This window comes from Neofelis nebulosa, chromosome 5 (assembly GCF_028018385.1).
Source record: "Neofelis nebulosa isolate mNeoNeb1 chromosome 5, mNeoNeb1.pri, whole genome shotgun sequence".
NCBI lineage: Eukaryota > Metazoa > Chordata > Mammalia > Carnivora > Felidae > Neofelis > Neofelis nebulosa.
The window spans coordinates 131,015,876-131,087,964 of NC_080786.1; the positions used below are offsets into that span (position 1 = coordinate 131,015,876).

The following is a 72,089-nucleotide window of genomic DNA, read 5'->3' on the forward strand; positions in this document are numbered from 1 at the left end:
GTCCTGGACCATTTAGAGAAATGTAGAAAGAAGATAATGCTAAATAATACCAATAGATTCCTCCACCAACCCTACAAGGTGCCGGTGTCAGATACTCACTCTAAGTTTCATGGAATAAACAAAAAGTGACATGCTTAATAACAAATATTTAAAACCCATTTTTAATAACCAAATAGGTCACAGTTTAGTGATACCAGTAGTAGAAAAAACTTTGATTATTAAAGACTCTCCACATTTAAATCACTGGCACTATCTTGTAGTCAAGACCTAACTGGTTCTCTTCTTAAAAATCCCTTGGGGTGCCTGGCTGGCTCAGTCAGAAGAATATGCAACTCTTGATCTCGGGGTCATGGGTTCAAGCCTCACATTGGGCTTAGAGACTACGTAAATAAATAAATAGGTAAACTTAAAAAAAATCCCTCACTAGGCAATTACTCTGTGCACCTGTTATGTATTTTCACAATATAAATCAATAGATCAAACAAAACATGGTTGCACATCTCTGACTCTAAAGATGGTGTCTGTATGTTGTAGCAAAGTGTTAACTTTTTCAGTATTTTAATAATGTAGAAGAGTTGAATGTATTTCTGCTACTCGGTTATGTTTTAGACAAGGTTTATAAACCTCTTAGGAGAGTACCTGCAAAATTTTCACTATTGTAATAGACTTATTTTAATGACAGAAAATATAAACTCATTTCGGGAAAATGCCTTCTTCCTAAATTATCATTAATAACATATTTGTAAAATAAAAGTTCCCAGGCTGTCAGTTCACAAAAATTGTTTTTTTTCTGTAAAAAAAATTGGTCTCTATTATTTATTACATATGTATTTCACTTATCATTGTCAATTGCTCATTACATATATATATATATATATATATATATATATATGGATGCATGTGTACACACATATACATTCATTTTTGGAATGTGACTGAAGACCATTTTAATTTAAAAATAAACATAACACTCACTGAAAACTGGATAAAAACCTTCTAACAAAATCTTAATTTAAAACAAATATTCATCAAGTCTTTATTTTTTAACATTGTACAAATTCGTTCTCCCTTTTAAAATCTACAGTGCTCATTCAGTTATACACCAAATAACAGAACTGAGGACAGGTAGGCTGACTATCTTTTTGAGAGATGCTTTAATTGTTCTGCTTCTAGATACACTAAGTTGCTGGCCACCTTCTTCTTCGCCGCACCCCTCCCCCCACCCCCCACCCCGCCTTAATTTTTCTGAGAAGGGCAAAGCATCCTTGAAGACTTGCTATTTTCATAACCAGAGACTTTTATATTTATGGAAAACCTAAACACCAGAGAAAGCCCACAAAATAACAGTCATTTCAAACCAAAGACAATGCATTTTTTCTCATTTATTCAAATTCACTGCAGGAAGTAAACACTAAAAGATTAAAAAACAAAACAAAAAATTCACACTGCAGTATGTACAGTTTCATGACATCACATGAAGAAATTAAATTTCTAATAAAAATGACAAATTATATTACTAAGCAGATTGCATCAAAATTGGTTGTGTAAACCCCAGAATTCATATCATGAATGGTAATGTGCCTGTATTCCAGTATACTGGAACACTCTTGGTATAATGTTACATTTCCAATGGGATTAAAAAATTCATGAAAGTAGTTGTCTGAACTCTTTATGTTGAAAAGTGGTTGACTTGATTTTAAAAAGTTTTAAGACCCTTGGATTCAAAGCACATTCTTTCACAAAGCTTAAACCACAGAAGTCATGTCCGGAAATGGAATACTGTCCTGTTGGGATGGACATCTGATCTGACTTGTTAAGACATTTTGCCAAATGCACAGACGCACAGGGTCCCCCATGCACTTTTCATGCAGCAGGTAATCACAACTTAAATAAAGGGTTTATTCTATACATTTGTCCAGACTTGCAACTGTATACACACATGCACAATTTTTAAGCCTGTCTGATTATATTTACACTTATACATGGAATATACAGAAACCAAAGAGATTAAAAGGCTTTTCTGTTGCATTAGAACAATACAAAATATGTATTTTTCATTAAGGAAATCACTATTTACATCACCTTTAAAAACTGATTTTAACATCTTCATGTAACAAGTCAATATATATATATATACATATTATATATATATATATATATATATAAAATATATATTCTCACCAGTTTACTCTTCTGTAAGATGTACCAGAGAATAAACAGGTAATGCTACCTTACTGATGCCAATGAGAGCTGTAGTACCCTTTCACAAATGACTTCATTAAGAAGAAATTGTCTAGATATCTAAAATAGTCCTTGAAAACGTGTGTATGTGCATCCTTGTATCTACATATGCATAAACAAAGTGGATATGGATGTATGCCCTTTCTCACCACTCTTCTTTAAAATCACCCTAAACTCAAATTAGGGACATTCTCCAGTACATCAGAACATCATTCTTGTGGTCATGTTTACCTACGTATTATATACCCTCATCCCTTTAACTGTTAATAATGATAACAAAACCAACCAACCAAAGAAACAAACAAAAATGTAGCAATGCTGGCCCTTGATGTCCTTTTCCTTGACCTAAATTTCACTCCTTTGTAAAAGCCTCTTTTCCCCTAATCAAAAGGGAATACCAACAATTTTTCTAACCTACCTCTAAGGCTCCAGACTTTTCATAATGGCAGGAAAAAAATGACTTGCTTAAAAGCTCATTTATATTGTCACAAGATTGTCACAGAGTAAATATGGGATGGAGTAGAATATATTCACTGGCCAGTGGAATTTCCATTTCAGAATAAGCATATGCCTTCATCTCTCCATGATGTAGCATAATATTCACTCTTGACTACTGTTTTATAATATATCCAGTACCTATTTACAAATCATTTTGAGAAAAAATAATCACTTAGGGTTTTGGATCATATTAGGAAATAACGCCCATTTTTAATATAAAAATCTTAGAAACAACTTCAAATAGATATCCTTCTAATTAATAGTTGATTATGTAACGATTTTTTGATAGGTCAGTTGCAAACCTGGTTCACTTTTAAAAACAAAAATATCTAGTGAATGAATGGTGGACTGTAAAAACTGCACTTAAACATATGGATTCGTTTCAAGATCAAAACCCCATGTGGCTCAAAAGTAAGTTCTTCCAAGATAACACCCGTGTTTACTTTTAATTACTATTTTAAAATAATAGATCCAATGGAGTGGTTGTGTACAACTTCTGTCACGCCATGCCTTTTCTACTTTTCTGTTAGTCAATCTGAGTTTAGTGCCATTCGTGGGTTTGAAGTAAGTATTTTCACCTCTGTCAGCAACGTTCTTAGGACAATGATTTTAATAGAAATTAAGGATGTATTCAGGAGAAGTGTCCAAACCATCCTGGAATCACCTGAGTTTGGTAAGTGGCCCTGTTATTCCATCCCTAAGGCTAATTAAGTAGATGTTACTCATTAGAACACATAAATAATTACAGATTTTCCTGAGATGTTGAGCCAGATATGAAAGTTGTCCCCTCCACCCAATTTTTTTTTGTCATAAAAAGTATTCTGAACCCGATTTCCAAAGACATAACGGTTACATATGAACTACAATATTGCAAATTTTGGGTTGATGTATAACCGTACTGGGGAAAATATAGGCATCAAATAGGGTTTTTTTTTTTTTTTTTTTGGTTTTTTGTTTTTTTTTTTTTACAATCCTGTGTTCTGAGAAAAGTCATAAGCAATGGTTCTCAAACTTCAACATGCAGAAGAAACATCTGGGGAGTGTGTTAAGATGCAGAGGGGAGATTCCCAGGTCCGCTTAGCACAGATTGCTGTTCTGTAGATCTGAGATGCCGTCTAGGAATCTGCATTTTAAAACAAGTGCTCCAGATGATTCGAATGCAGGTGGTCTGAGTCCAGCTTTTAAGAAACCCTGGTCATAAGACTCACAGGTACCACAGAAATGGTGAGAAGTAAGTTTTACAAGAGATGGTGAAAATTGTCCAAAGAAAAGCCATTTTGCTTCTGTTAAAAACAACTTCTTAAATATTCAACTATTCAGGAAACCACCTGAAGATAAATGTTAACTTCCTAATTCTGTAAAAGGAGGAATATTAATTTAGTAAAGTAGTTAAAATACAAAAATGGAAATCTGCCTTTTTTTTTGTTTTTAAGGATCTATCAAACTTCCATCAGTTGTAATCAATTTTTACTAAGTAGTACAAGGTTTAAAGAATTAGGTATTGAAAAGGACTGGGGTGGGGTAGACACATTGGGAACCACAAAACCCCTTCCAAGAGTTAAAAATAATTTTTTTTTAGCAAAAGTGAAAAATGTAAGCATATTTTTTCTATTTTATTTTTGAATCGGATAATGAGAAGTGAATTAGGTTTTTTTATTCAATAATTAACATTTAAAGAGTTATTTAACAATTTGGACTTAAAAACACATGTGTTATGTAGACTGACTTCTGCAAAGCAAAATAAAGTACCCTAATAAAGGCAGTAAAATGCATTAATCCACTATGGATGGAGATTTACATTTTCATTTATGCCTATTATTTGTGATTATAAAAGAATTTCATTCATAGGCTACTCACAGTTGTTGTCTGATGCATACAGAGTGTTAAACAACCAATTGCTAGTTCAGTAGTTTCCTCATGGCATCTAACGTAAAGCAAAAAGTAGTATGCATATTTAAACATCACCAGTAACCAATACTTTTCAAAATGAAAAAAGTTTCAATTATACCATGCTTTTCTCAAATCATGCTCTTATTTATACAGATCTCAAGTTCACACTAATTAGTTTTAAAAAGATCCAAAGCTGGATGGCAGGTACATTTTATTCTGATTCTTTTTTTATTGTTAGCACGTTTCCCAGAAGTCCATAAACTTCTCCATTTGCGCTGTGTGGGCGAGAGGCATTACTTCCCATATGGCTATTGTAAGGGCTTCTGAGATTAAAGAAAGAAGCTTTAGTTTCTGCAGCAGGAAGTAACTCTTCTTTGATTGTAACCTGTGAGACGCTTTCAGCAGATGAGGGCTCCCTCCAAATGTCCTTGTCCTGTGTTTCTCGACTGGTAACAGAACTGCCTCCCTTCTGAAGCATGTAATACAGTATTGGGTTAGTTTTGGTCAGTCTGGGACAGTCTTTTTCATACTCATTCTTATCTGCATCTGTGATAACCCACTTAATGGGTCCCTTCTCACTGGTCATGGAACAACCATTCGAAAGCCCAGATTCTGGTCTAGACCCTGCACAGCCCATGTGCTCGGGAAAAGAAGGGCTCATGGGAGTTTTTACTCCCCCTGGGTATGGAAATGTCCTGCTATCCATGCAACTGCTCGGCTGAGGGGAGCTGTACATCAGTCCATTTAAAGAAGAAATGCTGAATTCAGGCTTGCTGTTGGTCACAGTATTTTTGTGTCCTTTCTTTTTACTCTCGACAACAGAGTTACTCCTGTGCTGGGACAAATCTCTTACACAGTTTTCTGAGAGAAGCAGCTGTTTCAGAACATTGAAGCTTTTGCTCTCTCTGGCCCAACTCCTATGTTCACCATCGCTGGCTGAACCATGGCTGGCAGGATATTTAAATTCAAGATCACTTTTGTTAAATTTCAGCTCTTGCTGGTTAAGCAAGGACCCATACAACACTTCTGAAGCACTGTGACTGTTTGCAGCATCGACTATATTATTTTTCATCTTTTTAAACGGATTTTCTAAAGGCTCCGTGTAAAGCTTCCTTTTCTTAGGAACCATGCAAAGATTCTTTGATTCTAGAAGTGTCAGTTCACTATTTCTGTGACTATTGTCCAGATCATCTGCCAGGTAACTCTCTTGGTTCTGTCTTAGCAATCGACTTAACAGACCATTTTTTGAGAAAGAAAAATCCTGAGGTGAAACGGGCTCCGATTTAAAGTCCTCGGGCACTGGTAAGGCAGCTGTGCTTCTCTGCACGGGAGGAGCCATACCTAAGAACGGGGCACCCTTGGCGTCGTGGCTCAAGTGCACATTTGTATTATGAATATGTAAGTCATCGCAAGGCTCAGATTTTATTTTTACCATCAGTATTTGTTCATTTAAAGCTCTATCTGTGTGTTCCTGAGTGCTTTCATCTCTTAAAGGAATTTTCTCTTTCTTTTCACTCTTCCCTTTGTTGGGGTTTCCCAGGAGCAACTGGAGGACAGTGCGCCTTTCAAGCAGATTTTCTATTTCAGAACCAGAAAGTCCTGATTCGGGACCTGTTGCTGGACTGCTAAATGCCTTATTTTCTTCAACCGCATTTGTTTTATTTGAGAGCAGAGGACTATTTAATCTGTCAACCATGCCTACAGGTTTATCTGTGTTTACACTTAGCAGCTGCTTACTAGGTCTCTGCTCTTCTCCTGCTGCGGAAGACTGCATTCCACACTGAGCTAAATTTTGTAACAGTTTACTGGCACTGAAAGTTGCAGAGTTTTGTGCACCTTCATTTTGGACTGGTTTCTCTCCTTGCGATTCTTTGCTTTTCGTAAGGTCCATCAAGTGGTTAGATGCAGTATTTGCTGGCTTTTCAGGTTGAGAGCTGCAGGCATATGGTGGGGAGTTCCATTTGATGACCAGAGAGTGTTGGGAAAGGTTGATGGGAGACTCTGCTTTTGAGGATCCCAGTAATGGAGGAGTGCTCACTGGGGTAGTCCTGTTTGTACTGGGGCTTTCTATTACAGAAGTCCTCGTGTAATTCTGTGAACCGAACTTTGTCACATCACTGTGTACTTCCTGAGGACTGCTGTTTCTTTCGACGCTTTCTTCATTCTTATGGCCAAGGAGCAACTGAAGAAGTGTTACTTTCTGGTGCGAATTTAGCTTGGAATTCTTTGAGGTATCTTGATCTTCTTTGAGATCGACACTGGGGACTTTGGGATCCCAAGTGTTTAGCAAGGACTGAGTTAAATTATCTAGAGAAACAGGCTGGTCGGGTTCTGGTTTCTCAATTCGATGTTTGCAGGACAAGTCTATGGGAACACAGTTGGAATAAGAACTTTCATCGCCACTGCTATCATCTGTAAAACTAGGATTGTTATCTGAGTACTCATCAATGGTTGTAGGTGTACTGCTATCCTCAAAAATGCTTCCTCTCTCACTATGATTATGTCCGTTCATTGGCTTTGGTATGGTCTGGCTTTTAAGAAGATGTAAAAGCAAACTATTACTAGCAGCTTGTTTTATACTGTTTCTTTCCAGTGAGTTCTTATAGCCTGCATTTTTGGGGGAAGAGGGAACACCCACTGGATTCTGAAACGTGGTATTCTTGCTAGCCATTAGTTTGCTTGATGATGTTCTTGCCTGACCATTGAGATGGCTTGACATTCCTTTTGAGAGCTGGAAACTGCCAACATCCTTGTGGCCATTTTCCTGCAATCTGGCCATCGCAGCAAGTCTCTCACTCGCCGCCTGACTGGCGTTTTGTGTTTTTAAAGCATGTTCTCGAGAATACTGCTGCAAATGGGCTTCACTCGAAAGGAGTAATGCTAACTGGCTGCAAGCAACACTAGGTTTGGGGGAAGTGGCAGGACTAGCCCTTTTTTCCACCATGCTTGCAACCGCCTGCAATCTTGCAGCACACGACAAGGGTTCGCTCATGACCTTTGTCCCACTTTGTCCAACACGATGCGGTGACTCTGGGAACCGATCTCTGATGAGGTTCTTAGTTACGTCAGGAAGACTGGTATCAGGCTTTTGATCTTTAGCTTTACTTTTCTTCAACAAAGTTTTTAAGTGACTTGACGCAACACCGTAGCACCTTAAATCTTTTTCCACTTTTAAGGAGTCATGACTGAGGGCATATCCTTGCTCCTTGAGGCTCTGCCTAATTTGTTGCGACAGAGCAACGGTCTGCAGCCTAGAGCTGAATGACTGAAGCAAAGAGGCCAGTAATGTGCTATCTTGTTTGCCTTTAGGCACATTGTCAACCATGCCAGCTAGCAAAGCTTCCTTCTTTACGTTTAAATTTACGATGGAATCAGACAGCCTCTTCCGCTTCGCTGCGTTCCAGTCCTCAGAAGACTGCAAGAGCCTGGCTTTTTTGAGATGCAACATGCCAGATCCCTGATGTGAATGTGTATTGAGAATGGGCCCATTACTTTGACAGGTGGGAAATGCACTGCCAGAAATGTTAAAGTTCTGATCGTCTTCATTATGCCCAGCAGACTTTTTGTCAACGGCAGTCCCTGATCCCTCTGCTGCCTGATGCATTAGTAATCCTTCTAGGTAAGTTAAAACAATAGAATCCTGGTGCACATCAGAGCCAAGCTCTTCTCCATGAGTCATGTTCAATAGAAGTGTTCACAAGGGCTTGGTTTCTAGTCACGCTGAAGAATGGTTTTCTGTGGGGGAGTGAGATGTAACTTTAATAAGTGGGCGTCAGTTTATCACCTTCCATGGTAATTAGACAGAGATGCACTGTTTCACTCCAACCAGGATTTCTTCTGGCAATGACAAGAAAAAAAGCAGGCAAACTCCAAAGCAGTAGGACCACAGAGCAGATCAACTCCTAAGCAAGAAGAAGCAGAAGAATTCCTTAATACGTAGGTCTACAGAAGCAAGCAGACAGACTCCTTAGTGAATGCACTGCTCCTTCTTCATCTTGCTTCCAATTAAAGGCGAATATCAGTGCTCTAAAAAATAAATAAATACATAAAAGAGTTAGGAAGGGACAGAGCTAGAATTATGCTATGATACCTATAAGCAAAAGAATCAAATATGTGTAAGTTTCTGCATATATGTGTGTGTGTGTACATAAACATAATACACATACATATGTATGCATTACAGTCACTTCTTTAGTAATATATTTTGCCATTCCTATTAGATCGGAAATCTCCACTGGAAAGCCTATAAATTAATCCATATTGTTAAAATGATTAAATCATTTAGAGAAAGCACTTAGGTGTTACAGGACTGTCTTCCGAAGAGCACAAAGTTTCTGAATTTTCATGAGCACTTTCTGCAAAGTAATATGAATGCTAAGTCTCTTTTATAGTAAGGGAGCCAGAATTTGCTCTCTGACGTGCCTGGGAGCTTATGAAGGAACAAAAGCAGCAGTCCAGGAGAAAACAAGAAAAGAGACAAACATGACATGAACCCCTCTGATAAGCTGGATGTGGAGGTGAGGAGTGAAGAGAGATGCACTTCTGACATCATCCTTGAAACATCACACATTCCACAAGTGATCTGTAGATCTTCTGTTTTCAAAGAAATGGAAGCACTAACAAATACAAGTTATTTTGCATATTTTGTGGGCCTATGCAAACTATGACAGTCTTAGTTGTGGGCCCAAATTTTGTGGGCCTATGCAAACTATGACAGTCTTAGTCATATTCACAAACATTTAAGTGTAATCACAAACTTATTCACCCATAATTTTTACCATGACTTATTAAAAACAGAAGAGATGGATTCTCTAGATGCTCATCAAGTGTATCCGAGGTTTAATGTTTGTTTTGAAATCTTTACTCGTTTGCTTTATGTAGAAATTTTAATGTGAGGTCCATTCTGAGCACAGGCAGAACATAGGTTGTGGGTGAACCTGTAACTCCCAAGTTCCTAGGATGTTCCTAATATAAAGTACTTTTCTCCCCACGCATGCTATCTCTTTTTGTGTGGCTTTGCTATTACTGAGTATAAATAGATTAAAATATCGTATGTGATTTGACACAATTTTGTAAGATTTTAAAATAAAAATCATTAATTTAGAAAAACGTGTTAAGGTACTTGTACCTACTTTTAGTTTAGAAAATGTGGTTACTCTAAGATGTATAAGTATAACTATGTGTATACAATAGGCTATCACAGCATCCTGTTGAAAAATGGGCAGGAAATGAATTTAGAATAGATTTGAAGGGAAGATAATTGACTTCTTCCAGAAAATTCTAAGTCAATGTGGTTGTTTTTCATTAATTTCTTTGGAAAGAAATTCTACAAATAGCACCATTACATGAAACGGTGAGGAAAGAACTTCTTAGAGAAACCTGCTTTTTAATAAGATGACTCTGTAAATGAAAGATTGTATCTCCTATGACACTGCTTCAGGCAGCACTGAGCCACAACACCTACCATCATTCTAGCAAAAAATGAAATGCTGAAGAAATTAGGAACTCTGAGACTACTTAAGGCCTGAATTCACTCAGACTCTGCTATTAAAAACTCTTCAGGGAATCCAGTGAGCCAAATCTCTTCAGAAAACTTCCTTTTCTTTCCTTTCAATAACTGAAGCAGGAGAAATCGTTACATTTTATTAATATTTAAGTCAATTTATAAATAACAAAGCAAGAACGAAGAGATAATAAAAAACAAATCCATTATAATTTTAAATAAGAATTTACACATAGCCAACCCATTCTTAATTCCGTATCTTCCTGGTTTTGAAAGACAACATATCCATATGGGCAACTGACAGCTTGTTAACTGTCATGCCTGAACTTGGAAATATCTTGTAAACATCAATTCCAGATTTCAAATACATGTCTAAGAGGCGGGCGTTATCACTTCTGGGTCTGCTCTCTGTACCTGTATAAATCAAAATGTGTTACTTTGGAAAACTTCGGTAGCTCATAATTATGCTGAAGAGAGGACAGACATCTTCCTTGTTCCATAAACTGCAAAATATGTATTTTATTTTTAGATTTTCTAACGCCAATCACAACGATTAATCAATGGATTATCTCATTTCCACGTCATCTATTTTCTTCTAATCTCTTTTCTTACATACCAGCCTTCAATAACTGTCCACTTATGAACCATTTCAAATAAATTTTGGTGTGCCAACATGATAAGAGAAGAAAGAGTACTGCCATGCATCCTTTGAGCAAAACAGGGCAGTTGAGGTTCTTGACACGAAATAGTGAGTGACGAACTCCTTCTTATTGAATATCTGACTAGACGGAAGTAGCCTATTTCCTTTTTGTCTTTAGAAATATACTGCTATGGGAACAATGTGAGGTGACAGACGTGTTAACTAACTTTACTATGATAATCATTTTGCAATATATGTGCATATCAAATCATCATGTTGTACACCTTAAACCTTCACAATGTTATATGTCAATTATATTTCAATAAACCTGGGAAAATGAGAACCATACTGTTGAACTATATTGCTCACTCATCGATTCTTGAGTCTGAGAAAATTCATTTAGGATTTTGTCCTCTGAAGACAACAGTCCGTGATGTAGCCTGTGCACTCAATGTCACCATCATCAGTCATGTCTAGAGTACAACTATCATTCTCTTTGCAGCCATCCTCTGATTCATCTAACTGAAGCATCTTCCTATGCCAACTTTCTTCTCTTTCACATTATAGATGGGAAGGAAAAATACTGAATTCTCTATTGTGTTTCCGAAAAACTTAAAACAGAAGAAGAAGACTACAAAGACAGTGTCTCCAGACTTTTCTTCTTAAACATTCATGAGAAATGATACAGAATTAATGGGCTATGCAATAAGGAAACTGAAGATGATACAGGGATGACTTATTTCATTATTGCATCATCCTTCTAGGCATTTCTATTATTTTCCCTTGGCTTATTATTTAGTCTTTATTTGGCACAACTGGAAAAAATGAATCAATTCTCAAGATCAGAAAATGGAAAAATATACATAGATATAGGAAAATTAAGATCACTAAAGTTCCAATAATGTATCTTTGATTTATAAAAGGTTCTATTAGACATATATAGTAATAGCAATATAACACTGTTCTTTCCTATTAAAAATACATTCATTAAAACTTTAAGAACAAATAAAAGTCATATAATCCTTGCTACTACTTAGACATATTAAAAAAAAAAAAAAGCTTCAAAATCTAAAACCAGATTTGTGGTGCCTGGGTGGCTCAGTGGGTTAAGCATCTGACTCTTGATTTCAGCTCAGGTAATAATCTCATGGTTTGTGGCTTCGAGTCCCATGATAGGCTCTGCGCTGACACCGTGGAGCCTGCTGATTCTATCTCCCTCTCTCTCTCTCTGCCCCTCCCTGCTTGCTATTTCTTTCTCTCAAAAAAAGAAATAAAACATTAAAAAAAACACAACTAAAAAACTAACATTACATGTTTCAAAGAATGCTGCCTGAGAGTATATCAAGGATTAATGTATTTCATGGCAATTTAATAAAATTCATGTAAAACTACTTCACAATGTTAAAATTATAAACTGAATCTTCCTTTTATTAATTTAAAATTGTTTGTAAGAATAAAAACCTTTTAATTTCATAAAATTGACTTTTCACTGCTCTAACTAGCCTACAGTTAAAAAAAATTCCTAGATTTAAAAAAACAATAAAATCAAACTAAACTGTGAATGAATTCCATGGAATCTTGACCATATGCACAGATTTGGAGAAAGATCCAAGCTTCAACACACAGACTACTTTATTTAAATATCTAGTAAAATGCTTGAATTCAGAGAGTATTTTTTAAAAGCTACATTTTTAAGTACCTGAAAAATATGAAATTATGTTGAAGTCTAACTTTTTTTATTTACAGTTTTAATCAATAAGATAGTTGTAAATAATTTGCATATTAACCATTCCCAAATGGGTATCATATTGATCTTTGAGGAAGTTAAACTAATTTCATTGAAATGTGTTTTGTACTTTCTATTTGGAAATGGCTTATTAAGCAAAGGGAAAATCTGAATTTTTAACCACTTTTAAAATGGCAAAATAAAATTTTATTTGGATAAATGAAGGATGAATCTAATAGAATTCTTATATGTGGGACTACTTTTGGTTGACAACACATAAATAATGAGAAAGGTCTTCCTCCAGCTGTTTTTAAGGAAAGGATACAGTATCTTACTTGTCATTAAACTCTCCATTAAAAACACATTTCAATGACTAAACATCCATGAAGTTACTTTGTATGGTGGTTAAATTATGTCTAGTGAACACTTCATGACTTCCAATTGTTTCTGTGAAATCTCTTCTAATTTATTTTGCATTAGCAAGTAATACCAGTTTGCTGAATTTAAAGGTATTTCTCCAATGCCACTTTAATAAGCATTTCAATTTTTGGCTCTGGTTCCTCAAAATGTAAAATTAACTGAAAGTCTACTTATCCGTGACATTCAAGAATAACTCCTATTGGATAACATTACCAAAATTCCACTGTAGATTATTTTAGGGATGCTTTTTATACAAAAGGCTAAGAAAAATATTAAGATGTTTCACTAAGGATTAGAAGAAAAATATCGAAGTTTTAAGAAGATTCCAAAGTCCTAATTATTGAACCTTTTATTAATACAAACTGAGGTAAATAATTCAGAAAATTCTTGGTGTTCTCTAAGGCGAGGCCTTGAAAAAAAGTTTTAAAAGTTGAAAGGAAACAAAATCCAAGAAAAATTTATCAGGAGGATGTAACACCAAACAGTTTATCCAAATGTGTAAGATTAGGCTTTCCAAACCAGTGGCCTATGAAAAGTTGTAATACATAGCACTCAACACTTAATTTCACAGAACAAGAAAGAAAAAGTAACATTTCAGATAAGGGTTCTGGGGCTTCTTTAAAAAGTCAAGATTACAGTGAATCCCCTATTATAAATTGAAAGTTATTTTTTAACCAAGTCAACAAAACTGTAACTGAAAAAGGAAATACTACCAATACCGATACCACAGAAATGAAAATGATCATAAGAGGTTACTATGAACAACTATACTCCCAACAAACTTGACAACCTATAAGAAATGGAAATATTCCTAGAAACATACATCTTCCAAAGACTGAATCAGGAAAAAAATAGAAAATCTGAATAGACCAATTACTATTACGGCAATCAAATTAGTGCTAAAATATCTCCCAATGAAGAAAAGCCCAGGACCAGAATTTCACAGAACATTTGAAAAATTAACACCAATCCTTATCAAACCCTTCTAAAAAGTCAAAGATGAGGGAACACTGCCAAACTCATTTTATGAGGTCAGCATTACCCTGATACCAAAACCAGAAAAAGGTCACTACCAGACAAACAAACAAAAAAAAACTACAATGATGAATTATATATGATGAGTATAGATACAAAAATTTTCAGTAAGATACTAGTAAACCAAATTCGGCAGCATATTAAAAGAATCATTCACCATGATCAAATGGGACTAATCCCAGAGATGCATGGGTGGTTCAACACCAGCAAATCAATCAATGTGATACATCACATTAATGGAATGAAATTATCATGACCATCTCACTGGATGCAGAAAAAGCATTTGACAAAATTCAACATCTACTTGTTAAAAATAGGCATAGAAGAAACATCTCAACATAGTAAAGGCCATTATATGACAAACCCACAGCTAACAGCACACTCAATGGTGAAAAGTTAAAAGTTTTTGCTTTGAGATCAGGAGCAAGGCAAGGATGTCCAATCTCACCACTCCTATTAAAATGGTATTAGTCCTAGGTAGAGCAATTAGGCAAGAAAAAGAAATAAAAGGTGTCAGAATTAGAAAGGAAGAAGTAAAAACTTTCTCTATTTATAATGATTTTATACATAGAAAACCCTAAAGATTCAACCAAGCAAAAAACTGTTAGATGTAATCAATAAGTTCAGTAAAATTGCAAGATACAAAATTAACCAACAAAAATCAGCAGCATTTCTATACACTAGCAATGAATTTTCTGAAAAAGAAATCGATCCTATTTATAATAGCGTCACAAACAAAATAGTTAGAAATAAATTTAACTAAGGAAGTGAATGATCTCTCCTCTGAAAACTACAAGACACTCATGAAAGAAAAGGAAGAAGACACAAATAAATGGAAAGGTATCCTGTGTTCATGGACTGGAACAATTAATACTGCTAAAATGTCAACGCTACCAAAAGCCGTCAACTTAATGCCATTCCTATCAAGATTCCAATGGAATTTTTTCATAGAAGAATGAAAAACACTCTTAAAATTTATATGAAACCACAAAAGATACCAAATAGTAATATATATCTATATCTATATCTATATCTATATCTATATCTATATCTATATCTCCTAGGAAAGTAGAATAAAGCAGGAGGCATCACACTTTTTGATTTCAAAGCTACACTCATCAAAATAGCTTGTATTAGCATAAAAACAAACAGGCCAATGGGACAGAAGAAAGAACCCCAAAATAAACTCAAGCATATACGATCAACTAATATTTTGACAACGGAGCCAAAAATACTGAATGCAGAAAAGACAGCCTTTTCAATTAATGGTATGGGGATAATTGGATAACATGTAAAAGAATAAACCTGGACTCATATATTTTACTACTCCCCAAAATTAACTCAAAATGTACTAGACTTAAATATATGATCTGAAATCATGAAATTCCTCGAAGAAAACATAGGAATAAAGCTCCCTGATGTGGGTCTTGGTAATGAGTTTTGGGATACAACACCTAGCAATAAAATAAAGCACAAACAATAAAATAAAAAAATAAGTATACTACATCAAACTAAAAAGCTTCTGCACAGCAAAATAAATCATTGACAGAGTGAAAAGACAACTGATGGAATGGGAAAAGATATTTACAAGCCATATATCTGATAAGGGTTAATAACCAAAAAATATAAAGAACTCATACAACTTAATAGCAAAAACGGCAAATCATTTTTAAAAAGGGCAAAGGACCTGAAGTGACATTTCTCCACAGAAGATATACAGAGAGCCAACAGGGATGTGAAAATATGCTCAGTATCAGTAGTCATTAGGGAAATGCAAATTAAAATTACAATGGGCTATCACCTCATACCTGTTAGAATGACCACCAAATGCTAATGTGGATGCAGAGAAAAAAAGTCCTTGTGCGCTTTTGGTGGGATTTAAACTGGTATAGCCACTATGGAAAACAGTATGGAGGATCCTCAAAAATTAAAAATAGACCAATCATACGATTTGGCAATTGTACTGCTGAGAATATATCCAAAGCCAATGAAAATACTAATTTGAAAATATATCTGTATCCCCTTATTCCTAGCAGTATTATTAACAAAAGCCAAGACATGGAAATAAGCTAAGTGTCCATGGATGGATGAATGAACAAAGTAGCTGTGAAATACACACACACACACACACACACACACATACAAATACACATGACGGCATATCATTCAGCCATTAAAAAACAAGGAAATCTTACCATTTGTGACAACATAGATGGCCTTTGAGGCATTATGTGCCTCATATGTGCCTAAGTGAAATAATAAGTCAGACAGAGAAAGGCAGATACCATATACGGTATCACTTATATGGAAAATCCAAAACAAAACAAAACAAAACAGCAAACTCAAAGAGATCACACTTACCGCTTATCATTACCAGAGGCAGAGAGTTGGGGGGAGGGGAGATGGGAGGAAGGTGGTCAAAAGATACAGACTTCCTGTTCTAAGATAAATAAGTCCTTGAGATGTAACACACAGCATGATGACTAGAGCTAGCACTGCTGTATGATATATAGGAAAGTTGTTAAGAGAGTAAATCCTAAGAGTTCTCATAATGAGTTTTTTTTCCTTTTTTAAAAAATTGTATTTATATGAGAAGATGGAAGTCAGCTAAATGTATGGTAGTATTCATTTCACAATATGTGAAAATCAAGTCACTGTGCTGTAAAATTACAGTGACATATGTCAACTACTTCTCAAGCTGGAAAAACAAAAGAATTCTAAGTATTTGTAAACATTTGAAAAATGGAGTTATTGTGTCTAAAAAAATTATAAATATCATTTGCTATTCTTTTGATTATCATAACTATTGTTTTATTCCACTTTACAATTGTCTTACATATAGGGGCATCTGGGTGTCTCAACGGTTAAAGCGCCCAACTTCGGCTCAGGTCAGTATCTCACTCGCGTTGGTGAATTTGAGCACTGCGTCGGGCTCTGTACTGACCTCTCGGAGCCTGGAGCCTGCTTTGAGTTCTGTGTCTCCCTCTCTCTCTGCCCCTCCCTTGATCACACTCTGTCTCTCTCTCTCTCAAAAATAAACATTAAAAAAAATTAAAAAATAAATAAATAAAACTGTCTTATATATAAATGGAAACTAGTTATTAAATTTAGATTTAGTTTCAGTAACTCAGTCTAAAAGACTGATCACCACTACAACAGAAGCAGAATAAATGACAGAAAAGGGAAAAAAGAAAAGTTGGTTTTTGAAAAAAATTTAAGGAAAAAAACCCACATTCAATTGTTGTCATTTCAAGCAGGGAATAATAAGGACATGATAAGAAAGGACGACTGAAATTTATTAGAATGCATTTCTAATCTATTGGGAAAAAAGGAATAGATATTAATGTCCTTTGATATAATTTGAATTCTGAGACAGTAACTTTCTTTGTAGTATTATCTTTGTGCAAAGACGGATGTGTGGTTGTACAATTTGATGGGTGCCAAGAAAATAAACTTATCTGAAAACATTTTGCTCAACTGAGGGCCTCAACATTATAGAACAGAAGAGCTTCTTGCCGTCTCCCAGGGGTTCTCAATTTAAATAGTAAATAGTCTTCAAAGGTTGGTAACAGAAGCCAGTGACACTGTGTGAGTAAAACAGCGGCCCAGATTGCTCTCCATTGCAACCTGAGGGACTTAACATATTTTTGCCCAAGGCCAAATTTGCTCCTAACTTCGAGGTCCATCAGCTTTAACTTGCTGTCAGCTGCTTCCATAGGAGTAAAATTGTGTCATTCACATTCTCTATTAAATGAGACTCACTAGGACATGCCAATGTTTGCCTGACTCAAGTGTTCAATATAAAGACATGTGTATGTGAGGACCTCTTCAACCCTAAAATTTTATTTCTATGACTCCAGGTAATTTATCAAATTGTAGCTGATAAAAAGGACAAGCATGTTAACCAGAAAGTTGATAATGCTATCATAAAGTTGTGGAAACAGTCCTGACCAATATGTGTCATAGTCTTTTCAGTGAATTCTGGGGGAAGGAAATGATTTTGTAATAGCTATACAACCTCCCCATCCAATTGCCCCAAATTATTTATCTTCATTACTTTCTTTAAGGGGGCCACAGAATTTCAAACAGATGTTTACTTCAAAGCTAAAAATGAGCTTGTATCCAAACTGGAGCTTTTGCTGATCTCACAATGACTACATACTGAATAAAATGCAATAATAAAGATTCAGGGTTCTTGGTGGCAGATAAAAGCATATGAGAGAGAGGACAATTATTGTCCTGGTGACAGAAACAAATATCTCCTATAACTGATATAGCAAAAGAAAGAGCTTCATTGTTCTGAATTATGAGAAGGCTTATGTTTATGAAGCAAATTTGATAAAAGCCACTATTTCACTCTACCTTTACAATTCATTAAAAAAATTAATCTTAAATCAAAATTAAGATTTGAAGCAAAAAAAAAGGCCCACGAATCACAGGAGCTAGAGAAAGAGCTTAACTGCCAAACAATTTCTATTCCAAAAATGTAATATTTTCCTGGATACTATGTTGCATTTTCTTGAAAACACGGAAAACTAGAATATCATTAACGAAAATTAATTCTAACTACAACTGTTAAAAATCCAGAAGATAAACATTATATGATAAATACATAATTATTTATTTAGCATTAATATTAATGTCTCTCACTGCCTCCTACTATTCTTGAATAAAAAACAGCTTCTTTGAAGAAACACAAAATAATCACTAACAAATTATTTTGGTAGCACGTAAAAGTGAAAAAAAAAGGGGGGTTTAAGTATAAAACAAACAGAGAGTATAGGTTCTCCTAACCTTTTTCAATAGCTGTTCAAAATAACTGGTTCCTTCTATCAGTTTTCAAAAGCATATTTTCCAAACTCTATCAAAATATAAAATATAATGGAAAATGGTGCTTTCTTCTGGAATTGAGTGTTTATAGTATAGTTTATAAACATACATACATGCATACATACATACATATATACATAACATACATACATACATACATACTGGGACATTCTTTGAGATTGGAGTTTAAATTCTATTAAATTCAACTATGGTCTCCCCATCCCTAAAATAGATCTGACATACAGATACAAGCACAAGGTCAAGGTCACAGATCAGTAAGAAAGATTACCAACAGAACGGATATAACAGCTGGCAATTGATCAAAGCTCCTGGAATTTTTAGTACACTTACCAGATAGTCTGCATTTACTCATAGGGTACACTCTGTTTTAAAAATGTTTCCCATCTTTGAAGACAAGATCTTCATGTACCTTTTGTTATAAAGCATATTCTGCTAAAATGTTGCATTGATCACAGAACAAGAAACTTGTGTATGTGTAATTCAGAATCATAAGTTTTTATGTGTGTGTATGTATATGTATGCTTTCATATTAATTTGCTACTACTGATCTTTGCAATGTGACAATTTGAAATTAATTTCAGTTGCAGGTTCCTGAATCATCCCATGTTCCCCCACACCTCCATGTCTTTGTACCAGCTGAAATGGAAATTAATTGTGTATTCCTCAATATCTTGGGCCACTTCCTCCCAAATACACAGATTTAATGGCTAAAAATTGGTTCAACCAGGAAAATTTTATAATATAACCATAGCTTTCCATGACAGTTTCTAAATTATACATAGAAGAAGAAAGTTTTGTCATCAACAACAGCAACAAAAGTGATTCTTAATGAAATTATATTATTGAACAGGGCAATTATCTAACAAAACCATGCTTTTGTTTTAGCTGTTCAAATAAGATATTGAATTGATTTTAAATTATATTTATGAACCAAAAATTATGTGATAAATGTTCTTACTGAAAGTGTTCTGGTGAAGAAATCATCATTTTTAAGGATACACCATGCTGTTGGGGTAAATTTATAATAGAAAAGCCTTCCTTGTTAAATCAAATATCACCTGCTACGGCTTTATATAATTTGCCAATCAAGATATATGTACATGCAAATGTTCTCAACGACCAGATTTTCATTTTGCAAATTATTTTGAGAATTAAATAGGTTTCAATGAAAGTACGAGAATTGTACTATATTAGGAAGACTGGGGTTTCTAGGTAACAAAGTAAAAAGAAAGAAATATGTATCAAATTAAATACCACAAAAAGTGGACCATCCTTTACCAGGAGAAAAAAACTGTGGGTATAGAAAAATTACTAGTAGTGGACGCTAATTTGTATATCAAAAGTTGATCAGAAAATCTATTGACAATTTATTTTATTTTAAAACTAACAGAATTCCTTATAAAATACACTATTAAAGTCTATTTGCAGGAATCACTTTTTAATCAATTAATCAGTTAATCAATTAACATTCTCCTTTGTGTGCTGCCTGGTAAAAGTGTTACTTTGCTTTGAATGGTCTATGAACTCTGACTTGATTTTCCAGAAATGGAAAACATCATGACATCATTCTTGCTTATACTGGCCCAGAATACAAAGCTTTCCAGATTGAAGGTTTTAGTCAGCTTGAGGCAGAGAAACATCACTACAGACACAATCCCTGGGAAGACAGACATAATGACGATATCTGTAAAGAGAAGAAGTCAATAAACCTGACAGGGTCCCACCCCAGGGGATTAATAAACAAAAACAAGAACATGTACAATGTACCTGGAGAATTTCTATGTCTTTAAATATTAAAGGGTAACATTAAAATACGTTCTTCAACTAGGAAGATAAAGCTACTGGCATACCATCCATCATTAGGCTATTCATTTTAAGTGGTTTCATTTTTATTGAAGAAATTGCCACCCATACTTTCCTCTGACCTCTCTTTTGCTCATCCGTACACGTAAACAAATGTTTGTAGGAATAATCTCAGTAACTATAGGCAGTAGCTGCCAATTTGAGCCCCAGCATTGCTGCTGTCCAAGTCTCTGGTGTGTTCAGTCCACGCAGCAGGGACAGCCTGCATGTGGCCCTTGCCAGGGCAGCTGACAGTCAGACACAGACATAGACCCAGGTGGGGGTGGGGGTAGTAAGGATGCTTTAGCAGAGGCTCCTAAGAGCTGGCAAAGAAACAAGAAGAGCAGCAGTAACATAAGTCAGGGCTTTTCTGACCTCACTCACTGGACAGAAACATTTCAGAACAACTTTCACTTGAGCAATTAAGATCATTAAAAATAACCACTACTGTCTTCCATTAGCATTACTTAATAAAAAATAATTACACACTCTGGCTTTATGAGACCCTCAATCTATCATATACATCTTTTTTTTTTTTTTTTTGATAGAATAGCATTTATGTGGAACGGCATATATATACTATATCCATCACTTCTATGCTTAGTAGTTTGTTCAATTCTAACATCAATTACTGAAATCCTTATATAAATATTTCCTACTGTTTATATTTTGCTTTGTTGTTTTGGTCCTTATTGTGCTTTTGATGATAGCATTTCTATAAAATGCATAATTTGTTTTACATTTAAATTCTTGTCATTACACTTGAAAAAGACATAAGAGTGGGAGCAATAATGTACAAAAAGTAAAGAACATTCTGCTCAGTGCCCTTTCCCCAACACAGTCCCTATAATCATTATTTGGTGAAATATATCAGACTGAAAAATGCATCATCATATAATGCATTTCTCAATCATAAAATAAGCCCCAACTGCCTACAACCAAGCTAAAGGATTAAGGCATGTCTTTTATCCTGTAAGCCTCAGCTGAGGACTCACCCCTTCCTTGGACACCTTCCCTCACCTCCACAGGCTGACGATAGTTTTCATCTCAGGAGCTCCACAGTACTCAGTAGATCTTCCAATCATCTCATCATAATGTTGTATTTTGGTTTGTTTATGCCTGGCCCTCAAAGAGAGGGTAAGTTCCTGATAGGCGAGGACCATGTCTTCGTCATCCTTACATCTCAGTACCTGGCAGAGGTAGCGTTCCCAGTGGAACATGCAAAAAAGTCAACCTCTTAGAGACTGAGTCTGTAAAATGAGGGGTAAGCTACCATAAATTCTAAGATATCTTAAGACTTCACATGATATGATAAAGCTATTTATAACGTTTAGTTTCAAATTCAATTTATCTCTTTTTTGTGCCCCCCACCCTGAATATAAACTAACAAAAAAATCATAAAATTAAAGAGCAATAAAATATTTTTCTCCGTTTGGAAGACAGTGTGACTAGCATTCTGTTGGAAAAACACAACATTTAGGGGCGCCTGGGTGGCTCAGTTGGTTAAATGTCCAACTTCGGCTCAGGTCACGATCTTGTGGTTTGTGAGTTTGAGCCCCGCGTCGGGCTCTGTGCTGACAGCCTAGAGCCTGGAGCCTGCTTCAGATTCTGCGTCTCCCTCTCTCTCTCTGCCCCTCCCCTGCTCACACTCTGTCTCTGTCTCTCAATAATAAATAAATGTTAAAAAAAAATTTTTTTTAAAAGACAAACACAACATTTAAACATTTTAGAGATACATATATATCTAGAAGATTTTAGTTTTCATAAGATCATTTTCAACATCTGTTGACATAAAAAAAAAGTGATCATAGTCATTGAATTTCCTTTAATTAGTGTCTTCCCAGTCAAGGCTTATAAGAACTAATATGCCCACAGACTATATCTAGAATGGATAAATGTTTCAAAATACTGGTATCATACAACTTTTTATCACTTTTCTTTCTCAAACTATTCATCCTTTGGAAAACTGAATCAAATCTATTTAACATTAAAACATTACTTTGTTAAATTTTCATATGATGGGCATGTGTTAAGCAATGAAGTTAATACATTGAAAGATTTATTCCCCCAAACTAGACAAATCAAATTCATCCTAAAAAATAGTTATGGTAAAATGGGGAAAGAAAAGCTTTATGAAATAACTTTGTACTGTATCGACCACAATTGAGAAACTGTTTCCCTATACTCATTTTAAAAACCAATCACTGCAGCATATATCACCATATAGTAAAGAACTTGAACCCTTTAAATTATGTGATAAAGATTAAATCAAATTGGTGAAAACTATTCTCAGGATAATCTTTTTCATGTGAACTTAAAATGCTTTAAGTGTGAGCTTTCACTGTGTCTGGCTAAATAAAAACAATATCCTACAGTTTTTGAAGTGACTCAATGAGAGTGTGTAAACATAATCAAATAGTTGTTTAAGGACTTGAACGTGAAAAACTAAAAACCAAGTCAATAAAAACAAATATTATCTAAGCAGGTCTTGAACACTGATGCAAGAAGAGTCAGTGTGTCATTGTTATGCCTTTTCTTTCTTTTTTTAAGTGTTTATTTATTTATTTTGAGAGAAAAAGGGATAGAGAGTGAGGAGAAGGGGGGCAGAGAAAGCGGGTGGGGGGGGGGGGAGAGAATCCCAAGCAGGCTCTGCAATGTCAGTACAGAGTCCCATGCGAGGCTTGAATTCACAAACCATGAGATCGTGAGCTGAGCCAAAACCAAGAGTCGGATGCTTAAGCAACTGAGGTACTCAGGTGTCCCTGCTTTGCCTTTTCTACCCTTCACCCTACCTGCAATGTTTCTGTTAGTGGCAATATAAAATTATGACATTCGCTCCTCTGAGCCATGCTGCAGGGGTAAGCTTTAGGTCTCTTCTTGCCACGTGGCATGGTATCAAACTGAAATAATGTTTCCCGGGTCTGAGGAAGCGAAGAAGTCATGTAGGTCTAAAAAAAATATCTAACTTTGATGTAGGTGGGTAAGATTTTGAAAATCTGAGTTTTCTAAAATGTACAAGTAAGTACTCTTTAATTAAAAACAAAACAAATCAAAAACTATTTAGTCATTTTTTTTTAAAGATACTGAACTTTCTCATCAAATTTCCTTGACATTTATAATTTTTTTTTCCTGACACTTTATTCACCTAGACCAATCACTTCTTTTTAAAGCTAAAGTGACAAACATCATAGGAAAACATATTTATAGAACTTGTATAAAATTGGCAGAGGAGCAAATGGTTAGAAAGAGAAAGCTATTTTCTTACGATGATTCTACCATCGGCCATCATTTTCCTAACAGTATGTCTTGCAAATTGCTTCTATAAACACAACTGGATCATAGAATTTAAAGTTTAAGAGAGGCAAAAGGTCATCTGCCTAACCAATCGTTCCCACAGAATGCTTAAACCCCTTTATAACCTATTTGCTAACTCTGATTGTCTAGTTTTTTTTGTTCTTTTGTTTTTGTTTTTTTCCTGAAGACCTCTAGTGACCATGGATTGTCATCCAACACAGTATCTTTTGGAATCAGAGAGCTCTGGGTTCAATTTCTAACTCTTCCAACTGTTCTTACCAAATAGTTGGTAAACTGTTTGACCTTGAGCAAGTTAACTACTCTTGAAAGTTTCATATACAAATGTATAAAAACCAATACCTTTGTCACAGAGCCTCTGTGAGAGATAAATGTGACAATGTTCATATAGTGCTTAGCACAGTGCCTGGGTACAAAGCAGGCACTCAGTAAAGGTTATCCATTATTTAGAGAACTCCTTCCACATTTGCACAACTGCACTCCCATAAAATTCTTCCTTGCACCGGGCTATAATCTATCTCCTTTTAGTCTGATGGCCGGTCTTTTAGAGGCCTCAGAAAACCAAGCTAATCCTTCAATTATCCTTCAAACACTAGAAGATAGCTGCCATATTCCACTGACTAAGTCTATCACCTTGTTAAGGTCTAGATAAGATAGTTAAATTCCATTGTTGACAGGGGGCTAACAAAGGGCAAACAAGAGAAGATGAATGTTCCAGGGCTCCAGTCTGTGGTGGGTGCTGCAAAGATGCAATTCTTCACAAATTCCTGACTGGCCAAAGCAGTGTATTGCCACAAACTATTGACTCCTACAGAGTTTACTGTAACTACAAAGGCCCTGCTTTTCCCCCAGTACTCTAAACCATACCTCCTCCTTAAATGAAATACCAAGATGTATTTTCTTTGTTTTTCCTCATGGGGTTGGTTGGTTAATATTATATTATCCTCATTCACATTTTAACAAAAAAGGTACTAAAGCTAAGAGTAATTGAATGATTGTTTAAACTGCAAATTAAGTAGCTTATCCAAACCCAAGCCAGGTCTTCTCAGTTCTAGCCTTGCCTAGTAGTATGTTAAACTGCCACAGAGTATAGAACAAAAGTGAATTTGGAAACATCTGGTAAGACAAATGCTCTTATAGCACTCTTAGAACTTTGGGTTTTTTTTTCCACTTCAAAATCTTATCTCGGTTATCCTAAGTCTCTTTGTTTTTATTAGAAAGACCACCAAGCACAGTGGTTCAGAGAACAGTCTGTGGATTTCTGACTCTGTAATTCATCAGTAAGTGACTTTGGTCAGTTACCTATCCACCCTGGGGCTCAGTACCTTTAGCTGTAAAATAGAAATCATAGTGTCTACCTCCTAAAGTTATTGCCTTAAATGAAATATGTATGTAATTTAGTAGAACATCTGGCATTTTCTAAGCACTCGATTAATGTTAACTATTCTACTAGCCATGGCCATAGCAACAGACTTTCGTAAAAAGAAAAAAAAAATTATTCATTTGCTGGTCACTACACACAAAGCTTCTTGAGAATTGGGGCTGTCTTTTGCGTTTATAATCCTGGACCTGATAGATTAGAGGCACGCAAAATTATCTGTGGAATGCTTTAACATAATACTTCAAATATCCCAGAAAAAAAAACAAAACAAAAAAAACCACCACAACTTTGTATCCATAAAATATTTTAAATACCTAGCTAATTAATTCTTTACTTTTATAATTTTATAAGACATGTTCCCATAAACCAAAGAGTAATTTTAGGTACAAAAGATGTCTATCATTTCTTTCTTTCTGAGACCTTTTTTCTTAAAGAATCTGTTCCCAGTCCACTAGCAACAGGGAAGTGTGGGAACGTCAGGAATCCAACTACATGGCATCAATTCCTTTCTTCTTCTGGGATCTAAAATTCAAGGAGATGGAAAACCTTCACTTTGGGTTGCTTTAATGAGGCCACAATGTAGAGATTAGAATACCAAGGACTTAGTATGTTGAAAGGAAAGAATGAAGTAGGCACATTCAGAGAAGCAAAGACGAGGAAAGCAAAAGGAAGAGAGAAGAGACACAAGCTGCTGAATGGTTTTCCAGTTTCAATGAGGGGCAATGCACTCGTCACTAGGTTCCTGTGGAGCCTCTGGCATGTCTCTATAATGAATGAATGCCCCGTGCTTGAGCGCTGTTCAGTGGCCTTCTGTTCTGTGCAATCACAGCATCCTTAAGATATTATAGTAATACCATAGGACACAAACTTCACCTTTGTATCTACAGTCTTAAAGACTTCTCCAAATATTAATACTCGCCCTTACTTTTCCTACCGTGCCTCTGCTTCGTGTATGGTCTTGGAGAAACATGGATCTCCAATTTCCAAATGGGGAGATTTAATGACACAAAGAGGTAAATAAGTTGTCCAAGGTCATACTTAAAGTTTGTAGGGGCAGAGCTGATAAGAGAATTTCAAATTTCTTATTCCCATGAGCTTGAACTAACCAATAAACCAGCTGCCTCCCTTGACGGAACTAAAGTATGCCAATTATCCAAACTGTGTAGGAAACATTGACCAAAACAGGGGTTAATTGGACATTGGTTGTTTTAATTCCATAATCAGCTCTTTCCCTGAGCTACCCTGGGAGTGAATAACGTATCTTTTGCAGGAATGGGAAGGAGGCCAGCACAGGCCATCTGGCTGAACATGTCCTTTCGTCAAGTTATCCCTGCAGCTGTGTGAAACTTACTGATGTTGAAGAACTTTACAGTTTAATTTGCTTTATCATTTTCCCTCTACTCTATTAAATCTAAAAGTAGATAAATCTTTATTTTCCTATTAGCCAAGCAACTTAACTGACTTTGAAGTTACTGAATTTACATGAACATATATATTATGTGTGTGGGGGGGGTGTGTGTGAAGGGGATTGAAATTTTCTGATGTTAAAAATGATTTCTCATACTCAAAATGAGAGCAATTCGTTTAAACCATTGGCACTAGAAAAGAAATAAAGACTCATTGTTCTTTTCACATGAAAAGTAAAACAGAATATTGGTCTTCCTCTCAATCAAGAAAAGAAGGAACCATGAAAGAGCACAGGTGGCCTATTTCCTTGTCCATGCTCCTGAGTTCTTCTACTTTGTAATTTTGCACAAAGTCCACAAATCTGGACTTCTGAATTCAAGAGCAGTCCCTAAGATCTTAGAGTCAGACTCAGATCCTTCGAGTGGGTTCAGATCATGACTCTAGCACCACAAGCCTAAGGCAACAGTCAAGGGTTGCTCCAGCTCTTAAGCATGTATTTTTCCCCTCACATTCCTTCTTTCTCCCTGAATCCTTCCACCTTTCCTCTGCTCTCAAGATGTTTACCCTTCTTTTTTAATTCTCCAGTCTTAAATGAATCCTGCCTGTTTTACTCATGAATACTGCTGGTATTCAGAACTAGAAAGGGTCCTGGTATTGATGGGAAAGCCACATTCTCTATGCTGGGAATTGTCTCTAAGAGTGGGAGAGGGCGGGTTATTAACACTTAATAATGCAGGTATTAATGTCTACCTGTGGTTCAGACCAGTGTTGTCCAACCCCTACATGATGAGCCTTGAGCAGGTTTTAACACCTCGAGACTCAATGTCAGAAAGGAAGGCAAGCTTAGAGGGAATGTCTATCCAATATACAATCCAGTTACTTTCTCTTAATTTGAAAGGTATGCATCCATGCCATGGAGCTACATTAGGAATCAGATAAGAGGTGATAAAATCTTGAGGGAGACACTTGTATTCAAGCTATATGTGTGAGACCAGGTGGAAAGTGAATTCTTAAAGTAGAACCAAGCAATAAGGATAGGTAGATGGGTTATGTTGAAGTTTGTAAGCAAATAAAGACCAGATGGTTCTTGCTCAGAGGGCTCTTGAGGGATCTTGATTCAGCTAACCTCTACCATCTCTAGAAAAACATGCCCCTATTTCTTTAATTTTTTTTTTTTTTAACATTTATTTATTTTTGAGAGACAGAGAGAGTCAAAGCATGAGCAGGGGAGCAGGAGAGAGATACAGACTCTGAAGCAGGCTCCAGGCTCTGGGCTGTTTGTTAGCACAGAGTCCAACATGGGGCTCAAACTCACAAACTGCGAGACCATGACCCGGGCTGAAGTCGGACACTCAACCGACTGAGTCACCCAGGTGCCTGGACCCTATTTCTAATAGAAAATAGGCATGGCATTGAACAGAGAGCAGCATCACACTGTTATAGTGCCTGCAGCGAAACTTCATTAGTGAAGTTCAGTGGGAAACAGGGTTACCCTGTCTCATGCAAGGTCAGGTTGTACCTAAGGGCTCTAAATGCTTCTCTTGTTTCATTTGCTGCTGTCAACTATTGGATTTCCACCTGTCTCCAATTCTTAACTAAACTTTGGTGGCTCCTGATCCTAGATCAGCCTTGGCCCAAAATGTTTTGACAATAATTGACCAAAGGAATAATGACTTGGTCACAAATAATGATTATTCCATGGTGGGATAAACAAGGAAAGAATCAGAAGGTTCCACCGCAATAGTTCTCCAACCAGTTCTTGCTTAATTCCTTCCTGCATATCATATATAATGCCTCTTCCTACTAATAGGACCTGGGCAGAATCAACAGAGGGAAGATACAGAATTTGGCCATCTGGACGAACTCCTGGAACTCTGTGGCTACAACAGATAGTGAAGAAAAACAAAAAAAGAAAAAAGTGACCTTGTGTTATTATATTATCTCTTTGTGCCTCACTTTACTCATTTAAAAGTAGAAGGCTCAACAAGATCCTCTTTAAGATTCTATCATGTCTCCCCAGGCTCCCCAGGCTCTTATTTTAAAGGCCTTCTTGAGAATGTTCTTAGTACAGCTAAGCCTAATCACTCTGCCTTTCTTTCTCTTCTCCATCTTTTAGAACCGAAGCTCCTTTCAGGGGTTAAGTGTGTATTCCCACTCCAGATGGAATAAAATGACTTCTTCGTCTTCCTTCTTACTCACACAAGGGGGACTTGTATAAGTGCCACTCCAATTTTTTTGCAGTTGAGCTTTAGAGGTAAGTATCATGGACAGCGAAAGGAAATAAAAATACTTGCATAAATGATAATGAATGTTCAAAAAGTGACTAGAATGAAAAATTAATACACTCCTCTTGGAGAAGGAAGAAATCACAGAAAATGTGGTATCCATTGCTCCATTTACTTTCCCCACAACATACTCTAGAGCCCAGGCACGTGACAAAGATTTGCCAAAACATTCCCAGTACTGGGGCACCTAGATGGCTCAGTTGGTGAAGCATCTGACTCTTGGGGCACCTGGGTGGCTCAGTTGGTTAAGCGTCCAACTTCAGCTCAGGTCATGATCTTGTGGTTTGTGAGTTCAAGCCCCATGTGGGGCTCTATGCTGACAGCTCAGAGCCTGGAGCCTCCTTTGATTCTGTGTTTCCCTCTCTCTCTGCCCCTCCCCTGTTCACGCTCTGTCTCTCAATAATAAATAAACATTAAAAAAAAAATCCAACTCTTGATACTGGCTCAGGTTGATCTCAAGGTCCTGAGACTGAGCCTCATCTAGGGTTCCAAGCCAACTGTGGAGCCTGCTTGGGATTCTCTCTCTCCCTCTTTCTCTACCTCTCTTCTATTCTCTCTCTCTCTCTCTCTCAAAATAAATAAATAAATAAATTACAAAAAATATTCCCAGCATTAAAGTGGGAGAGACTTTATACAAATATTGTCCATTTACCTTTGAGATGGTAAGAAACCTCATCCAGGATTAAAAGGTGGCTTTTCCTTTAAGAAATTTTCCTCCTCTCCCATACTCTCTCTGTTTCTCTGACCAATGTTTTCTCCCCTATTCTGAATACCCTATAGTACCTAAAGAAACTCAGTCTATGTTTGAAATAAGTCCCAGAGGCAAGGAAAACACTTAAACAATTTAACTTACAAATTCAGCTTCAGTGAGTTTTGTGGTTTATGATATACTCATAGAAATGGTTGATAAGTTTCTGTATCGATTTACACAAGAGAATACCATTCAAACTTTTCAAATAAAAAACTTAGAATCCACCCCACCCCTAAAAAAGTCTAACCGCAAACATGGGTTTGCTATAGTTACCAAAATTGACTTACCGATTACGGTATCCCCTCATCCTTTCAAAAGATATGTATGCTATTGGAGTACTCTCAAGAAAAGTGGCACAAAGAGGGGGAAAAACTCCTTCCATACCTAAAAACATCTACAGTGTACTAAAGACAGTCCCCAGATTTGACAATATTTTTGTTCTAAATATATTATTTAATAGCATAAATACTGTGAAGTAAAACGGGTTGGAACACATGTTCAGAATTAAAAGGGCTAGGTACCCACAAAATGAAAGAATAAAATTATACATTAAAATCTGCACACTGGAACAAAACTAAATAAGAATGTGCCCTGAGTTTCTACTTATAACTACATAATCAAGAAAAGTGGTCAGCAGGTAGTTGATACTAGCCAAATGCTCTTAATACAATTATTTACGACTGAGAAGGGATAAAAATGATTCAACCTCCTTAAAATCTGTTCAATGTCCAGTTTTTAGTTACTAAAAAAAAAAAAGAAAAGAAAAAAAGCCAACAAGAAAAACACTTCTACAGTTGCAGAAGATAATCTTTGCATTTTGCAATGTTAAGTATTTCTACTTTTGTTTTATCAAGGGATGGGCCTAGGGACAAGAGAGGATTGGAAGTAACCAACAAAACTCGAGACCAGTAACAGCAAACCATCGGTGACTAAGAAACTAGACTCCGTAAACTGTTTTACTGCACTGGCTAGTCGCAGGACTAGACATCACTCTCATCTCACCAGCTTTCCATGTCAATAATTTAAAATGAAGAAAATCTAAAAGTCAGATTTTCCACAGTTCCCTTTGGAAAGAGCTTCTTTTACACCTTCAAACAATTTGTAGAATCAAAAACTCCTTCCAGTTTTCATTTATAAAACATACTGTGAACTTCAAACGCAGTAGCACTGGGGCTCATCCACTAGCTCTGCAACTCTGGGTAAATCTGTCTGAGCCTCAGTTTAATACGTACGATATCACCTTATCTACAGAGACAGTTGTGAAGACTTAAATAACGGATATAAAACACCCAACACAGCAAGTCCTTAAGAAATGGTAATGTACTCTCCCCTTCTCTGCGCTGCTTACATCTCTAATAGATATTGATGATAATTTACATAATTGTCTTAATATAATTTTATGTTAATTAGGCAAAACCTATGCTTTCCAAAATCAAATAGTATAATGGAAACTACAGTAGGTAGTACTATATTGCAAATGTTTTGGATAGTAAGGTATTTTATTAAGTTTTTTTAATGTTTATTTTTGAGAGAGCAAGCGAGCATGCGCGCGCACATGAGCGAGTAGGGGAGGGGCAGGGAGAGAGGTGAACACAGAAGCAAAAGCAGGGTCCAGGCTCTCAGCTGTGAGCACAGAGCCCTACAGTGGGGCTCGAACCATGAACCGTGAGATCATGACCTGAGCCAAAGTCAGGCACTTAATCGACTGAGCCACCCAGGCACCCCAGATACTCAAGTATTTTAAACAACCTTTTATATAATACCACATACCTAACTAACAGAATAACAAATAGAATCTGAAATCTAAAGTAAAACCATATAAGATGTATTCTACTAGGACTTGGTACGTTAAGTTACAGGACATTGCTTAGCCACAGTATTGGGCCTATTGATTCCACTATCCAATTATTTATAAGATCATCCATTACAAGCAAAATGCTAGATTTTTATGCTGTTACAGTGGGAACTTAAGTGCTACCTGATTTTTCGTCTCTTGTTTTCATGTAACAAAAGGAAATAAAACTATTAGTTTACTGAAAAGTATCAGCCTTGTCAGTGATAAAACTTGGACCAATTTTAATTTTGCTAAGGAAATGTGATTTTTAAAAACTTAATGTTTAAACAACCTTTGCTTTTTGCAGTGAAAAATACTATCGACAGTGTAAGTGCTCTATAATGGATACTGAGAAGATAATTGTTTCAAATATACCTGAAAAGTGGATAACATACTGAAGCTGAGGATTTGGGCTTTAAATCTTAACTCGGATATTAACTTTTCTGTGATTCTAGAAATGATGTTACTATCTAATAAGGCTGTAAAAAGGATTTAATGAAATAAAACATGCAAAGTACATAGAATTGTGGCTGGTATCCTCTAAGTACTCATAAGTGGAAGCAGATTCTATAGTAAATAAACTCTATCTTTCCCTCTAAAGCAAAAAACCAAAAACAATTAAAAAAACAAAAACAAAATTAGACTATATGCTCTTCATTTTTCCAATACTATGAAAAAAAACCCAAAACCTGTACCACCACAGAATAGTACAAGCAATAGTGAAAAGCCAAAGTTATGAATCATTCCAATTTTATGTAATTAAACAGTGGTACTACAAATATAGCTTCTGAGCCAAATAAAACTAATGACAAATCTAATTCACATTCATGTGCACAAATACACACACACATTACATAAAAGGAACAATTTAGATAAGAGGAAATCACAACACATATCTGAAAGATCTGAGTTTCAGCTTAAGGTTTGTCACTTACTACCCTATAACCTTGGCAGCTTGCTTAATTACTTTAAGTCTCAAGTTTCCTCACGTACAAAAGAGGGAGAATAAACTTTACCAAGAGAATAGTTGGGAGGATGAAATAGTTGGGACAAGAGATGGGAGATTACCAAGAAAATAGTTGGGTATGATGACATTTCTTAAATTTGAGATCCAAGGCTTCCGGACAGGTGGCTGTGCCGGCCTGAGAGACCCATGACGTCAATAGCCTCCATCAAATCATCAAATAAGTACCTGAATCCCAAAGTATTAACAGATATTTCAGTCTTGTCAAAACTCTTAAAAACCTTTCAAGCTATACAGGCTTTTCAGGTATTGCTATTTCCATGAACCGTGTTCTCTGAGGCTGGTCGTCGATATTTAAATTTGTGAGAATTTTAATATTCCATGAACATGGAGGAAAGAAAATTCTTATGCATGTAAACCTAAACCAATGTCTGCATCCACAGCTTAAGAAATTCTATCAAATAACACTGAGAAACTCATTGATGATTACAGAGATTATTTTTTATATAACATTATCTGACAGCTGTTGGGATAACCAGTTTAGCTGTGTGTTATGTGTGTACTATTGTACTAGCTTCCTAATTGGCCCCCCTCCAATACATTCTCCACATTGCAGTCAATGCTCTTTGTAAAAGGTAAATCCCTTTGGCTAAAAACCCATAATGGTTTCCTATTTCACTTTGAATAAAGTCTGAATTCCCCTCTACGGGTCCGCAAGACCTTGTAAACTGGCTCCAGTGAATCTACCCAATCTTATCTCCAGTCATTGAGTCCCTTGCTCATTACATCCTACTAAGGTGCTGTCCAACAGAAATATAATGAGCGTCAGAAACGTCATTTAAAATTTTCTAGTAGCCATATTTTTTAAAAGCTAAAAAAGGTAAAACTAATTTGAACAGGTTTTATTTAACCCGATATATCCAAAACATTGTGATATATAAAATTCTTAAGATATTTTACATTCTTTTCATCAGGTCAGGCCTTCTGTAGAGTCTATTTTACACTGAGAGGACATCTCAATTCAGACAAACCACGTATGGCTCATGGCTGCTATACTGGACAGCATCACTCAAGCTATGCAAACGTCCTTCGGTGCCAGAACAGACAATTCTTACTGGCCTTCTAGCCTCTGCATGTGTGGTTCCCTCTTCCTGAAAGGCTCTTCCTTTGCTTCTTTGCCTCCTTCCCCAGCTTAGCCTATATGTCCACCTCCTTTCCCACAAGCCTTTCCCAATGGCTTTATTCCCTAGCAAAGCACCCAGGAAAACACAGTTGTCTTAGGAGTTCTCTCATTCTGTAGTTTTCTACTTTTGCTTACTTGCTTTTCCTTGCTTTCAAAGTACTTAACACCTGTCTTCTAGTACTATGCTGTAATTATTGCTCCACAAGGACCAGGATTACTTTTATTCTGTTTGCCACAGGCACGTCTGAGATGCTAAATTTTTGCTAAGTGGGTATCTATACATATTTCTCTCTGACCACATAATTTTCATACTGAAAAGCAACTTACAGTATAAGAAATATATATATAATCATTTAAATTTATCATGTAAGCCAACTAAAGATGCTTTAAGAAATCCTTTAATTTTTAAGTAATGAGCTTTTATAAAGATCAAAAGAAATAATCACTTCATTTAAAATTACAAGTACTACCCAATGAAAAAGTTTACCTTTAAACTCAGATCAATCATAAAGCATTTCTAATATCCTCTTTTCTGTGCCTTCCAGAGAAAGTATTGTATTAATTGCTATTTATTTGGCATTCACATTTCTAAGCTTAGATCATCCCAGTCTCCTAAAGATCTACAAAAGTCTGTAATTGCTAAGTAATTTCTACAACTTAAGGGAGAAAAGAAGAGTCTAGAAACTACGAGTGGCATTTGAAGAAAGGTAAACTTCTAGATTCTAAAGTGAGAGCCATGATCTACTTAGGCGTTTTACACTCTTACATGGAAAGGTGGTCACTGAAATCATGCACAGTTTTTATACATATTTTAACACAGTCAATACAAGTAAAACTCAGATAACTGATCGAGTATGTACTTTTGACAAGGAATCATATTATTAAAATTACAGACTTTTTTTAATGATGAAATCTGAAACTAAATTGAAAGGTAAAAAATAGGAATAAGAGTTTATAAATAGCTTTACCATGTTGAATATAAAAGATGTAAAGACTGTATCATTCATTTTGAAATACCCAGTTCTACTGAATCATATTATGGTTAACTAGTCAAGTCCTCTGTTATCATTAGTAGCATAAAGAATACATCTACACAGGGCTTGGCTGTCTTACATTGAGACACACAAACCACCAGCACACCCCCCCCCCCCAAAACTATCAAATATGTATAAGGTCCAAGCACCATTCATGTGTCTTTTCATTTAATCTTCATAATAAGCTCAAAAGGCAGATATACAATAATCCCATTTTGAAGATGGGTAAACTGAGGTTTAAAGATGTTAATTAGTTTGCCTATAAACAGCTCTGCCCAACTGTTGAATCAAAGAGATACATACGGAATTCTTTCCCCCACTAATGTGGGGGAAAGGCTCCATAGTCAACTCCTATGACTTAAAAGCTTCATATAGAGTTGAATTTTGAGCCTGAGATGGCCAAGTCCCCAAACCACACCTCCAATGCTGACTAGGTTCTCCATTGCCTCCATGGGTGGTCAATTTGGTTTTCTGTCAGTTCTCTAGTTCCCTATTCATTTCTCAGCTAGAAACAAAATTAGGTTATGAATCTCAGCCCAGCTATATGAAGGCAAGTCTACTCTTGTCAGGCACTGATTTTTGGACAGACCATCTTTAACTTGGATACCCATCTGACATGCTGGGACCCATCCACAAACCCCAACTCCATCCCCAGGAGTCTAATCTTTCTGAAGACAATCTGAATCAGAATATTTCTCAAATTTGGCAAGTCAGCATTTAATTATGCTTCAAAGAGGCCATGCCTGGCTAGTATGCCCTCTTGGAGGTTCCTTCCCAATAAGAGTCTATGCTAGCTGTCCTCTTTCTCTGCTCAGCAATTACTACATTATTAAAGAAAACACTGCCATAAAATATTAAATATCAATAGACCATAATGCATTTATTTGTGATTGCACCATTCACATATTTACACTAATACAAACACTACAATTTTATATAAAGATTTTTCTTTAGTTTTTAATATCTTTCTTAGTGATACTCAGTATTTTGTCATTCTTTCCAGTATAAAAATATACTGGGTCCACATTCATGGGGACCAATCCATAATTGTGTATATATAAAATGATATAACGTCAGTTTGCTTTAATATACTTCCTATTTGGGAATGAATTAAATTTTACTGCAGCTATAAGATTTCTCATTTGTTAAACATACTCTATATTAACTGCTTTCTGAGGTTGCTACCATGCAAAAACTCTGGTCCCAGCCTAGCTAATGCTGGACACCAAATAAAAACTTTTGCTCATTAACTGAGCTTAGAGAATTGTCACCCGCATATTTCAAGTTGTCCTCATGAATGACTTTCATTTCATGGCCTAAATTAATAGTCATGATAACATGCTAAACATCGTTTTTGTCATATATTTAGTGTGCTTAGGTATCTCTGACTAAAGTGAACACTAAAGCGAACATGCAGTTTTCTTGGATGTTCAATGTAACGTGTTGGTGTTGGTTGATAAGCATAATGTGCCTAGATCCGCAAAAAGAATCTAAATAAGAAACAGATTTCATAGCTTTAGAAAATGTCTTATCATAGACCAGTATAGGAGGAAAAAAGACGAGTCGATCTGAAGTGAGGAACTCATATACTCGTACGTGCTCATCTAATGTTCAGAGGAAGAACGATGTGAGGCACAGTGAATTACTCTAACTGTAAAACAATTCTATAAACATGGTCCTTAGGTTGGTTCTAAAGCTATAAATCTCTATTCCTTCAACACACAGAATATTTTCAGAAGAGAAGCTGACGCTAAAAACTCACTACCATCAGCACAGCAAAAACTGAAACTGTAAATAGACCAGAGAAAAAAAAACAAGTGTGTGTGTATGGGGGGCAGGGGGTGTTGGTTGAGTGCTGTTTATTCATTTGACCAAGAAATACTTACTGAGCAGTTATTATGTGCCAGGTACAGTAAGAATTGTGGGTACTTTTATAAACAAAAAGCAACCTCCCTCTCCACCAAAAAAAAAAAAAAAGAAAAAAAAAGACAACAACAAGAAAACATAAATATCAATTTATTTTACTTGGTATTCTCTCCTCTATGTTCCCATTCTGAGTTAGCTGAAGATTATATATATGCATATCATTCATTTCTTTTAAAAAGGTAAAAGAGTCCAAAATTTTCAAAGTTTGAAAAGCAATTACAAAACTAAAAACTAAAATTAAAAGAAGTTCAAAATATGTTTTATTCTAGAAATGAAAATATTCTGGCTCTTAGTTCTATCGTTTATTTTTCCTTTACATTATCTCAATTTACATTTTTTCAATAAGAAAAAAACCCACAAAACTTAGTGTATAAGAGTACAGTACTAATCATTTTGATGACTTACATTCAACTGAAAACCTACCTAATAGTCTTCATTTTGCCATCAAGTTTAAAAGTTCTCTGAAAACATCCCTTCCCTTTATAGATAATATAACCTTAAATTTTAATCGTATCAGGAATTGGTACATTTGTAATTGTTATTTAACAGATGCTTAAAATACATGTTTCTCCATTCATTTTCTATAAAAGTATCGGGGAGCAAGTCTAAACCAATGTCCATGACCTCTGATTACACTGATCTTCTGTATCAGGATGTTTTTGTGATATAAAGTTAGTATATACACAACAATTACTCACATATTTACAGAAGCGAAACGTAATGTAAAACCTGTAAAGCTATATACTAATTTCATTGTTAAAGTAAACAATGGAAAACAACTTTAATTCCATCAGTGAGCTATTCTGCTTCCCCTCTTTCCTAAATCAAGTGTTCCGATTATAATCAAAGGATCAGGATGGGGACAGAGGAGGCAAAGGGCACCTGCAGTTCAATGTGGCAAGGGGCTTGGACAAGAGGAATATCTCCTCTCCCTTTCACAGTACAGATTTATATGTAACCTCAAAAGTGCAGCTACAACATTTCAAGAATGCCTGAAAATGGCAAGGGGTCAAATCCCAATCACAGATATTTCAACCGTTTTGTGAAATATTAAAACACTTATTTAATTCATACTGAGCAATCCTGAATTTTATACTGTTAAGTCTCTATCTGAAAAACATTCCCAGAAATAAAAACAAACCAAAAAAAAACAAACAAAAAAAAAACCTAGAAAAACTGTTTTAATTTCCCAAAACAGAATCAAACAGTACAGTGCTTATGCAAATGAATGAAACTAGTAAAAGAATAAAGTAAATAACACATTTCTTAATTTCCTTAATATAGTTTAATGTAGTATAGTGGCTACCTCTTTTTCTTTTCTTTTTTTTTTTTAATTGAAAATCTCTTTTTCTTATTCTCTGTACCACATTAGGTAGGACCTTTAACAATGTAATACCCTGAAACATAATTAAAAATCATTTCCTAAACCAACTAGGTCCTCCATGACTTCTCCCACTCATTTTGTGCTTAAAATCCTCACAATATTAGCTTGAATTTCATCTCCGTCTGACACGTTTCAAGCAGTGAAGCAGATTAGTGCCTCAGAACACTTTACAGGGTTTCGTTATCAATCAGGTTATGTTCCCGGTGACGCTTTCAGCAAAATTATCTTATTCGAATGAACTCTCATGGATTGAAGTAAACAAAGCTGTAGCCCACTGCTCTTGCATACTTTCCATTCATTTATTTCCTTTTTCTTTACTTAGACTTCAAGCACGTGCCATAGAAAGAGCGCATGTTAAATATTCCTGGAGTGTCACAATATGTAATACAATAAAACAGATTACAACCCTACCTTTCTTTCACAGCAGTGGTGCCAAGCACAGGTACACCGGAGCAATCAATTTGTTCTGCAGACAGTAAGGCTTTCATAGAATACTAATGTAAAATCTCTTTTCTTTCTCCTTTGCCTTGACTCCCCAATGCCCAGGTCCCGACCAATACTAGGAGGAGGGCGGTATGTCTTCTGCTGAGATAACCACAACTACTAATCAAGTCTACGTGTACAAGGGCACAGGATTAAACCTCCACCAAGCTTGAGTCAGGGCTTGAGAGCAGCTAACACATGCACAGCACGGTCAAAATTAAACACACACACACACACACGCACGCACACACACACACACACACACACCATGCACATGCCACGAAAATACAGATGTGTCTACTTCGGTGAACTAATTCATCACACTTTACCACTAATGGTTTGTTTCTTTCTTTCTTTCTTTCTTTCTTTCTTTCTTTCTTTCTTTCTTTCTTTCTTTCTTTCTTTCTTTCCTTTTTTTTTTTTTTTTTAATTTCAGAGCATAAAATCACCTCCTGTTGGACTGGGGGCTTAGATCCAACAGTACCCAACAATAATTATGATTTTCCAGAGATGAGGATCATGATCAGTATTCTCTGCATGACAGTATTCAGTTTTTTAAACATGGCATTTTTCTAAATTGGACTATCCAATACACTGTACATAGACTTATACTTTCAGGTATTAACATAGGGTTAACAGACACAGCAAAGATTCTTTAAATTTTAAACTTAAAAAGGGAATAAAATAGCTCAAGTCCACTTCTTCAAGAAAAGGATGCACATTACCAATAATGAAAAGATGTCCAGAAGATTTTCATTTATCTTAAAGTTTTTATACTAGGTATAACCCCAACCTATTTAAAAAATATTTCCAGGTCTTAAAATGTTACTTAAAAAAACATCTTAAACACTTTATAATTATGGTAGCATAGTGGTAATTTTGATCTCATAAATCCACAATGCTGAGGTTCCTCTCTATGAAGGATTTTCACTTGGCTTCTTCTTCTTTTATCCAAAATGTTAAAAGGTATGTCAATCATTGAGTAGGGTGATGACAGAAGTTGTTAAATATGTTTTAACAACACATATTACCTCATTTTCATTTGCTTGCCTTAATTTTCAAATAACTCCTAAAAAGTACTGATAGTCAAGGGTCTGCAAACTAAGAAACAATTAAGAACAAAACACTCTAGATAATCAAAGAAACTTAAAAGGAGGCTTCCTAAACCAGCTCTATTTTCATGTACGCAAATGCTTTAACACTGATAAAAAAACATGTGTCTTATTCTGCACTCTTCCCTTTTCTTCAAAAAAAAAAAAAAATGCAGCAGGAACAATTAGGAAATACTGGGGCCTTCAATGAAGTATTGCAATAATGTTTAATCGATACTGATGCATTTGTCCTTGACACACTGACCGTGTCATCAGGCTACTGTCATGTGATATCATGTCATTTCCCCACCTGGCTCATGACCTTGTCCTCTAAATGACCTAAAGCTTCCCTCAAGTAGCAGGAGGCCCCTCCCCGCTGTCTCAGCAAGGTCGAATGGGTCAGCGTGTCCTCATCTATAATCCACCACCATTTGTCAGCAGGGAGGCTGGAGGAGGCAGGCTTGCTACAAGGGGAGAATGCCCAATTAGGCAGCTGTCACACAAAGCATAGGCTGCAAAATTATCCCCTGTCAAAAGAAAGAGCAGCTGCGGGTGCCAATTACAGCAACCTTTCAACCCTTTAGGTACTGGAAACTACACAGAAGTAAATGAAGAACAATTAGTGATAACAAATCGATGAATTAGGACAGTGAATTAGAAATTACTAGCAGGTGAGCCTGGGTCATACATGACATAAGGGCATACCAGACCCCAGGCAAGGGCAGGGATGTACAGAGTCACGCTAAGCATTTTCTTGCATGTAGATTTTCCCTCTGGCACTTTCTTTTTTATAAGCCTCAAATCCTTTAAAATGCTCATTACCTAATAGTATACATACCTTTTTACTTTTCTTGGAAGACCCAAATAAACGATTTCTTGACTAGAAGAAAATCCTTCAGAACAGTAAGTCTAGTTAACTCTAAATTGCTCTTATACAATCTATCATGCTATCCCCTCACACTTAAATTTAAGTGTGGCCCACGGAATCGAAAATACCAGTTCAAATAATCACACCTCAAATATTATCCATCTTCATAAAGTACTTGCCCCGATGCTACTTTAATCACACTTACTGGGAAATACCTCTACGAAAGCAACTGGGTATGAATTCTGGGAAAACTGTTAGGCTGATATCATTATGTTGATGTTAAATTTCTCTGCACAGTGTGATTCTGTGTATAAAGAAATAACTGCAATGCATGCTTCTCTATATGATATATATTTTTTAAAAAACAACTACATTAAAACTACTCAGATTATTTTGCTCCTGCAGAGGCGATACGCATTGAGTCTCAAGCATAGAAAGCCAATCCACTTGGACTGTATCCAACGGATGTCTTTGGTAGTTAGCACTGGGAGGCAGCAGAAAAGGAACAAAAATGGGCAAACATGGCCCACAAAGGAGAGGGAATCCAACATGGCTTAACGTTTATGGACACGGTTTCCTTGTGCCCTGAAAAAGTTACGTATGCTCAGAAACAACTTTCTTAAAGTCCATTTTAAACTCATGCTCCTTATTTTCCTTGGAAAAAAGTATGTATCTTCCCACGCTGATTCTTTGGAAGTTGAGAAACCTGAATGATAGGTGCTATAATTTGTAAAGAAGCAGAGATAAATTGCTCAACTAGAATTCTACATCACAAATGGTAAGAGTGAGGAAGACAAGGGGAGGCAATAAAAAGCACTTCACTCATCCCCCTCCAACACATTAGAAATAAATCACAGTTGCCAGAGGGAAAAGTTCATAATTCCTAGCTCCTAAATCAAGTCATTTGATGAAGTTTCTAGGAGAGAATTGTTGTGGGAAGAAAACTTCTCCATTAAAAGTTTATCCAAGAATTTGATTCATAAATTATGTTTCACATTGTGAAAAAATGGGCATTTATAAATTTTCTTTAGTTTAGAATTCAACCTTCTAAAGTCAGACGTAAGAATTCAAAGAAAGAAATGGCAAGTAGACCGGAAAGAAGGAGTTAATGCCTTTAGAATTCAGCTTCCATCATACATGGGTGACTATCTCTTTAAATAATTTAAATCCTCTCCATCAACTACAAAGCTGTTTTGAAGCCATTTAGCTTTGTTCTTTACATGTGTTCTAATTAAGAAATGACCTTGTCATCACACACACCATAAATCCGGGATTATTTCCTACAGCAAAAAATTCACAGAGTCCCCCCCAAAAAAAGAAAAAGAGGGGAAAAAAAAGACTTCTTCCTCAGTTCCTCACTAAAGGAAGTTGTTGGTTGGCTAAACGCTGAAGCAGTTTCACCGCATAATTTTTTTTTTGTTGTTGAATGTCACAGGGCGGGTTAGTGTGACCTTGAGCTGCATCAGCAGCACAGCAAGGGTCGAGATGCCTGCAGGCGCCCTTGTACTGGATTTGCAAGACAAAAACCTTCAAACTAGCTGAAGGACATCTTAAATCTCTTCAAAGGTTTTCCGAACTAATCTGGGCTGCTCTTAGCAGGATCTGTGCCAGTGTGAGAGGCAAAATTAAAAACAAGGTCTTTGACAGGATGTTGTCTCCTCTTAACCCTTCCTAAGCAGAACAGAACAAATCACAGGCTTTCTGGAGAGACAGTTTACCTAGAAGCATTCTTTCATAACAAATTACATAAGCAAGCAATCACAAAGGATGGGGCAGCTATTAGTTCTCAAAATCAAACCTCCCGTGACACTGATTAAAGAATTTGGGTCAATTTTTTTTTCTTGACCATATTTTAATGTAGTGAATGTAAAACTTAAAGCTCTATTTGCTATCTTTTCGATTTGTAGCACAGTGAGAGGTTAAGAATAAGGAAACATTTCCATCCACATTAATCTCTAGAATTCTTTTTTTTTTTTTTTTTTTTTTTAAGGACTAAGCCATAGCTGGTTAAGTCACAAACTTCATGCATATTACAAAGAGCTTACTAAAATGACAACAGGTCAACAAAATGACATCATAGGTTTACAAAGTTCTTATATCTAACATGATGGATGCACTGCTAAGAGGGGGAAAAATCAGAATAGTGAAAAGGAACATAAAATGAACAAAGCAATGTCAGCCTTGTTAGGAAAAAAAATCAGTGTGAAACGTTGTTACTGTGCTGTGGTATCTCCAATGCACGAACCAAGAACTGGGTGCGAGTCTTCCCTGGCAATGTTTTCAAAGTTTATTAAGTAGCTGTGCTGCCAAGCAGTAGTCGAAGGAACAAATAGCCATATCACTGTCTTTAGGATACTGCATTTTAAGTACCCTTCCATCTAGAACATGTTAATTTGTCATCATCAGATAAAAGGTATGACGTAACTAGTCGGAGAGAATATTTAGTAAAAGGTACAGAGTTTATTAAGGTTTGGTAGGTTGCAAATTAGGTCCTTTAAAAAAAAAAAATAGGCTAAGTAAATTCAAGATTATGCTGAGTAACAACCACACTTTCACTTCCTTGAATTCAGACACACTTTTCTGAATGGGACAGGAAAAGGGTAAAGTAACACCTAGTAAGCAGACAATACACGAGAGTGAACCATACATGTGCATTTCTTTAGTCTCTGTGTAAAAGGAGACAAGAGCATATACTGTACTGAATGCTGTGGCTGAAGGCTGTTAAAAAAAAAAAAAAAAAAAGGACTCTAGGGACACAGAGTGAGCAGTAACTAGGTTTTCAGTTCACAGGTACATGTGCCCTAGGTGGTGGTCAGTGACGGTTAAAAAACAAGGAAGGGCTGGCCAGGGAGAAGAGAATGGCACCACTCTAGGTTACAGAAATAGCACTCAAAGGCAGGGAAGAGCTGAGTGTGAGACAGGAAGGGGGGGTGGTCCAATGTGACTAGAGATTAGGATGAAAACGCAATTGGGACCAAGGACTTTGAATCAAGGCCATGGCCAGGAGCTGGCCTTTATCTGGTGGGCAGTGGAAGGGTTACAGGCAATAGTCTGATTAAACGCATGTCAAAAACAAAAACAGAAGTTGTAGAGTTGTTGACGGCTTGGAGGGGAGAAACTGAGATGAACTAGCGCAGAAAACATGGTCCAAATGAGACAGGGGCAAGAATGTTGAAGAAAAACATAACTCCAAAAAACGATAAAGGCTGGTCTGAATATTTATAAAGCAACGCGTAGAACATAAATAGTGCTATAAAGTAGGATATTTTTAATGGCAAATACATTAAATCAAAAAATTATGAAAATAATAACCATATCTCAAGCCCAGGTTTGTAAATCACCTTGCTGACATGATTTGTACAAAGTTTCAAGAAAATCACGAACTCCTGTAGAGGTATTTAACAAAGAGTCAGAATCAGATTCTGTTGGCGATCTGAATTTTGTACATTTAAAATAACACTCTTCATTAAATATCAAGTAAGGATTTTTGCCTATTAAGGCAGTAACATGTAACTTTTCAGAATAGTGTGAAGGTATCTTCCCTTGGCCATAGGAGACAGATGTCTGGCTTAAACCATAATGTGGTTGCTGGAGCTCCCACAGTATAAAGAGTTCCATCAACACTAATGAGAATAAAATTAACTCGGCAAACATTTATTCTGTGTATACTATGTTTAGAACTCAGAATTAAAAAATAAAAAGTCCCCAACATTCTATCAGCTTTGTACTTCTAGTGTATCACTTATAACGATAAGTCCCTAAATTATAGTTTACACCATGACACCATTACACAGTTAACAGATTACAAGTACAAAGAATATTAAGCTGTTAGTGAATTAAGTCCCAACCAGCAGCCATCTTGGTATCCCCATGCAGCTGACAAGGTACGCAATGAAATCTCAGAACTCTCTGGGAAGACCCAGTACCCGTGCAATTTGAAGAGAGTCGTCAAATACTCCAGAGACTGACTGTCCTGCTAAGACCTCAGAAAGAATTTAACAGAGTATCAGCCAAGGTAAGAGGGTAGGGAGTGAAAAAGAACAGGAGTCACTAGAGCCAAGAAACTATCTGCCAGAGAGCAGACTGTACTCTCAGAAAAGGAAAGCCAGCATCAGGGATCAGGTTGAGGCAAGTAGAGGGGAAGGTCAAACAAAGGAGAGAAGAAGAAAGATTCTGAAGGGAATATTTCTCACTTCCCTGAAGAAGTAAACTTTACTCTATGAAGTCATGAAGAAAATGGCCAAATCACCAAACCCTCTAAAGTAAGAAGAATCCATCACAGGAGAAGTGTTTGGAAGTTCACAGGTCATAAAAAGGTCTAGAAATTGAAAGCCAGGGTACTGACAGGGCACAACTAGTGATGACCTCCCCAAGTATCTACAAATAAAATGACTTTTCCTTGAGTAAGCATCTCCATCCTACCAGTAATACTTTGCAGCACATTTTATGTCTAGACATTAATATGAGGATGGGTAATATGATAAGCCTTGCAGATTAAAAAAAAATTTACTAATCTGCAAACACGAAAAGTAGGATACAACATTATTTAAATAATAATAGAGAATACTCTGTTGGCAATTAGACAAGTTAATTCCCGTAAAGAAAAAATTCTTAAAGCACCTCTAAGGAGGTGTGTGAAGTCAAAACTATTTTCATAATAACAACCTGTTACCTGCTTGTTGTCTCTTTCTCTCATGAATGTACACAGAAGTAAGTGATGTGTGTTACTGATAATGTGTTAATGACTAAAGGAACATAGCCTTGTATATTCTTGAGTTTTAAATATTTTGTCAGTTTTAATGTCTTTAAAAAAATTTTTTTTTTTTTAATTTGAGAGAGAGAGAGAGAGAATACGTGAGCTCTCTTTAGAGAGGGAGAGAATCTCAAGCGGGCTCCATGCTTAGCGTGGAGGCCTATATGACCCTGGGATCATGACCTGAGCTGAAATCAAGAGTTGGACGCTCAACCTGGTGAGTTATTCAGGTGCCCCTCTCAGTTTTAATTTCTAATATGGCAAATATTGGTTGATATGGCCCTCATAAAGAAAAGCTCTTTTGGGTCCTCAATAATTTAAAAGCCTAAAGGGGTCCTGAGACTGAAAAGTTGGAGAACTGCTGCTAGTCTACTGACATAGAGTCAAGAACTTCACAATCTTGGTTTCAATCTTCAAACAATATCTCTTTCTAATTTTCAACAATTTATACTTTTAACAATGCCAGATAAATACTGTTCTCTGTGCAGACATGTCTCAAAGACCCAGGTGGGGGAAGAAAACAAAAAACAAAAAAACGATCTTTTAAAAAAGAAAATTAGTAGACTAAAGAGGGTAAGAAATATCTACTATTTTTGTGCAGTCGCTCCTCTTCTGAATTTACCATGCAAGAAGTAACAAATCCACAGATATTTATAAAGAGGCTGCTATGCATTGAGAACTGAAGACAGGATAACTAAGTGACAAACTAGCCCTTGGTAGGCTCACCATCCTGACAGAAAAAAATATAGTCCACAACATGGTGAGATACTAGTAACAGAAAAGGTATGGACACAGTTAAAAAAAAAAAAAAATGGAAGGGCAAATTACTGGGAAGAAGACAGGCAGGGAACGTGTTTGCTAGTTGTGAAGGCACACCATCTAGGTGGCATGTGAATTGACTGGCAATAATCAAGGCTTTGCCAAATGGAACAGAAGTTAAAAGGCTCTCTTTAAGCAGTGGGAGGAGCATCAGTCCCAGCAGGGAAGCCCAACAGCACACAGCATGTTTTAGAAATGTTAAGTAATCTACTCAAATAACAGAAACTGTGAGTAATTAGGAAGTTTTATGGAATTTGATAAAGTAATTTGAGGTCATCTGTTGAATTCAGTGATGAAAATTATGGATTTATAATTTGTATGTCTTTTTCTTAATTTCCAACCTGTTGTAGAGAGAAACTTTTAAAAAATACAATGAAAGTAATTTGTTTTAAAAAAAATGAAGTGAAAACAAAAGCTAGTTCTTCACAGATATTTTGAGAACCTTGGAGAACAGGCTGCAAGATGGTGGGACAGAGGGGCAGTAAACTAGAGAGAAAAGCTTCATGCTAGAGCTTGCATGGACAGTACTGTCAATAATCTTTCTACACGTAAATGAAGAAAAGAAAATAAATAGGGTTTGAAAATTACTGGCATATCTCTAATCCAGAATGGGGAAATTCTAGTCATCTAGATGAAGGGCATAAACCCTACTGTTAGAATCACACTAATTTCAGATGCGCAAACCACAGGCCATGTGATTGATGGGCAAACATAGCAGAGAATCAAGGAGAATATCAGGTTCACTAGTTATTTTAAGTGAAGACGACCAGGGTCTGTGTAAGAAGAGAAAGTGAATTGACACTCTGAACAACACATTTTAAAATTATTTTAATTATTTCATTTGCCACCTTTCACGGGACAGAAAAACCCTGAGTTGACATGGTGGCTTGGTATAGTGGAGAATTTTCCTCTCAAAATGATGTTCATTAATATCATTAACTTACTAAAAGTATTAGGTAAAGCTTACTAAAGGTATTAAGTAAAAGACTTAAAAAAAAGCCAATTCTTTAAAGACACCAAGTTCAGCAAAATGTTAATTATACTAACGTTTCCCATTGTAACAGTGTATTAGGATTAAGGAAGACCTGTTACTTTCTTATGGTCATTATGCTATTGGGATTGCTGAATTACTTTATCAGACTAGTAACAGGAGCGAATTGGAAGTTTTAGGAAAATGTAGTGGCTGTGGAGGCAAAGGCATAAGCAAGGAGGCTTCTAGCACAAACACTCCAGATGAGAAAGGCACTCTGAGACAAAATGCTGGCTGTGGGAAAGGAAATTAAAGAGGGAGTGGAAGCAACGTTGGTAATTAATGCTTCATTTGAGCCCAGCATCCACATTTTCTTGCCCAGGTTGTCCACAAAACCAAGGAAACATCAGTTGAGAAAGCCAAGTTAATTTATGGGAATTAATTCCAACTAAAATAACTCCCCTAGATTCTGGATTGATCTTGGTTTCACCAGTACCATGTTATCAACTGAAAACCTTGTGTAGGAGTTTAAACACTTTTTCAAAGTGTTAGTTCTTAAATTAAAAACCTTACTATGAGGCATGTTTTATAAAGTTTGGGGAAGGCATTCCATGTAGACAACTAGACTTACCAACCTGGTAACCCAATCTGTTAGAACCAGCTGAATCACTGGACATTTTTGTGTCTTCATACAGACATTTCTGTATCTGACAGAAAACCTACTGAAATAGTTATCAACAATTTAATTGAACTAGAAGAAAAATATATACATTAAAGAACTCTTCCCAGGGAGAAATCATAAGATATAACAATAAAAACTCCACTTAGTGAGAAAATGAGTATTTGAAGCTAAACTGATTTATGGTCAATTATCTAATTCCACCCGAGATGGTCACTATTTTTTGTATTACCAACACTTACCAAAATTAGCTAATAAATGTTGCAATCTGAAATAAAAAGAGCACAGAAAGTATATGGAGTCCTATAAAACATTAAAAAAGGTGATTTTATTTTGTAATTTATATGGGATAAGTTTTTGTTTTTTGTTTTTTGTTTTCCAAAAGACAGAGCTGACAAGTGAGGAAAGGAAATCTGGCCTAAGGCACAGAGAAGCTTTATAAACACTTCATACTTTATATGATTTGCAATATTCATTGAATCAAATTCTTTTCCTTTTTCCTTATCACCCTCTTTGGCCTCCCATTCTCAAGAACATTACTCTACTTAAAAATATGACATACCTGTTTCTGGAGGATAGCTGTATAATGGACAGATTATAGTAAAACCTCATGGAATATATTAATTCACACTCTTCAACTGTATTCTATTGAATACTAGTCTTCTGAGATATATAAAAATCCTCCTTTGGAAACTAAGAATCCAACGGCTGACTAACAGAATGCCTACTGAAAAGATATATTATGACAACTTCTCCAAATTTATTTGACCATGGACCTCTAGTTCAAAACAAAGAATTGTTTAACAAAACATATTTTAAAAAACACATATTGAACATATATTCATTTTTAAATCTTGAAAAAATTTAAATGTACATAAGTGATCATCACTAATAGCTCATTTTTATATGCTTTCAAACTATTCACTGTACATTCAAAATAGTCTGTCTTTTCTATCTGGGAGAAAAGATCTAAATTTGATCATTTTTCAAGGACAACTTTTTGGCTATGTAAATTTGCCAGCTGGCTATCTATGATTTATTTATCCAACTGTCATAAGTGGTTGTTGGTTACTTGGTAAAACAAGGGTGTTGACAAATTAGGAACAACAAACTAATTATATCTTGTGGGTCACAAGAATATGCATGATTATAATTTTCATTTTAACAAAATTAAAAGTTGAGAATTAGAGCACAGTAACAACTATGCTCATCAAATAATAAAAGCAGATTTTGGACTATCAGTCATTAACACATAATTATACCTGAATGAAAGAACTCTTAGCATTTAACAAATAAAACTCTGGTCAATTTAAAATCTCAATTTAGAGGAAAAAATAATATAAGAATATGTGAGGAATGACTAGCAAACCAAAAAATTATTAGTAACTGTATAGTCCTTTTATTTGACAAATACAATGGTTTAAAGATTTTCCTACTTAAATTACAAGAAAGAACAAAGAGAATGATTAAAACAAAAAAATAAGAAGAATAATTAAATAACTTAATCCCTGGGTTTTCTGAATATACTCAGAATAGTCAGGAAACAGGAATTTGTATTAGCACTGTGCCCACCATCTCACACGTAAAATAAGGAAAAAAATCTGGCTCAAAGTTGCCATCCCCCTTGCGAAACATCAGGGTCCATTAAAATACCGTGAACTTTAGGATTTCCTATCTGTTTTCTTCTAACAAGAATTTTCAGCTAGCTAATTGAAAGTGAACTCTTCACAACTAATTATGAGCACAATAATTCATCACTATGTCCTTTCCCAGTTTAGTCGAAGTGCTTCTGTCCAGGCGTAAGCAGCGCAAAGTGCTAGAGCTTAAGACATGACAAATTCATTTAGGCTGTAGCTATACGAGATAACAGGAGTGCTAATCCAAGTAGAATTAACCACTTGCCCATCTCTTTCTGTCGTACTGCCCACCTACTTGTGGTAACTTAATCAGATTATTTTATCACATCTCAGAAATGCTAATATACTATTTGCCTTGTAAGAGGTAACCATTTTATATAATTCAAAAAGTAATCATTGACTCAGATTGTGATAAAACCACAATAACCAAACATGCTTCTATTTTTCCTCAAAACAATAATTAACTTTTTATCTGAAATCAGATTGCTATTTCGGGTTTTATATTAACTGTCCATTTTCTCTGGGTTTTGGTAAAAACAAATTATCATCAGCACAACTAATATTTCTGATTTCAAGCTTCTCAATCCCTCTCCAGAAGTAATCTATACCTTTGAATTCTGCAGAATCTCTCGTGTCTTTCTTAGGGCATTTAACTTCTTTCTACTGCTTGATAAAATTTATTTATCTCCTTTCGCTGTAAGCTCCTTAGACTGTATCTTATTCACTGTTTTGTTTTAAACCACACTGTGCCTAATGAAATAATTTGCACAGATATAACACAAAATATAAATCTGGTGACTACGAGCTAATTTATAACTAAGAAATTATGGTCCAAAATATATTAAAATTACATTGATTAAGCCTTAAGAATGCAGGAAAAATATTCTCACCATCTGTCTCCAACAAGGTTTGTATCTACTTTCTGAGAAAGGAAATCGAGAAGGCTGTTGAAAAGTAGCTCTCCTGTCATCTGGAGTCTTCAGATTCCCTGTTCCTCCTTCAGTCTCATGTGCATCTGAGGAAAAGGAAAAAGATAGTTTTGCATCTATTCCAAACCAGATTCTGGAATATCTTGTGTGAAGTTCTGTAAACTTTTCCCAGTATCTTTTCTTGTTCAAGTTCCATGTAGAAATAGGCATTTAAGAGAGAAATATGGTTTTATGAAATATGAATCATTCATTAAAGGAGAGCAACATATCTTTGCTTTCTAGACAATACATTTGATAAAAGTAGATGCTTCAAGAAAACAAACTGTGAAAAGGTTTATAATTGTTTCGGATATACTTATAACCTCTGTTAATTTTAAATTTCAGTCAAATCAATTCAATTAAGTTACAACTAAAAATTCTAAATCCTTCCAAAGGTGTATTTTCAAAACAGAAAAATAAAAAGAAAAAAATATATATAGTTTTTTCTCATATTAAGCTTTTTCTGTTACAAAATACTATTTATGTAACCTTCCTAGCACAAAATTTGTAATAAATATCAAATGACTTATGTTCATAGACAGACTTGTACCCCAATCTTCAAAGCAACTTTATTTTAAACAAAGTTGTTGGAAACAACTCAAATGCCTATCAGTAGGTAAATAAATTACGGTATGCCTATACAATGAAACATTTACTACTCAGCAACAAAAAAGGATGCACTATTGATACAAGCAACAGCTGGGATGAGTTTCAAAACAATCATGTTGAGTGCAAGAAGTCAGACAAAAAGGAAAACATAGGGTATAATTCCATTTGCATAAAACTGTAGAAAATGCAAAGTAATCAAGAGGGAGAGAAAACATTTCAGTGGTTACCTGGGGATACAGGGGTGGGAAGGTACAGGAAGGAGGGATTACAAAAGGACACTACCTTAATTGCGGAGAGACGGTATCATGCATATGTACATATGTCAAAATTGATCAAACTGTAAACCTTAAATACGTGCAGTTTATTGGATGTCAATTATAACTCAATAAAGCTATAAAAAATTAAATTTCTTAAAATGTTGTATGCTCCTTGATGTAGCAATTCCAAGTCAAGGGTTTATCCTAATGAGAATTTATACAAGTATTTAGCCATAAGGATGTCATAATATACGTTATTTATAATAGTAGAAACCATTGAAGACAGCCATTGAATCTCCAAATAAAAAGTCTGGGAAATTTTCATATATTACATGGTGAGATACTATGTATACACTAAAATACTACATAAAAAATTATAGAATATCATCATATATAACTTATTACATAGTAAGTGATAAATACTTACATAGTAAGTGATAAAAATAGGAAACACAGCATTATGTTCAGTAAACTGAATGTGTTTCAAAAGTATATGAAAATAAATGCAGCAATTATTTCATTTAGAGATAATTTTTATTTTTCCTTTTTTGCTGATTTATATTTCCTAGTTTCTTTATAACAAACATGTATTACTTTGGTAATCAATAAAACAAATTCAAGGATGAAAACAGCAGTCTACAAGTGTCCACTCCCTAGTACAAGTAAAACTTGTACAAGTAAAATACTCCTCAGAGGGGGTGTACATTACAGAGTTTTGAGCTATCACGTCACCTCCACCAGTGACCTAGCCAACAGTAGTGAGAAAAGGGCAGGTCTGACAGGATGAATTGGAGTAATAATTAGTAGCCAAGTGATTTACCAGTTATAAAGCTCTTTTATGGGCATGACCTCATTTGATCTTCATAACTCAGTGAAACAAGCAGAGAAGGCATTATCCCATTTTATAGAAGGGGAAACAGACAATGAGCAAGACTAGGTAAATGTCATGTCCCAATATTACAGGTCTTGGATTTAAATGGAGTCTTAACTATCAATTCTGGTACGAATTCTAAGAGGAATAGGGGACAAACACTTCTGATTATGTATAACTAGAAGGCAGTGATTTACACGTGAATTTAAAAATACCCATATTTGCTACTATATTAGTATTCTCATTTGAATATGCTAGGGGCCTTAGGGACGTCCTAAATTCCCAGGCCCAACCTCAGAAGCTATACCCAGGCAACCTCATCTTGTCCCTGGTCAACATTACCTACTAAAGCACTGAAATTCAAGAATTTGATTACTCAGTTTTCAGTTGCATTTCTTTCCTTCTTGGAAAAAAAAAAAAAAAAAGTAGAACCCATAACTACATTTATGAATGCTGCAAATAGTGACTTACAAGTTTGATGTCAAAAGATCTAACTTAATGGTACTTTAAAATACCACCTTTTGGGCCAAATCTCTTTTGGTACATGTGCAGACAAGAAATAGTCTCCGAACAACCCCAAGTATATTATATTCAGTGAAGAAAATGACCAACTCCTCACTAAAGTATCAGTAAACATCTTCAGAGGCACATTATGAACAGGTTGGTTAGCATCTGCTGATGAGGTCTTGAAGCATAAGAAACCCTTGTAGTTACTACTCCAACCATCAGCCCCATGACTGCGAGAGACTAAAAAGCTCTTGTTTTCTGGACACTTATTGTGTATCAGGACTCCACTAACCTCTCTCTATATACCATCTTTAAAACAACCTTATGAGAGAACTGTTATTAACCCCACTTTATAGAGGAGGAAACGAAGTTTAAGTTACCCCAAATCATAAAACCAGTAAAAGCTTAAAGTGGAATTCAAACTCTGGTATATTTTACTTGGAACCAAGATGGGGCCTTGGCAGTTCTCTGGAACATAAATCTGACTTTTCTCTTGTGTAACCCACCTACAATGGTTTCAATTCAAGTAGGGCAAAAACAGTGGAGAATGTTATATGAAGTTCATGACTACATTTTCCATGTAAAGAGTAAAAAATATCCAGAGCTCACAATCTGTGTCTGATACAGTGCCACATTCTAGAATAGTTTGTATTAATGTTTAATGGCCTGTCTCTATTAAAGCATTGTTTTAACCCCTTTGAGCTAACATGATCATGTGAAAGATATATAAGTATTTAAATAAAAATTAGCAAAAGATAATATAAAAGAAACACCTCTCACAGATTAAAACTGTCTTATATCAATAGATGAGTAATTCTGTCTTAAGTCCAAGTCAGTGAAACTGAATGTGCCAGGTGTTTTGAACTATGAAGATAGGAAGCATTTCTATGAATAAGAAAACATTTAAATAACTGTTAGAATTGTAGAAAAGAAGTATTTCTGTAGAATATTATGCAATCATCAAAATATATTATTTCAAATAATATTTAATGATAAAGATGGTAAAAGGAATGTATGTGATGCTAAGAAAGCAAGGTTCTAAACTATCTGTTAAGTTGAACAAATTCTAGGGGCTAGGGACTGTGCTAGGTGTTGGAATTACAAAGGGAACAAGATTCCTAGTGCAAAACTACTCTTCACTGTGTTATTTGCATGATTAGGACCTTCAGGTTGTTTAGATATCAGTTTAAATGTCATTTCCTCAGAGAAGCTTCTCCTTATCACTTTATGGAAAGTAGCTTCCTCTCTACCTCTTACTTTGTTTAAACTCTTTATTTTGTTTTCTGTTTCCTTGTTTTCTTTTATCTGCATCTACTGAGATGCCTAATGGGGTTCTTATCCTTTATTCTATCATTAATGGATTACTACGTTATATTAAGCTATATTACATTAATTGATTGTTTCAGTGTGAAAACAACCCTTCCTTTTTGAGACAAATATCTACAACTAACACCATAATTAATAGTGAAAGACTGAATGCTTTGCCCTATCACGCTGGTAAAGAGGTAAGACGTTTGCTCTAGATACCACTCTGAGACTTTACTCATTGCAATCAGGCCAGAAATTTAAAGACACATAGACAGGAAAAGAAAAAGTTAAAACTCTCTATTTGCAGGCAACATTACCTTGTATGTAGATAAGAAATCTACAAAAAAAAAAAAAAAAAAAAAAAAAAACTACTAAGAATATGTCGAAAGGTTGTAGGGTATGAGATCCAAATGTAAGAATTAATTGCATTTCTATATACTAAAAATAAATAATCCAAAAATTAAATTTTTAAAGTTCCACTCACAATAGCAGCAAAAAGAGCAAAAAGAGACTTAGGAGAAATTTAACAAAAGAAGTGCAACACCTGTGCACTGAAAAACTAGAAAACGTTAAGAGAAATTAAAGATCTAAATAAACAAAGATACATTCTATGTTCATGGATTAGAAGACAATGTTGTTAAGATAGCAATTCTACAAATCAACACCCCCCCCCACAAAAGAATAATCCAATTAAAAAATAGGCAGAAGAAATAAACAGACATTTCCCCAAACAAGACATGCAGCTGGCCAACAGACACATGAAAAGATGCTCAACATCACTCATCATCAGGGAAATGCAGGTCAAAACCACAATAAGATATCCCCTCACACCTCTAAGAATGGCTAAAATCAAAAACACAAGATGGGTGCCTGGTTAAGTGGCCGACTTTGGCTTAGGTCACGATCTCGTGTTTGTGGGTTCAAGCCCCACAGTGGGCTTGCTGCTATCAGCTCAGAGCCCACTTTAGATCATCTGTCTCCCTCTCTCTTGCTGCCCCCTCTCTCCTCATGCTCTCTCTCTTTCTCTCAGTAAGTAAATAAAGAACATTAAAAAAAACACAAGAAACAACAAGTGTTGGGGAGGATATGGAGAAAAAGGAACCCTCTTTCACTGCTGGTGAGAACCAAACTAGTGCAGCCACGCTGGAATACAGTATGGATGTTCCTCAAAAAGTTAAAAATAGAACTATCCTACAACCCAGTAATTATGCTACTGGGTTTTACCTCCAAAATACAAAAGTACTAATTAAAGGGATACATGCACCCCTATGTTTACAGCAGCATTGTTTAAAATTGTCAAATTATGGAAGCAGCCCAATGTCCATCAATAGATGAATGGATAAAAAGATATGTTGTCTATATACAATGCAATATTATTTGGCTATAAAAAAAAAAAGGGGGGGGGGAATCTTGCCATTTGCAATGACATGGATGGAGCCAGAGAGTATAATGCTAAGTAAGATAAGCTGGTCAGAGAAAGACAAATACCATATGATTTCATTCATGTGGAATTTAAGAAACAAAACAAATGAACAAGGGGATAAAAAGAAAGAGGGGCAGGGAGGGAGGGAGGGAGGGAGGGAGAGAGAGAGAGAGAGAGAGAGAGAGAAAGAGAGAGAAAGAAACGAAGAAACAAACTCTTATCTATTGAGAACAAATTGATGGTTACCAGAGCGGAGGTCAATCGGGGGGCAGGGGTGTGAAATAGGTGATGGGGATGAAGGAGCAGACTTGTGATAAACATGGGGTTATACACAGAATTGTTGAATCACTACATTGTACACTTAAAACGAATATAACACTGTATGTTAACTATACTGGAATTAAAATAAAAAAATAAATTTACCAATTTCTACCATGCTTTCTTTTTTGTAGAAATTGATTCTGATATACATATGAAAGTATAAAGGATTGAGAATATGCAAAACAATTTTGAAAAAGAAGACTAAAGCTTTAGGACTTATACTACCTAACTTTAAAACTTACTATAAAGCTGTAGTAACCAACACAGTGTGATATTGGCATAAAGATAGACATACAGATAATAAAATAGGATAGAGCCCAGAATAAACTCTCACATTCATAGTCATTTGAATTTAACAAATGTGCCATAGTGTTTCAATGAGGAAAGAAGAGTCTTTTTAATATATGATGCTGGAACAGGTGAAAAATCATACACAACAATAAAAAGACAAATAAGTGTAAATCTTTCACAACATACAAAAATCAGAACTTGAAATGGATCATAACTCGAATTATAAGAACTAAAACTACAAAACTTCTAAGAGGCACAGGAAAAAATCTTGTGACCTTACGTCAGGGAAAAAATTCTTAAACATGGCAACAAAGGTGTAATCCATTAAAAAACAAACAAAAAATGGACAATTGGGACTTGAAAAAAATTTTCAAAAGATATAATTTACATAAAAGACAAACCACATAATAAGATAAAATATTTGCAAATCATACATGATATACATGATAAAGAAGTGGTATCTAACATATTAAAACCCTCAAGACTTGAAGAATAAAACAATTTTTTTTAAATGGGCTAAATATCTGAAGACATCTCACCAAAGACACATAAATGTGTAGTAAACATACGAAAAGATGTTCATCATCATTACCTAATAGAGAAATGCAAATAAAACCACGATAGAATTCCACTAGACAACTCATTAAAATAGCTATAATTTTTTTTTTTTTTAACTGAAAAATCTAAAGGTTGGGAGGATAGGGAGAAAGTGAAATCCTCATACATTGCTGATGAGAATGTGAAATGGCACAGCCACTCTGGAAAACAGCTTGGCAATTTCTTAAAAAGTGAAACATACCCATATACTTAAACATATGACCCAGCAATTTCACTCCTGGATATCTAACCAAGAGGAATGAAAACATATGCATTTGTATGCAAATGATCAGAAGAGCATCAATCATAATAGCCCCAAACTGTAAACAACCCAAATATTCATCAACTGGTGAAGGGATGAGCATAAAGTAGCAACCAAAAAAAGAAAAAAATTAATAATTCATGCAACAAGGATAAACCTAAGAAACATAATGCTCAGGGAAGGAAGCTGGATTTATAGCTGTTTTTTGGATGGTTCCATTTATATGTAAAATGTCTAGAAAAGCCAAAATTACAGAGAAAGAAAGCAGATCATCTCCTGGGACAGGAGAAGAGAACAGAAATTAACTTCAACAAGCATGAAGGAACCCTTTGGAACGATGAAACTGTTCTAAAACTAGACTGTGGTGATGGTTGCACATCTAAATAAATTGACTCAAAATCCCCAAACTGAACAATGAGAATGAGTGAACTGTATGGTATGGAAACTATACCTCAATAAGGCTGTAAAAAATAAAAAGGATACATTCTACCCATAATCGTAAAAAGGATACATTCTATACAGATGCATAAGATGAACCTGATATTAAAATAAATTGCCATTTTTCTCATTTATTTAAAATAATAATCATAATTAATGATAAGCCTAATGTATAACAATTACTTTTTAGAGAATTCAAAAGCAGTTTTAAGAGGACTATTCATCTCTCTCATACTGCTGGTGGAAATGTAAAATGGTACAACTGCTAAGGAGAACAGTTTGGCAGTTCCTTAAAAGTTAAACATAGAATTACCATATGACCCAGAAATTCTAACCCCTAGGTATAAATAGAAGAGAAATGAAAACTTATGTCCATATAAATATCTGTATCTGCATGTTCATAACAGCATGATTCATAATGACCCAAAACTGGAAACAATCTAAGTGTCTATCAACTAATGAATGGGTAAACAAAATATGATATATACAATAGAATATTATCCAGCCCCCCCCAAAAAAGATGAAGTATTGATACATGCTACAACATAGATGAACCCTGAAAATTATTACACTGAGTGAAAGAAGCCAGTCACAAAAAAAACCCATGTATTATGATTCCATTCATGTGAAATATCCAGAATAGGCAAATTCAGAAACAGAAAACAGATTCGTACTAGTTGCCTAGGGCTGGGAGTGAGGAAGGACAGGAATGGGGAGTGACTGCTAGTGGGTATGGAGTTTCTTATTAGGGTCATGAAAATGTTCATAAATCAGATGGATGGTGGTGTTGGTCGTATACCTGCGTGACTATAAAGAACACTTGAAATGGGTAAATTTTATTGTATGTGAACTGTATTTCAATAAATCTATTTAAAAGAGGACTATTAACCTAGGATTTATTAAAACATCAAAAGAAATTTCAGAGTAAAAATCTAGATTTCTATTCTTGCTATTCACTTTTGGGCATGTCTAACATTTATTTAAACAGGTATGTTAGTGTTCAGTTCATGGTGGCTAATTATAAATCATTTTTTAAAAGTCAACCGTATTTTTACAAACCAGTAACAAACAGAAAATAACATTTTAAAAACACCCAACAACAAAATATATCTAAGAATAAAAGTAACTTGAAAATATATTGGGAGACATTAAATACAAGCTAAATAAATAAGAGGACATACCACGTTCATGATATGATAGAAAAACTCTATATCAAAAAATGACGATTTTTTTCCCCAAATTGGACTAATATATTTAATGCAATGCCAACTGACATCGAAAAGGTTTCAGAAGTTGATTCTAAAATTCACAGTGGAGCACCAAAGCCCAAATGGACAAGCCATCCAACCAGAAATAGAATCCAGTAGGGAACTGGCCCTGCCTATACCGAGATCTATCATAAAGCTGTCCTAATGAAATTAGTGTGTTTCTGGAAAAGAAACAAACTGTTGGAAAAGAAACAGACCTTCACATATAAGAAAAAACGATATTTGACAAAAGTCACACTGCAAATCATTGAAGAAAAGAGGAATCATTCAACAGTGCTGAGAGAATTGGTTATTCATTTGGGGGGGAAAAGAAACTAGACCATGCTTGTATAATATAGAAACAATAAATTCCAGAGAGATTAAAATTTTAGGTAGAGAAGACAAGTCTTTACTATTTTTTTAAATAAAACATAAGAGACTATCATTATGAACTCAGAGTATGAAAAAAAGTTTAAAATTTAAGACACAGAAAGGGTTAACCATAAAGCATGTGATTAATAAATTCAACTATATTATAATTAAAAATTTCCTTTCATCTGTAAATACAATAAGGAAAAGTAAGATTACAATACCACGAAGCACACGGACAAAGAAAATTTTGGTACCCAGAATGTATGTGTGTGTGTGCCTGTGTGTCTGTGTGTGTATCCTACAGCATTTTAATTAAAAATAGGCAAAATGTAAAAAAGTATCCCTAATTAAGGGTGTGAGGGCCTGAACAGGATGAGGCAGTGCCTGTGGAGAGTGGAGACAACCATGTGGCATGAGAGTCAGAGTTCAAGCTTTGGCAGAGTAGTGTGGGTTGAGCAGGACCCTGTACAGCAGTGATCTAACAGCAGATGTCAATGCCTGATCAGGGGGAGGAAGGTGCCCATTAAAAGATGTACTGTGCTGTATACTGTAGGAATCCAAACCTGGTGAGGAAGGCTTCCACATGAAGGGTCTTCAAAGCTCAAACCGAATTTGGGGAAGAGGGTCCAAGGAATATAGCAGGTTCGTCACATACAGTGGGACTGATCAAATAAGTAAATAAATTTAGGTTAATAAGTAAATAAATTTAGACTAATCTCACTGTTATAGAAAGAAATGAAATTGGAAGTAGCAGCAGCATGATTGATGAGTGGCATGTCAAAAGGACACAGAAGCCAACTTAAAAGGATCCCACTGGCTAAATCAGGGCAAGATGAGCATCAAAATAACAATAGTAACTGATTATAGCTCATTGAAATAATACACAGAATCATTAGCTCATACTGATACAGAGAAATTAATTAAAGCTTGATCAGGAAGGAGAGAGTCACACAGTTTCACAGTATCTCCACACAAAACAATTATTAAACACAAAGGGAAAATGAGTAATTTCACAGAGAGAAACATGGCAGACACCATCTTAATCAAGTTAATATAAATAGTAAAGGGTCAAAATGAAAATCACGTGCCACTTGATAAGATACAAAGAGAAGACAGACCATAACGTCTGTGATATCCCTGCCAAGTGTTCATAACTTGCATGTAGTCATTAGGAAACTGCAGACAAACATAAAGAAGAGACATTCTACAAAATAAGTGGCCAATACAGTATAGTCTTGAAAAGTCCCAAGGTCTTGAAAGTCAAACAAACACTGAAGAACTGTTCCAGATTGAAGGAGACTGAAAAGATGTGACAAGTAAAATGCAAGGCGTGCTTCTAAACTAGATCCTTTTGCTATAAAGGACATTATTGGGACTACTTGTGAAAATTGAATGAGATCTGAGGATTAGATGGTAGTAATGCATCAATGTTAATTTCCTGATTTTGATGGCTTTATTGTGTCTTATAGGACAATGTCCTTGTTTGTAGGAAATATACACTCATTTATTCAGGGGTGATGAGGCATCAAATCAAATCTTCAGGGGAAAAATTTTCTCCTTTATTGTACTTAAAACTTTTCCATGTGCTGTTATTTAAAATTTTTTAAATATAAAAATAAATATATTTAATGCATAGTTTTAAGTATATAATGCACAGAAGACATACACAAGCAATTCATGAAAGAAAAATACCAATGGTGAGTAGTCGCATGAAAAGATGTTCCAAACGTCATTAGCAATCACAGAAAGGCAAATTAAGACCACAATAAGATTCCATTTTGTAGCTGCTATATTAAGAAAAATTACGTAGCCCGAGATTTCCAAGTTTCAGCAATGATTTGGTTCACTGGGAGCTTCTGTGATATTATTAGTGGTATGGAAACTGGTCCAATGACTTTGGAAAACAATTGGCATTGACTCACATAATTGCATAATGTACTCATATAATACTCACATGATTCTCTACACTTCTACTCTTAGGTATATTTTCTAGAGTCTTACACATGTGCACCAGAACACATATAAAAGAATACAGACATTAGCAATGCGTCCAATAGCTACATATATACATGAGACATAGGCAAACGGAAGTAATTCAATATAAACAATTCAATATAAACAATTCAATATAAACATTTCCCCTCACTGGTCATAAAGGCTAGTGGTCACATATTCACCTGATTGGTCAGAAGTATGATAAGAAAAGCCTAATCCATCCTAAAGAGCAGAATTTCTTTGCCCAATAAACAATTCATTGTGTGTGTGTGTGTGTGTGTGTGTGTGTGTGTGTGTGTATGTGCGGATGTATATATATATCAATGTACAGATGTACACCAACTTCAATATAGATACACTAAAAATAAATAAGACAAGCAAACAAGAAAAAAAATACGAAACAGCAACAATCCAGATGTCTACTGCTAAGACAATAAATAAATTCATACAATGAAATATTACTCAGCAGTGAAATAAATGTACTACAACTACACACAACAATAAATAAATTTTAAAAGACCATAATGAGCAAAAAAAAGCAGATCTCAGACTACATATGCCACCATTTTTATAAAACTTAAAAAAAAAGGAAAATTAAACAGCATATTACTTAAAGATCCGTGGATTAAAACCAGTGTTATTAAAAAGTAAATGATAAAAAAATTGAAGAGTGATTGGGGGGTCAGGGAGAGCAGTAAGAGCAGAGGTACAGGCAAGAGGTATATGCTAATAGATGCAACTTTATTAGTAAAGCTCTAGTTCCATGTTGGCTGGTAGATCATTTTAATATTATGCTTTATAATATTAATATATTCCTGTTTGCATAATAAAAAATAAGCGCCACATTGTGGCAAATCAGAGTTTCACTTTGATAAGAATATTAGTTAGGTATGCATCTTAAGTTGCACCCATGAACAAATGCTAATTGCTGGGCAACAGATTTTCCTAACTCTCCTTTTTAAAAAAAGCAAAGGAGTATATAAAGAGATACACTCCAAAGAACTGGGAAGCAGATGTATAGATAAAAACTTAGAGCTTGGTCAACCAAAAAATGAGCCTAATTCTTATCTATCATCAATCTGGTCTCAAAACTAGTATAAATGCTAGCTTAATTACTGCAAATTTGCAGAACTCTCTTATGGGAGATGGTCATTTTGCAACAAATTACTTAACACGAGAAATAGGCAAACGGAAGTAATTCAATATACTTCATTCTGAACAAACAGTATTTCCCCTTTAATTATAAATATTTCCCCGCATTGGTGTATAGGTTAGTGGTCACATATTCACCTGATTGGCAGAAAAGCCTAATGCACATTAAAGAGCAGAATTTTTTTGCTCCTTATATTTACTATGTAGTACTTTTATCTGACAAAACCCAGGGTAATTCAATTTTCTCCACAGCCTTGCATTAAACATAGGGTACATATTATCAAGCAACACCTACCTCATGCAGTAAAATATTTTTAAAAGTTTAAAAATAAGTTAGAAATATTTATTGAGTACCTATAATATAAAAGGTACTTTATAAGATGCTTCTCAGCATTTTATGCAATACAGATTGAAAATCTTAGCTATGTGCTGCATTCTTGTTAAACACAAACAAATACAATAATCTGGTTAAAAGGCATCTTGCACTAATTCTTTTTCAAAAGAAAAGTCACTTGTCTTGATACATAGTGTACGTGTGTGTGTGTGTGTGTATCACGGCAATTCTTTCCCTTGGCTTAGATAACTATTAAATGATATGTGTGAACATTACTTAACAGGCTGCACAATACTTAACAGGCTGAGGAAGCTGGGGTGGGGACAACAGCCTATTTGTTAACAACATGCGTCCTTTAGACGGACTGTTGCATCATGTTATACAGGGAACAAACAAAAACTAAATGAGGTATTGATAGAAAGAATAAATATATTTGTTATGCAGTTTCTGAAACTAGAATACACTGGGCACTAAATAAATGCTCAGTATATAAATGCTTCTTTGAATCTCTATTTTAAAATTACTTCCAGGGCACCTGAGTGGCTCAATCGGTTGGGCGTCCGACTTCAGCTCAGGTCATGATCTCACAATTCGTGAGTTCGAGCCCTGCGTTGGGCTCTGTGCTGACAGCTCAGAGCCTGGAGCCTGTTTCAGATTATGTGACTCCCTCTCTCTCTGACCCTCCCCAACTCACGCTCTGTTTCTGTCTCTCTCAAAACTAAATAAACATTAAATTTTTTTTAAATTACTTCCGATTTTTCCTTGTATTTGTTCAATGAAATATAAAATATATGTCCTCATATATACTTTATTTCTCTATTTCCTATTCTTCCCTTATTGTTTTTTTTTAAATTTATATTCTTTTAAAAGCCATTCCCTATTATTAATGGCCAATGTCATACTTCTAAAATATATGTATTGATCCCTATTCAAGAAATATGTATATATCCATTTTTTATTTGACATCTCCATTTGACATCTATAAATTGTTTATTTGACATCTCAGATTTAACATGTCAATAACTGAGTCCCTGTTCTTCCTAATCTCAGATAATATCAACTCCATTCTTTTAACTGTTGAGCCCAAAAACCTGGCTGCCATCCTAAATGCCTCTCCTCTTCTCATGGGCCCCACCCAATTTATCAGCAAATCCTGTAGGCTTTGCCTTGGAAATATCTAGAATCCAACTACTCACTGCCCCCATTCAAATCACCATCATTTCTCCTGGATTATTACAATAGCTTCCTAACTGGCTTCTCTGCTTCTGTTTGTAATGCCTTTTGGCCTATTCAACACAACTGCCAAAGTGATTCTGTGAAAATGCTTTACTGAGTCAGTCCTTCACTCAAAAGTGTGCAGCGGGGGGCGCCTGGGTGGCGCAGTCGGTTAAGCGTCCGACTTCAGCCAGGTCACGATCTCGCGGTCCGTGAGTTCGAGCCCCGCGTCAGGCTCTGGGCTGATGGCTCGGAGCCTGGAGCCTGTTTCCGATTCTGTGTCTCCCTCTCTCTCTGCCCCTCCCCCGTTCATGCTCTGTCTCTCTCTGTCCCAAAAATAAATAAAAAATGTTGAAAAAAAAAAAAAAATTAAAAAAAAAAAAAAAAAAAAAAGTGTGCAGCGGTTCCCCACTCTGACCTCACTTCCTGTGACTCTTCCTCGTTCACCCACAGGGGCTTTGACTAGAATACTCTTCTCCCCAAAGAGCTGTACACTGGCTCTCACACCATCTCCGCCTTTATATGAAAGTCATCTTCTAGGCGACACCTTCTCTGGACATAATCTACAATGTCATACACCCCTGCCCCAGACCTTCCATGTTCCCTTCTCTGGTTCAGTTTTTACTCAGTACTGCTCGTAAGATATCATGAAGTTGAACTGCTTTACACTGTTTATCTCATCAATTAAATGTAAGCTTCAAGAGGGCAGCAATTTTTCCCCTTTTTGCTCACTGCTCTTAGGACAGAGAATAAATGGAATACAGTAGATACTCAATAAACATGTATCGAATGAATCAAAGCGTGACTGTCTATATTTTGTGATCTCATGAGGAAGGTTGAAGAAATTAACAAAACTGTGACCTTCCCTAGCTGTGTCATCCACTTCAGGAGCCCTCTCAAAGACACACGTCCCTTACCTTACTTGCTGGCAGAACACTCACCCTCTTCCTCTTAGGTGAATCCTGATTAGGTCAAGCCACTTAGATAAGTAATGTTTACTATGCCAATCAGGGGTTTAAGCACAGGCATATGATGCAATTATGGCCAATGAAGTTTACTTGGAAATGTTTTTCTTACTTAAAAAAAAAAAAAAAGTAGCATGGAAAAATGTCCATCTTAACCAAAGTTTGCCAAAACACTCAAGGCAACAGTATAGAAAAATGGAAAATACCATGTGGGTTCCTGATAACACCACTAGGACAATTAATTACCTACCTGTTCATGTTGGGTAGGATGATATATCCCCTACTGTTTAAGTTATTTTGGTAATGTCTTCTATTACTTATATTTTAATTAACACAAAAAAAATTTCAAATAGGGGGCGCCTGGGTGGCTCAGTCGGTTGAGCGTCTGACTTCGGCTCAGGTCATGATCTCGCGGTCTGTGGGTTTGAGCCCTGCGTCGGGCTCTGGGCTGACAGCTCAGAGCCTGGAGCCTGCTTCATATTCTGGGTCTCCCTCTCTCTCTCTCTGCCCTCTCCTGCTCATGCTGTCTCTGTCTCTCAAAAATAAACACTAAAAAAAAAAAAAAAAAAAAAAATTACAAATAGTCACACGGTTTCCTGCAATGTGTTAAGTGAAACTAAAATGAAGATGGATGTCAGGTGCCCCCCCCCCCTTTCTATTAAGCTGCATGCCTTACAGAACATGTCATATGACAATAAAACAAGATCTCCCAACATGAGTCATATTTTCTCACAGGAATTAATTTATAAACAGTGTGTTCTTAATTAAGAGTTGAAAATAAACATATGACCAAAGCAAAGGCAATCCAAATATAGAGCTTTGAAATAATCTAAAGAGTAAAATGTGCTCTAAACCACCATATGCCTAACAAGGATCTGCAGAACTATCAGTACTTATCCAAAGGAAGGAAGAAAGGGAAGGAGGGAGAGGGGATGGTAGGTGGCAAGGGGGAGGTGGAAGGTCCCAAGGCCAAACAAAATCAGGACATGATGGATTAAACATAACTAACTACACTTCCTTTGTGTGGGTATATACACTGGAAATTTACCTTTCTAGTTCATGTTCCCCTTCCTCTTTGAAGTAATTCTAGGTTGGAAGGGAAGAGAGGTTGTGGGTCAGTAATGGTTTGTGTCAAAGGGCTAACAGTCATCAGGTTTTGATTTTTACCTCAAAGCCAAACCGTTAGTAACAAAATCAAAGCTTTATCTATCCGAAACTCTAACTTTGAGTTCTCACTGTAAGAACCTACCAAACTACAGTGTTTCCTCATAGAAGTCTTATAAGCTTAGAAAATTTCTACACATGTAAAATCCCTATGCTATTAAATAACTCACTTTAGACATCATGGGCCCCAAATAGAAGATATAAAAAATTAACTTCATACAGGATAAACTTAACTCTACCCTTAATATAATACCTATAATATATGGTAGGTATTTAATTTCCAATCTTTTATTAGCTGTCAAACTGAAAATTTACTGATTTATGGCTCTTAAAAAAATTATTGAAAGATGCTGGGAAAAGTAGAAATTTCCTTTAAAATCTTCTCAGCATACATTACAACAGTAAAAAAAGCAATCAAAATTATTCTGCTGGTAAAACCAAAAAGTATTCACAAATCAATTTAACTGAGGACGTTAGTCCAGACAGTGTATCTGATCATGGTAAGGCTGAGTATCTATTGGCAATCCTGCCTCATCCTGCTCTACCCTGCTTCTCCTTTGGGTTACTCTCAGGCAATGAAGAGGAATGAAAGCAGAAACATGAATAAAAACTGGATTAAAAGTATAGAGCCATGGAATTATCCAAAACAATGGATGCTATCTTAGTCCAGTCAGGCTGCTAACATGGAATACCATGGACTGGGTTGCTTATAAATGACAAACATTTACTTCTCACAGTTTTGGAGGTTGGTAAGTCTAGGATCCCCATGCATGCAGGTGCAGCATCTGGTGAGAATCTAGCTTTCTAACTCATAGATGGCCATCTTTTCACTATACCTAAAGTGGCAGAAAGGGAAAGGGATCTACTTCAGGCCTTTTTTTTTTTTTTTTTTTTAATTTTTTTTTAACGTTTATTTATTTTTGAGACAGAGAGAGACAGAGCATGAACGGGGGAGGGTCACAGAGAGAGGGAGGCACAGAATCTGAAACAGGCTCCAGGCTCTGAGCTGTCAGCACAGAGCCCGACGCGGGGCTCGAACCCACGGACCGTGAGATCATGACCTGAGCCGAAGTCGGACGCTTAACCGACCGAGCCACCCAGGCACCCCTCCTTCAGGCCTTTTTTATATGGGAGCTCATCCCACTGTGAGGGCTCTACCCTCACGACCTAATCACTCCCAAAGGCACCACCTCTCAATACCATCTCCTTCGGGGTTAGGATTTCAACATACGAATTTTGAGAAGAAAATAAACATTTAGACTATAGCAGATGATATTTAAAATTTTGTTTTTCCAAATACGAATTGTTATTTTGACTACAGGAGATTCAAAACATTTTAGTGTTTTATCTTAATTTAAGTCAACTAGATAAGCATTATACAAACGAAACAAAAGTATTAATTCCAAAATTCCAACATTAACTATTACATCAAAAAAAAAAATTCAGAATTTTATTTCTCACAAGGACTCAAGGCCATGTCCAAAAGGGTATCTATGGACTTACAATAAAAACTAAAACTTACTGTGCACAGTATGTGCCAAGAATGACATTAAGTGCTTTCTATGGTTTCATTCTTTCTTTTTTCTTTTAATTTTTGAGAGACAGAGAAAGACAAAGCACAAGTGGGGGAGGGGCAGAGATAGAAGGAGACACAGAAGCAGAAGCAGGCTCCAGGCTCTGAGCTGTCAGCACAGAGCGCGATTCCGGGCTCGAACTCACAAACTGTAAGACCATGACCTGAGCCGAAGTCAGACGCTTAACTGACTGAGGCACCCCTATGATTTAATTCTTTCAATTCTCAAAACAACGCTATAAAGTTATCCCCATTTTACAGATGAGAACACTGAGCCTTAGGAGGTAAGATGATTAGTCAAAGCCAACAAAGTAAGTGGCAGAGTTAGGATTCACACTTGTTCAAAACCACCACACCATAGTGTCTCAATGCTTGTCAAATTCAATCTATTACCTATAAATACTGCTTTGAGTCTAATGTGGCTTCCTTAAGATTTTTAAGAAACCTCAAATATATTTCTATACTTTAATGCCTCTCAATAGGGAATGCAATTTTTTTAATGAAGTTTCTACTTTTTTAAAAACAATTTTTTTTTTTTAAATGTTTATTCACTTTTTGAGAGAGAGAGAGAGCACAAGCAGGGGCGGGGCAGAGAGAGAGGGAGACACAGAATCCAAAGCAGTCTCCAGGCTCTGAGCTGTCAGCACGGAGCCCGACGTGGGGCTCAAACCCACAAACCGTGAGATCATGACCTGAGCTGAAGTCTGGCGCTTAACCAGCTGAGCCACCCAAGCGCCCCAAAGCTTTCTACTTTAATTCCAGTATAGTCAATATCCAGTGTTACAGTTTCAGGTGTACAATACAGTGATTCAACAATTCTACACATTACTCAGTGCTAGTCCTGTTAAGCGTACTTTTAGGAATGCAAGCTTTTAATTTTTTTTTTTTTTTCAACATTTTTTATTTATTTTTGGGACAGAGAGAGACAGAGCATGAACGGGGGAGGGGCAGAGAGAGAGGGAGACACAGAATCGGAAACAGGCTCCAGGCTCCGACCCATCGGCCCAGAGCCTGACGCGGGGCTCGAACTCACGGACCGCGAGATCGTGACCTGGCTGAAGTCGGACGCTTAACCGACTGCGCCACCCAGGCGCCCCTAGGAATGCAAGCTTTTAAAACAACTACTTGGAGGGTTAACTCCCAGCCATTATAATTAACTTTTATTAACTGGTTGGGAAGTGAATGCCCGGTTTTGACAATTATACTAAGTCATACATTAACTCACTTAATCATTATCTATAAAATAGATACTATTCAACCTTACAGCTGAAGAAGGTAAGGCTCAGAGCAGTGGAATGACTTGTCCAAAGTCACACCACAGCTAAGGAGCAGGCCCAGGATTCAAATTCAGGTCAGTGTGCTTTTATAATTCATTTCACAAACCGCTACTGAAGTAAGCCTCCACAGTGTCAGACCAATCACCTTGGTCAACCCATCTCCTGACCATTTCATGAAAGACTAACAGTCTGTTTTTAAATCACTGGTCAAATTTTCTGCACCTAGAGCTATACAAATATAATTACTAGTCCTTGCTGCCCCCATGAGCCTCTTTAAATAAAAATACATCTTTAGGGTAGTCTGGCTTCTGGCAATGTATTTAAACAAATTCACCAAATATATTGCTTTTGTTACTACCATGGCACAAGCATTCTGAATTTTCCTTACTGGAATAAAGCCTATTAAGTCTTTTTGCAGGAAAATCTCTAGGACTTTTGTAAATACCAAAAAACCTGAGGAAATGTTGATCCTTTAAAATAAATCTTGACCTAGTAAGAACTGGCACCAGGCCTTTTATTTTCTTGCAGTCAGCAAAACTGCAAACCTATAAAAATTCAAATAGTAGTTCAGGGCATGCATTTTGAAGCACCTGCATATATGGTGAGTCACTTTACAAACTCATACTTTATACTGAAAACTTTCTTCACTTGAGTACGGAGGCAGAAATCACTTAGAAAACCCAGAACTGCTGTACAACAAAAGAAAAAGCAAGTCCATTTGGGGTTTTACTACTTGTTTCCCCTGACAACTGTCTTCCCTAGAGGGAAAAAAAAAAGAGTATTACTATTAGCTCCTATGCACCTTGCTTGATAGTTCAAACACATTTGGAAGCTGCTGTTTCTAACCCTGCATTAATCCAGATCTTTGGAAAAATCAACTGAAGGCCAATTTAATCACCCAACAAAAATAAGCAAGTGTGTATGGGGAGAGCAGGGTTGAAGGAAGTAGAGAGAACTGGGTCAGTAGGTGGCAGATGGTAACTGGTTTAAACTTGAAAGGAGTTCAAATGCGTGGAGCAGGGTTTGTGAATACTCTTCAAGTGGAATAGAAGCAAAGAAGGAAAAATGCAAAATGTGTGGAACAGCGGTCTTTATTTAGAAGAGTGTGCTATTGAGTAAAACAGCAATCATCAACAGTCATCACCTATTTTATTTCTTCTGGAACATACAGAATTAACAATATTGCGAGTACAACACTATCCTTCGAGAACATTACACTGGTGACAACAAATTTTATTTCCTCATTTACTCTGCAAAATATTCCTTTGATGTAGGTTATAGCTCAGGTTACAGATTAGGAAACTGAGGCTCGGGTGAAATGATTTGTTAACAGTCTGTTTGGTAAGCTATGGTTCAAATATAAATCTTATGACTCTAAAGACCAGCATTTTCCATGTCACTGTGTGAAACTGTGGCCATAACAGTGGTTACTCTTAGTATCTGCACAATAGGTAAAAGAGAAATGCAGCTGGTCCTTGAACAGCATGGGTTTGAACTGTGCAGGTACACTCTCTTTCAATAGATATATTGGAAATTTTTTTGGAGATCTGCAACATTTTGAAAAAAAACAGATGAACCAATGTAAGCTAGAAATACCAAAAAATTTAAGAAAAAGTTAGGTATTATTGCAAGACTACAGTATATAATACACATAAAATATGTGTTAATAAAGTGTTTATGTTGTCAGTAAGGCTTCTGATAAACAGTAGGCTATTAGGAGTTAAGTTTGGGGGTAGTCAAAAGTTACAGATTTTCAACTGTGCCAGGGATCAGTCCCCTTAACCCCCATGTTGTTCAAGGGTCAACTGTATATCCTTTGGGTGTGTATGTATATGTGTATGTCTGTGTGTGTGTATATACATATGTATATATATATACACATATATGTGTGTGTATATATATATGTATATGTGTGTATATATATATATATATATATATATATATATATATATATATATATAAAACGAAGAAACAAAACAACTACTGCTGCTTTCTCTCAAGTTACACTATTGCGAAAGACTTAAAAGCTAAGTAAATAGCATTCTGTGGTCACCAGACTAGGTTTAAATTGTAACTTTCCAAGAAATATTATTCACCCTTAACAGAAACTCATGGGAGTACTTAAAGAAATGAAAGTATTATTTATCCATTTCTTATTTACTGAAATTACTATGAAAATAGTAAATCAGCACAAATTCAGTATTAATACAAACTCTATGCACATATTTTTAACACATATGTCAAAGTAACAATAACATTCATGGTCAGGTTATATCCATTTCAATTAGGATAAACACATAGACTTCTTTCTGAATTTTTGTCTGTATCATAAAATAAAACAAAAGGATCAAATTTTTAGTCACCATTAAAAAATTAAAAAGGCCAAATATTTTCTATTATGACCTAGGTAATAAAACAAGGGCTCTCTGTAATGACCACCTAAAATACGCCTGGGCGGCCTATAATGTTAGCTTCCCAAACCTGCTTAGTTGCCAACAGAACAGTTTCCAAATTGCACATCATACTTTGTCACGAGTAAGGAAGACTTAGAAACCGCAGTCATTGCTTCCTCCTTACAAATTCAGTCTCTGTTACCAATTCGTGTCACCAACATCTGAGCACTTAAACACAAAAGAATATACAGGCTCATATTTTCAGGGTCTACGGATGATCACAGTATTCATGCCTCAAGATGCTGGTTCTATGAAACTTGTTTCCTCCCTCAACCTCAACCCCTCTTCTTCTTTGAACTAATTCAGTTATAACCCAGATATACACAATATCCAGATTTGTTTTTGAGAAAAAAAAAAATCTCCAAAAATCAGAAACTTACTCCAATCCTACATACTGTTCTTAGTACAAGAACTATACCCCAATTAAATTTAAAAAAGAATTCACCATCCCAAATTCAGTCTCGTTTAGAACCTCCGCTAGCCAGGTAAGCTATTTAATTTTAAATACTCCTAGGAAATAGAATTGACAGGGATGGGGTCACCTTTGAGAAATTTATGGAAATCTATGAGATGATGCCCTTCAAAAAATGTATTTTACTCCATGTAATTCAAACATACGATGAATTAAGGATCAATTTTGGAAAGGTGTTAACAAAACTTTTAAATCCATTCATCTTTGAAACTGTTGCATTTCACCAGGTAATTTATTACTTTCCCCACAGGCCTATTTTCTTTCTTGTTTCAGATGAATAGTAAAGAGACTTATTATAGTAAACATTCAGCTAACACATTAAATCAATCTTGCCATTATTCAGGTAAGAAACAAAACAACATTCTATATGTTTTACATAAAAACAAAGAAACTTATGTAGTCAACAAGATACAGTTTGAGTACTTTCATGAACACTTAGCCCACACTTTGGAACCTACAAATTTCTTTTTTTTTTTTTTTTTTAATGTTTGTTTACTTTTTTGAGACAGAGAGAGACAGAGCATGAATAGGGGAGGGTCAGAGAGAGAGAGGGAGACACAGAATCTGAAACAGGCTCCAGGCTCTGAGCTGTCAGCACAGAGCCCGACGTG

The 72,089-nt window shown here is 35.7% G+C and overlaps 1 protein-coding gene across 2 annotated transcripts; it reads right to left on the reverse strand.

The window, feature by feature from the left end:
- Positions 1 to 1,362: 1,362 nt before the first annotated feature.
- On the reverse strand, positions 1,363 to 50,422 carry NRIP1 (nuclear receptor interacting protein 1). 2 transcript variants are annotated; one of them, XM_058731760.1, is made up of 2 exons: positions 50,298 to 50,422; positions 1,363 to 8,655 (listed from the first exon to the last, which is right to left on the reverse strand). In XM_058731760.1, exon 2 carries the CDS (start codon positions 8,306 to 8,308, stop codon positions 4,841 to 4,843), a length of 3,468 nt encoding a protein of 1,155 aa, XP_058587743.1. In that variant the 5' UTR covers positions 8,309 to 8,655; positions 50,298 to 50,422; the 3' UTR covers positions 1,363 to 4,840. The 2 variants fall into 2 exon arrangements, with proteins under 2 accessions (XP_058587743.1, XP_058587744.1); XM_058731761.1 differs by lacking the exon at positions 50,298 to 50,422 and adding an exon at positions 38,519 to 38,939.
- Positions 50,423 to 72,089: the final 21,667 nt, after the last annotated feature.

What these genes read in the sequence shown, in the direction of transcription:
- NRIP1 (XM_058731760.1), bottom strand. Translation starts at nt 8,308, where the DNA reads ATGACTCATGGAGAAGAGCTTGGCTCTGATGTGCACCAGGATTCTATT.